Source organism: Budorcas taxicolor, chromosome 14 (assembly GCF_023091745.1).
Source record: "Budorcas taxicolor isolate Tak-1 chromosome 14, Takin1.1, whole genome shotgun sequence".
Classification (NCBI taxonomy): Eukaryota; Metazoa; Chordata; class Mammalia; order Artiodactyla; family Bovidae; genus Budorcas; species Budorcas taxicolor.
This window is the reverse complement of record NC_068923.1, coordinates 76,681,071-76,753,159: the sequence shown is the minus strand read 5'-3', so window position 1 is coordinate 76,753,159 and position 72,089 is coordinate 76,681,071. Positions and strand designations below refer to the sequence as shown.

The 72,089-nt window shown below is 41.7% G+C and overlaps 1 protein-coding gene across 1 annotated transcript; it reads right to left on the bottom strand.

The window, feature by feature from the left end:
* Positions 1-36,425: 36,425 nt before the first annotated feature.
* On the bottom strand, positions 36,426-53,914 carry PABPC1 (poly(A) binding protein cytoplasmic 1). The gene is made up of 15 exons (XM_052651468.1): positions 53,219-53,914; positions 50,016-50,209; positions 48,303-48,418; positions 45,677-45,816; positions 44,318-44,412; positions 43,618-43,755; positions 43,335-43,430; positions 40,884-41,156; positions 40,414-40,504; positions 39,869-39,979; positions 39,632-39,786; positions 38,999-39,083; positions 38,327-38,457; positions 37,659-37,752; positions 36,426-36,865 (listed from the first exon to the last, which is right to left on the bottom strand). Exons 1-14 carry the CDS (start codon positions 53,409-53,411, stop codon positions 37,660-37,662), a joined length of 1,911 nt encoding a protein of 636 aa, XP_052507428.1. The 5' UTR covers positions 53,412-53,914; the 3' UTR covers positions 36,426-36,865; position 37,659.
* Positions 53,915-72,089: the final 18,175 nt, after the last annotated feature.

The following is a 72,089-nucleotide window of genomic DNA, read 5'->3' as shown; positions in this document are numbered from 1 at the left end:
TGGCCCATCTGACGTCCCTCCTCATGGGCTACTGACTCTCTCTTTTATAAAAGAAGGCCTTGGGAGACCTATAAATGTCACACCTCCCACTTGGGTTTTGCATGGAACTTGGGAATGAACAATTGAGCCTGGAATACTGATATTCTAATTTGCTGATGGAGGGGGTTTTATCTGGTTACTAATTGATTTTCCTTTATTCAGTAAACATATATTGAGCATATTGCATGGCCTGGCACAGTATCTAGTGATACAAAGACTTGAGACTCACAGTCTAGTTGGTGATCATGTCTACAGACAGATCTACAACACAATGGGCCCTTCCCCACCCCTGCTCCCGCCTCCACCTCACTCCACCCCATAGTTTCCATTCCTTTTTTTCTTCTGGCCCCACTAGCTGTCTTCTGCCTCAGGGTCTTGTGTTTTGCTATTTTCTCAGCCCAGAATATTTGAGGGATCCCATCCTCTTTATTGGTGGGTCAGACCTCAGACGGTAAAGAATCTGCCTGTAATTGCAGGAGACCCAGGTTCGATCCCTGGGTCAGGAAGATCACTGGAGAAGGGAATGGCTACCCACTCAAGTGTTCTTGCCTGGAGAACCACATAGAGGGGTCCAATGGGCTATCCAGTCCATGGGGTCACAAAGAGTCGGACACAACTGAGCCACTAACACTTTTTCTTTCACTCTTTCCTCTGTGCACTTTAGTTCAGTTGCTCAGTTGTGTCTGACTCTTTGCGACCCCATGAATCGCAACACACCAGGCCTCCCTGTCCATCACCGACTCCCGGAGTTCACCCAAACTCAAGGCCATCGAGTTGGTGATGCCATCCAGCCATCTCATCCTCTGTCATCCCCTTCTCCTCCTGCCCCCAATGCCTCCCAGCATCAGGGTCTTTTCCAGTGAGTCAGCTCTTCACATCAGGTGGTCAAAGTATTGGAGTTTCAGCTTCAGCATCAGTCCTTCCAATGAACACCCAGGACTGATCTTTAGGATGGACTGGTTGGATCTCCCTGCAGTCCAAAGGACTATCAAGAGTCTTCTCCAACAATACAGTTCAAAAGTGTCAATTCTTCAGTGCTCAGCCTTCTTCACAGTCCAACTCTCACATCCATACATGACCACTGGAAAAACCATAGCCTTGACTAGATGGACCTTTGTGGACAAAGTAATGTCTCTGCTTTTGAATACGCTATCTAGATTGGTCATAACCTTCCTTCCAAGGAGTAAGCGTCTTTTAATTTCATGGCTGAAGTCACCATCTGCAGTGATTTTGGAGACCCCCAAAATAAAGTCTGACACTGTTTCTCTGCACTTAGGTCTCTGTATTAAATGTCACCTCCTCAGGGAGCCCTTTTCTGACCACCTTAGCTAAAATAACAATCCTCCTTTTCCTTCCCAGACTTTTGTTCTCTTACTCCCACCATTTTTATTCCCTAACTCACTTTGATTTGTTATAAAATGATCAGTTTCTGAGGTTAAAATAATGGTTAATTTCCCCTGTTCTCTATTCATCTGAAATTAGTCTAAATATTTTACATATATTAACTCTTTTCATTCTTCTAACAACTTTATGAGTTGGTACTGACCTAGCTATTACAATTTTTTTTAACATTAAAAAAATTCATTAATTTATTTGGCTGCACCAGGTCTTAGTGGCAGCATGCAGGAGCTTTGAACTTTTAGTTCTGCCATACAGAATCTTTAGTTGCGGCATACGAATTCTTAGCTGCAGAGTGTGGGATATAGTTCCCTGAGCAGGAATTGAACCCAGGCCACTTGCATTGGGAGTGTGGAGTCTTAGTCACTGAGCCACCAGAGAAGTCCTACAATTCCTTTTTCACACATGAGGAAACACAAGCCAGAGAGGGTAAGTAACTTGTCCATGTGCGTGTGTGCTAAGTCGCTCAGTCATGTCTGATTCTTTGTGACCCCATGAACCATAGCCCAGCATGCTTCTCTATCCATGGTATTCTCCAGGCAAAAATATTGGAGTGGGTTGCCATGCCCTCCTCCAGGGCATCTTCACAACCCAGGGATCTGTCTCTTGTGTCTCCTGCATTGGCAGGCAGGCTCTCTACCACTGGCACCACCTGGGAACTTGTCCAAGGTCACACCAAACTGGGACTTAGATTCCAGCTAGTTCAAGCCCATGTTCTTAACCACTAGGCCATATAGCTGCTCTTCACACTCTTGTTGACTGATTTCCTTCCTTATTTGGCTGTCAGCTGTCTCCCTTCTGGACTGTTAAGTGCCAGGAGGGCAGAGATGTGTCTGAGCCACCACTGTGTACCTACCTCCAGGGCCTAAGGAATGACTTGTGCAGGATAAGCACTCAACAAACACTGGAGGAAAAAACTGCTGCTGCTGAGTATTCCCACCCTGGTCCCTGAGTACCCCAAGACTTAAAAAGAATTTCTGAATCACCACAAGATTAGAAAGACTTGGGACATTTTAGCCTGTACCCACATTTGATGAGCATCAGCAATGGATCTCAACCCTGGCTGCACAGTGCAGTCACCTGAGAGCTGTCAAAATTCCAAGACCTTGGTCTTATCCCAGGCCCATTACATCAGAGTCTCTGCATGGGACCCTGGACTCACTGTTGATAAAGCCTCACAGAGGAATCCACTGGGCAGCCAAGTTTGAGAGCCACACCCAAGATTGAGTCTGATCAAGTGGTGAAATAATTGGAGGGAAGGTTATGGTCCCATCAAATCTGGAGATAAAATAGAAGGAAATCACAGAAGACTTACGCACTGAGTAATTTGAGTCCAGGGGAGGTGGGCCATTAAATTCCCACCCCTCCAAAGCCTCTGGGGAGGGCAAGGAGTCCTTCCCATCTAAGTTCCACTTACCCTTTCTTATTAAAAAAACAAACGCACATCTCTCCCTGGATCTCTGCATCTTCAGAACTTGTTTCCTGGCCAATACTATCTGATTCACCACTAATCTCAGACTAGTCAGTGAGGAGATATCACCCCAGGTGAACTGAGGGGAAACTGTTTTCTTACTGAATGTGTGCAAATTTAACCGTGTAAAGTCTTAGACTTTACATCATCTTTACTTTCATCATCTTAGAGTTGATGAAGTTAAAGCAATTGTTTTAATATTTATGTATTAAATTTGAAAATGGTCTGGGTAACGTTGGTCAGTTGGTGCCTGCAGTGTTTGTAATGTTTAAAGGGATTGTAATATGTTAGCCCTGTGGTTCCAGTGTGAAATGTGTAATTGAGTAATCAATTGTGGACTTTAGATTTTAAGTTAAAATATAATAGAATTTATCCAAATATGTTAACAATAGTCTAGTGTTCAAGAAAACTAGCAAACTCCTTCCATCAGTCATCTAGTTCATTAGATTTGTCTGTGGTTGTGTTAAGTACTGGATGGTTATCCTTGTTAATCTAGCATTTGAGATGCTTTAAACTGAAAATGTGAAATGTATAAACACAGCTTAAGATGTTTACTAAGTTTCAGAAGGGGCTTGTGTTTACTTTAGAAATAGTAATTTACTTTGATTCCTTTCTCTCACATCCCATTCTGATTAGCAAAGCCTGTTTGCACTTCCTTTAAAAAATATCCAGAGTCCTCCTCCCTGCTTAGCTTTACTCCTACACCCACTGTGATCTAGCCACCACTGTCTCTCTCCTGGGCTTAAAAAAAAAACAAAAAAAAAAAAACAGGCTCCAAAGTGGTCCCTTATTTCTACCCCATCCTCTATTAGCCAGGTCATGACACTTTTCCAACTTTTGGCACTTTCTTTCTCACTCAAGATGCTAACTCCCACACACTGACTGCCCCGACTTTCCCAACATCTCCTACCACTCTCTCCTTTGCTTGCTTCAGGTTCATGGCTGAGACAAGCGTCCCAGCTCGGGGGCCTTTGCACTTCTGTTTCTTCTGCCAGAAATGCTCTTTTCCCTGGTGGCAACATGGGTCATCTCTTGCCTTCTTGCACTCAGATGTCACCTTCTCAGAGATGTCTTCCTTGACCATCCCTGTGCAAAATCCTCCATGCCCTCTGCTCACCCCTTCACCCTCTGTCCCCCTCATCCTGCTTCATTATCTGTCTTCATAGCACTAACCAACACCATCCGGCAGATTATATGTTGGATATTACGTTGATTTTTGTTTTTAATTTTGCACACAAAAATTTGCCTTCAAGGATACAATAAAAAAAAAAAAAACAACCCTCATGCTGACATGTCAAAAACATTGATTACTATATTCATTTGTTTAAAAATATAGAGCAGTACTGTGTAAATAACAAATATGAAAGAAATGTTTACCTCCTGCTAGGATCATTCAAAGCATGTTAACCTCTTAATTCTTACCTTGTGAGTTGATTGGTATTACTACCTCCATTTTTCAGATGAGGAAGTTGAAGCACAAAATGGTTAAAAATCTCTAAAATTGTACAACCAGAGGTGGCAGAGCAGGAATTCCAAGCCAGGCCACCTGGCTCCAAGGCCAGTGCTCTTGGCCTTTTTGCTAGAGTATTTTTGCAAAGCCTTTCTCCGTGAGGCACCGAGGGAAGGTCTAGACTTGGCTCTGCCACGAGCAAACAGTGTCCTTGGACAAACGGCTTAACCTCCTCCCTGTTTGCACCATGGCTCTTCTCAGTTCTGTCTTAACTGGCATCAGATAACAGAATTTTCTGCCTATGAAGAGATACCACAGGAAACTGACTAGGAGGAAAAATAGGTTAGAAGATCTAAAGGATTTGGATCATGAACCCACTTAGAAATGACACTTTTCCCAGAAAAATTGACATGCACACACTTTAAAAAAAGTAATAATTGCTGCTGTATAATGTTAGCTTTTGCTGTACAGTATCATGAATCAGCCATATGTGTATATTTCTTTGTTTGTTTATATCCCCTCTTGAGCCTCCCACTCCTCTGGGTCCTCAGAACGCAGAGCTGCGCTCTCTGTGCTCTACGGCAGCTTCCCACTAGCTAGCTACTGTGCACGTGGCAGCGGATATATGTCGGCGCTACTCTCTCAGTTTGTAGCGCTTCCCTAGTGCCTCAGAGGGTAAAGCGTCTGCCCGCAATGCGGGAGACCTGGGCTCGATCCCTGGTAGGGGAAGACCCCTGGAGAAGGAAAAGGCACCCCACTCTGGTACTCTTGCCTGGAAAATCCCATGGGTGGAGGAGCCTGGTGGGCTGCCATTCATGGGGTCACTAAGAGTTGGATAGGACTGAGCGACTTCACTTTCACTTTTCACTTTCATGTGTTGGAGAAGGAAATGGCAACCCACTCCAGTGTTCTTGCCTGGAGAATCCCAGGGACGGGGGACCCTGGTGGGCTGCCGTCCATGGGGTCGCACAGAGTTGGACACGACTGGAGCGACTTAGCAGCGGCAGCAGCAGCAGCAGCAGCAGCAGCAGCAGCAGCAGCAGCAGCTCTGATAGCCCCCACTCCATGTTCCTCCATGCGTGACAACCAGAAATGCCTCCCCACTATGCCAAATGCGCCCTGGTGTGCAAGTTTTCAGATTCCACATACAAGTGATCTCACATGATATTTGTCTGTCTTTGTCTGACTTACTTCACATCTCTAGGTCCATCCATGTTCCTGCCAATGTCACTTTTTATAGCTGAGTAATATTCTTGTGTGTGTGTATACCACATGTTCTTTATCTGTTTATCTGTTCGTGGACATTTAGCTTGCTTCCATGTCTTGGCTGTTGTAAATAGCGCAGCTGTGAACATTGGGGTGAATATATCTTTTCAAATTAGAGTTTTCATCTTTTCCAGATTTAGGCGCAGGAGTGGGATTGCAGGATCATATGGTAACTCTATTTTTAGTTTTTGAAGGAACCTATTCTCCATAGTGGTTGCAACAATTTGCATTTCCACCACGGTTCCCTTTTCTCCATACCCTTTCCAGCATTTATTATTTGTAGTAGGTTCTTGTTTTGTTATCCAATCAATCTGCCATTCTGTCTTTTAATTAGTGCGCTTAGTCTATTGACATTTAAAGTAATTATAAGTATGCGTTTATTGCCACTTCAACTCTTGCTTTCTGGTTGATTTTGTAGTTCTTTTTTCCTTTCTTCTTATTCTTTTTCCTTTTGTGATTTGATGGATTTCTTCTGTGTTATGCTTGAGTTCCTTTCCTCTAGATTTTTGTGAATTCGCAACATACTCTTGCTTTGGGGTTACCCTGGTTTTCAAGTATGCTAACCTAATAATTCTGTCTACTTCTAGACTGATAGCCATGTAAGTCTGGACACATTTTAAATGATCTACATTTTCTTACTCCCCACCCTCACATTTTGTGATTTGGATGTTCTATTTTATATCTTCATATCTATCATTTTGCTGCTTGTTGTAATTACGATCGCTTTCAGGAAAACTGTTTTTTAATCTATATACTGTGATCTTCAATCTTTTTATAAATTTGCCTTTCCTTTGTTGTTTTTCCCTTTCCTATAGATTCTTGTTTCTCTTCTATTTAAAGAAGACTTTTTAATTTCTTCTAGTTTAGGTTTAATATTGCTGTATTGTTTTAGTTTTTGCTTGTCTGAGAAATTATATATCTCCTTCTATTCTAAATGATGGTCTTGCTGGGTAGAGTATCCTAGGTTGCATATTTTTCCCTTTCAGGACTTTATGTCTTGCCACTCCCTTCTGGCCTACCAAGCTCTGTAGAGAAATCAGCTGATAGCATTATGGGGCTTCCCTAGTAACTGACTCTTTTGTTTTTCTCTTGCTGCCTTAGAATCCTCTCTTTAACTTTTGCCGTTTTACTTACAATATGCCTTGGTGCGGGTCTGTGTGTGTTCATCTTGTTGTGGGCTCTCTGTTTTCTTTACCTTTTTAACATTTGGAAAGCCTACAGCCATAAAGTCTTCAGATATACTTCCCACCCCCTTTTCTCTTTCTCCCCTTTCTGGAACCCCTATGATGTGTAGGTTGGCATGCTTTTTGTTAATATTACCCCAGAGATCTCGTCCGTAGCTTTGATTTTTTCCGTTTGTCTATCTGCTGCTCTGTTTTCCATGTCACATATTCATTCTTCTGTACTGTCTCATCTGCTAGTTGTTGCCTTTACCTCAGTTTTTTTCCTGGCAACTGAGTTGTCTAATTCTGATTGCTTCCTCTTCCTAGTTTCTAATTCCTTGTTACAGTCATCTGCATTTCTGTCCACAGTCTTTCTGAATTCCTTTAGCTGCCCACCAGGAGGTGTGAGTCTGTGGCAGCCCCCACCGCCTGGTGTGCGTGTCCCCAAAGTGTGCTGCTGCTGGGACTGCTCCCAGACCCACCCTCCGGAGGGGCGCTGGTAATCAGCTCAGACATCAGTCTCACCTCTGGCCAGCCTGAGGTCCTCAAGGCCACTGAAGCCCACCTGCTGTGGGCATGCCTTTAATGGGCCCTGAGATCAGCTCCCCCTCGGGCACAAGCCCTCCCAAAGCCCCAGCGGCTGGAACCCAGCTGGGCCATGAACATGCTGCCGGTGAGGCGTGTAATGGCAGACCTGTACCCTGCCCTTCAGGTAGGCACAAAGGCGCTTCTCAGGTGGACCCTTGCTCTGTCCTGCTTGTACTCATAGTGACAGCCCAGACCACACCCCTGGCACAGCCAGAGTCCTCTCCCCAGTTCTGCTAGCTGTAGCCCGAGTTTCAGCATCCAGCTGCTGCAAAGGAGCTTCCTGGAGCCATGGAAACTTTCTTCTTTCACCGCTTCCTCCCAGGGGCTTAGGTCCCATCCTGATTTTTCTTTTTTGTTTTCTTTTTCATCCTACCCGGTTATGCGGGGATCTTTCTTGCCGCTTTGGTTGTATAGGAGATCTTCTGCCAGCTTTCAATTGGTACTCTGTGAGAACTGTCCCACACGTTAGATGTATTTTTGATGTGTTCATTGCGGGGAGGTGAGCTCCACGTTCTTCTACTCTGCCATATTGATCTCTCCCCCATCTTTTCTGTTTCCAAAGTTGATACATATTTTTATATCAAGATTTAACCGACACAGAGCCTTTCATTAGTTCCAGGTATCGACATAACGATTCAGTATACATACGTGTCTTGAAAGGATCACCATAAGGCTAGTGAACATCCATGACCACACATAGTTACAATGTTTTTTTCTTTGTAAAGAGAACTTTTAAGATCTACTCACTTAGCAAGTTTCAGAAACAGGATGCAGTCTTATTAATTATGGGGGCTTCCCAGGTGGCACAGCAGTAAAAAAAAAAAAAACAATCTGCCTGTCAATGCAGGAGACACAAGAGATGTGGGTACAGTCTCTGGGTCGGGAAGATCTTCCGGAGGAGGAAATGGCACCCAACTCCTGTATTCTAGCCTGGAAAATTCTATGGACAAAGGAGGCTGGCAGGCTACAGTCCAAGAGGTCACAAAGAATCAGACACAACTGAGCGCACGTGCGTGCACACACACACGCACACACATATTATTAACTATGGTCACTGTGCTGTATATCACATGCCCGAGACTCATTTATTTTAGAACTAATAGTTTGTACTTTTTAACCCCCTTGACCCATTTTCCCCACTCCCTATCCCCCTACTTCTGTTAACTGTCAATTTGTTCTCTGTACCCATGAGCTCAATTTTTTGTTTAATTAGTATGCTTTGGTTTTTTTTTTTTTTTAGAAATTCCACAAAATCTAAGTTATGATTGTCCACTGGGAACCTGGTTGTGGCTGGAACTTCACTGTGGTTTTGATTTGCATTTCCCTGTCAGTTAGTGATGTTGATTACCTTCTCATGTACCTGTTAGGCATCTGTATGTCTTCTTTGGGAAAATGTTTATTCAAATCCTCTGCCCATTTAAAAATATCAGATTGTTTGATTTGTTCCTATTGAGTTGTATGGGAATGAAAGTGAAAGTCACTCAGTCCTGTCGGACTCTTTGAGACCCCATGAACTATACAGTCCATGAAATTCTCCAGGCCAGAATACTGGAGCGGGTAGCCTTTTCCTTCTCCAGGGGATCTTCCCAACCCAGGGATCGAACCCAGTTCTCCTGCATTGCAGGTGGATTCTTTACCACCTGAGCCACAAAAGACACCCAAGAAAACTGGAGTGGGTAGCCTATCCCTTTTTCAGGGGATCTTCCCAACCCAGGAATTGAACCAGGGTCTCCTGCATTGCAGGCTAATTCTTTACCAACTGAGCTATCAGAAAAGCATTGAGCTGTATGAGTTCTTTCTGTATTTTGAATATTAACCCCTTATCAGAGATATGATTTGCAAATATTTTCTCCCACAGTCAGGTTGCCTTTTCACTTTGTTGATGGTTTTCCTATGCTGTGCAGAAGCTTTTTAGTTTAATGTAGTCCCACCTTTTTTTTTTTTTTGGCTTTTGTTGCCTTTGACTTTTTTTGAAAAAAATCAACCCTTCCCACTAGAAGAAGAGTATGAGTTAATAAAGACAAGAGAGAATCAATTCCCACTGAGATAATAAGAGAGTTGCCATTCATTTATTTGTAGGAGTTTGTGATCTTCAGGTGTCTAGTGGTGGAATAGAAAATTCCATAAATTATGAATTGTCATGCAATGCCCCCCTGTGGACTATTGCAACAAGAAATCTCAGTGTTTACATTACTTTCAGATCTTTTAGCCAACACCATCTTATTATCAGTTCCCCCGTCTTAAAATATTACACATGGAGCACATTTTAGTCCTTAGAAATACAAGAGAGAACACACCTTAAACAGTGGAATTTACAGAACTGGTGGAATTTCAGGAACAGATTTTCTCAAGGTCAGAGAGATCTGGTAATGATCTTGTCTTTCTTGTTGCCATCACGAGAGGATCCAGCTGCAGCAGCCTTTCCTCATCCCTTCACTGACCATTCTCAGTTGGTGGTAACAAATGTTGGTGAGGATATAGAGGGAAGGGAACCCTTATAACATCATTGATGAGAATGTTAGTTGGTCAAGTCATTACAGAAAAACTACGTGAAGGTTCCTCAAAAGCTGGAACTACCATATGATCCAGCAATCTCACCCCTGGGCCTGCATCCAGGGAAGATAGTCGGTGAAGCCGTGCTCTGTGGTCATGTTACTATGGCATCGTAAGTGCTCTGGCCTCAGATGAACTTGAGTGTTCCCCCCTCCCCTTTTGCTGTCTCCCTTCCGACTAGATGGACTGAGGTTCCACATGCTTCCTAACCATTCAGACAGGCTTGGGCCCCCAGTGTTGGCGTGCCCAGGCATGGTGGCTGTGCTTTTCCTATAATATCTTAATTACCTGTCAAAACAAATCTATGAGAGAGATGCTGTTATTATTAGGGTCTTCAGATGAGGACGCTGAGCCACCAGGAGCTTAGGTCAATTATCTGAGGGAAATTGGGTATGAAAACACACGCTGCACAGCGCCGGCATGTAGCTGGATCATAGTATCCTTTGCCTTATTCTCCAGTTTTAGCCTGTTCTTTGCTGACTTAATTCATCCCTTCCATTGACTCACTGTGTTAACACTTTCAAGCAATACAGGTGCATTTTCACAGGGACCTTATAGCAATCAAACCATGAACTCAAAACCCGAATCCCTCATGCTAGCATTTCAGGTGTTCTGGCTGATGTGTGGAGGGCTAATTTGGGCAGGGGCTCTTCCCTGGTGACATCTGGACACATAACAACATTAACTCCAATTTGCTGAAAGCCTTTCAGCTTGGCGCTTCTTATTTTCTGTTTTAATCCTCCTTATAACCTGCAGCGGTATTATTATCCCTATTGACAGCAGGGGAATCTAAGTGAGGCTCTGTGTCAGTGAGCAGAAGAGCCAAAATCCACAGCCCGTGCTTTCTGATTCTAACCGGCATGCTGCTGCCCCACCCGTCATGCCGCCTGTCGGAAGCTGGCTACGTGACCGTGGTTCCGAGACCTTTCTATCCTGTCCACATCCGTGCCCCACCCTCTAACAAACCACACTGTAAGTCTCTCAAGAAGGTTGGATCCTATCCATCCTGTGTTCCCTGTGGAATCTCTGGTGCACATAGTAGGTACGCAATACATGTGTGTTGCAGGAGCAGACGGCTGGTTAGATTGGCTGCTCACTCGCTGTAGAGATGGACTCAGCTTTTGGATGAAATACTTGAACCGCTCCCCGAAAGCTTGACGGCAGGTGAGGGCCACCTTCCCTATGGCAGATGACTGTGAGGATTCAGGCCGTCTAACTGTAGCAGGCAAAATTTGCCCTGTCGAATACAATTCTAACTTGCCTTTAGGCTGATTGTTAAAGTCCTAATTTAATGTCTCCCCAGTCTCTTGGCTCATGCCACCAGGTTAGCTTGCCTGAGCCAAAGATCTTTCTGTTGCAAATCACAAAACCCCAACCAGCTTTTACAACCTGGGGTTTTCCTGGCTCTCACTGCTGGGAATGACTTGGGGACGCTTGAAGAACTAGGGGGAGAGTTCTGAGCTTGGGGCCTGAGGATGGAGTGAGGGATGCCGTGCTGGCAGGACCGTGTCTCCTCTCCACTTGCCAAGTTTCATCTTGCAGACAGATAAGGCAGGGAAGATGGTCATCTGCACCCTAGAACCTGCCTCCTGGTGACTCCTGAGCCCAAAATAAGAGAGAACCATTCTCCGCCACCTTTGACTTGGGAAAGCTAGGGAAAAGCCTGGCCTATCCTGGGTGCTCACCACTTGGACCAATTTATTGTCAGTCATTCAATAAATATGAATAAAATGACACCATAGTCATGAAGCTCAAAATCAGTCAGTTCACTTCAGTCACTCAGTCGTGTCCAACTCCTTGCAACCCCAAGGACTGCAGCACGCCAGGCCTCCCTGTCCATCACCGACTCCCAGAGTTTACTCAAACTCATCCATAGAGATGCCATCCAATCATCTCATCCTCTGTCGCCCCCTTCTCCTCCCGCCTTCAATCTTTCCCAGCATCAGGGCCTTTTCCAATGAGTCAGTTCCTCACATCAGGTGGCCAAAGTATTAGAGTTTCAGCTTCAACCTCAGTTCTTCCAATGAATATTCAGGACTGATTTCCTTTAGGATTGGCCTGGTTGGATCTCCTTGCAGTCCAAGGGACTCTCAAGAGTCTTCTCCAACACCAGTAGGAAGAGACAAATATAAATCAACGGCCACAAGGGCAAAATGGCACTGTGGCCAGTGAGTTGAGGAAGAGAGAGGTGGTATTATGAGCTTGTACAAGAGGTCTTGACCTTGGAGGTCAGGGAAAGCTTTCCTAAGTAAAGATGTTTGAGCTAAGATCAAAAGGATGAATAGCCTAGGTAAAGAGTTAGGTTGAAGGGTAGGTAGGGTAGAAGGAGCAGCTTGTTAATACTGCTGTTAATACAAAGCAGCATTTTAATACAAAGGCCTGGGGCTGCAGGAAGGCCTGAGTGGCTGGAACAACAATACCCTGCAGAGAGCAGTTCAAGTAAGACAGGAAAAACAGGAGGGAGCGGTCTGTGGAATACCCTGTGGGTGACATTAGGAAGATTTTTGTCAGAACTTCCCTGGTGGTCCAGTGGTTAAGAATCTGCCTTGCAATGCAGAGGACTCAGGTTCAGTCCTTGTTAGGGGAAGATCTCACATCCTGTGGAGCAACTAGGTTTGCACACAGCAACTACTGGAGCCTGTGAGGTCTGGAGCCCCCATACCATAACTAGAGAGTCTGTGTGCTGCAACAAAAAATATCATGCATGGTCCAAGAAAGACCCCGCATGCTACAACTAAGACCTGATGTAGCCAAATAAACATTTTAAAGAAACATTTTTTTTTGTCTCTGTTCTAAAGCCATGGGAAGCCAGGATAGACACAGGATATGGGTGGAGTGACACAATCGTATTTGGCCTTTTCTTTGTTTACATGTTTTATTTTTGTTTTGCTGGGTCTTCCTTGCTGAGCAGGGGCTACTCTCTAGCTGTGGGGTGTGGCCTTCTCATTACAGTGGCTCCTCTTATCGTGGGGCTCAACAGCACGTGGGCTCAGTAATTGTGGTGCCCAAGCTTACTCGCCCGGCAGCATGTGGCATCTTCCTGGACCAGGGATCAAACCCATGTCCCCTGCATCGGCAGGTGAGTTCTTAACCTCTGGACCACCTGGGAAGTCCCATATTTGTCCTTTGAAAGACTCTAGCTGCAGTAGACTAGATGGAGGTGGCCCAGATGGATGTGGGAACTTCAGTTAGGAGAGACGATGACAGCTGGGATTAGGATGACCAGAGAGTGGGCAAGAAAGAAATGTTGGCAGTGAGACTGGCAGGCCTTGACAGCTTTGATACAGCTGGTGAGTGGGCAGTTGGTATCATGGATGACATACAGATTTCCAGCTTGCTCAACCATGCCCAAAGGGAGGCAGATCCAAGGCTGCCCTGGCTGGGTCATAACCTACCCTGTGGACAGGGTGGAACACGGTGGCTTGTCAAACGCACTAGATTCATCTGCAGTGGAGGAGAAGGGAACGGGGAAGAGGAGGGGGAAAACTGGCTGAAAGACCCCAGCGGTAGCTGCCGCAGCCCACCACAGAGACAGCACGGAGCGCCCAGTCTCCCGGCTCCTGGAGACGCTGGCAATCAGTCCCACACTTACTGTCGCCATTAATCACCAGTCTGCCCTTGCCGTCAGGCCAGACACCAGGGGACAGAATCCTGTAGCTTCAAGGGGCCCTAGGAGAGGTTCCCGATGGTCAAGATCACTGTCACGGAGAAGGAACTGGCAACCCACTCCAGCATTCTTGCCTGGAGAATCCCAGGGACAGAGGAACCTGGTGGGCTGCCGTCTATGGGGCTGCACAGAGTCGGACACGGCTGAAGCGACTTAGCAGCAGCCGCAGTTCCCTGTCACGGGCACACACCTGTAGGGGGCGCTGTTACTCTTCTCACTTCTCTGGTCCATGAGGTAGCCAACCAGGTGTCATTTAGGTCTCAGTTTAAATAAATCATAGATTAAAGAGGCAAAGGGATTACTTGCAACTGTTTCAGCCAAACTGGGAAGTGGCCAAAAGGGCTCAACAGAGGCTGCCGGGGACATTGTGTCCTAGCTTTGCATAAACACCTGCTCACACACTTGTTGACATTCTTCAACTGCCTATTATGGAGACACAGGTCTCAGGAAAGAAAAGGAAAAAAAAATGCTCTTTGTTTATCTTAGGAATTTCTTTCAATGATACCTGGAAGCCATTGGCAAATATGTTAGGATGACAAATCCAAATGATAAGCTAATGAGGAGGTTGAAATAATAAGAACTGGTCATTCAAGGTCCCCTAAGGCCCTCAGCAAAACCGGTTGTTAATGACAAAGTAAAAGAAACCAGATTGCCCAGGATGTTTGTCTGAGAAAATGATAGTGTCCCTTTTCTTGTACCCAGTGACAAATGTGGGTTTGCCAGCGTTCGCTAAGTCCCTGTGAAGGGACAGTGGTGGCTGCAGGCTTTACTGTGGAAAAGATGAGTGTAAGGTCAAACACTATCTAGCATGTTGGTTTTTTGTTTGCTTAAGTGTTGTTCAAAAAAAAAAAAAAAATTCAGTCCTAATAGTCAAGAAGGGAAACCAAGCTCATGGAAAGAAAAGATACTGCGCCATAAAATAACAACAAGCAGGAAAGTCCTGGGGATTTGTCACAAGGGTGTTAAATAGTGAAGCTGGTTGCCTTCTCTAAGCTGGTGGGAATATTGGATGACAGTATTAACTAAATAACTAGCACTTCCAAGTTGGTGGTTTTCATACTTCCTGTGCGACGGGCCTCTGGACCCAAATCCACCGTCAGACTTGCTAGCTGTCTTCAGGGAGGTCATGTCTTTCCTTGTGGTAGTTCTGCTCAGTCATAATAACTTCTGTTCGTGTAGAGTTCATGTGGGCCAGGCACTCCAAGAGCTGTGCATAAACATCATCATCATTATTATTATGGGTTTTTCCATTACATTGTTACAGGAACCTGTGAGGTTGGTCTGTGCTCCTTCCTTTTAAGAGGAGGCCATTGACGTCTAGCAAGGAGACGTAACTTACTGAAAGCCCAATGGCTGGTAAGTGCTGTTGATGGGGTTTGAATCTAGGGGGGTTGGTTTCTAGAGTCTCCCAGGTAAGACTCTGTGCTAAACTCTGCAGCCCATGCTTTCTGGTTTACCTTGCTGGTCCTTGAAATCTGGCCCTCGCTCCATTCTGGGGCCGGGCAGAAGGTGAGGTGGGCAGACGTGATGGTTGTTATTCTTACTGTTTAGTCACTAAGTCATGTCTGACTCTTACAACCCCCTGGACTGTAGCCCACCAGGTTCCTCTGTCCATGGGATTTCCCAGGCAGGAATACTGGAGTGGGTTGCCATTTCCTTCTCCAGGGGATCTTCCTGACCCAGGGATCAAACCTGTGTCTCCTGCATTGCAGGCAGATACTTTACCACTGAGCCACTGGGGAAGCCGAGCCTAAATAAGAGACTGATTTTACCTTTGTGCTTCATCTCCAAGTTGGCCATGATGACCTCCTTGCTGTCCACACGTGGGTGATGGGCAGCTGTGCCCAGTGTCAACTTCTGCTACCAACGCCTTCCCCTCATGCTGAGAGGACACAGAGAGAGAACCGAATAAGCCAGAGGGGCAGGTTCCTGTAACCTCCCCAATATCCATCCTTCCCTTTCATCACTAGAAACAGATCACTAGTTTTATCCCAGGTGACGATGGGCTCAATTGAAAAACTAGATTTTCCTGCCCCCTTGCATGCAACCATGTGAATGAGTTCTAAGCAAGATGTTAGCAGCATTGCCATGAGGGTTTTCTGGGATTAAAGCAAAGTGAGGCAACAGGGGGTGAGTCCTTCTGCCTCCTTCCTCCTTCCTGATGCCTTAGATGGAGCTGCGACAGCTGGCACGCCAACAGCTGGTTAGGACACGGCAGTCATTACTCAGTAGGTGGGCAGTGCTCCTGAAACTTTCATGCATGCATCAATCAGCCAGGGGGTTTGTAAAAATGCACACTCTAATTCACAGGCCTTCGGTATATTCCCTCACACTTTTCACTGAGACAGCTTAAGAGCAGAAACCCTCTTAAAATATACAAGCATATATACAATATATATACCCAAATCTCATCTTACAAATGCTGTTTTCCACTAAAAGAAACTAGGGCTCTTTAGAGAAAAAGACTCAATTTAGGGCTGGAACAGAAGAAAGATAAAAAAAACCTTCCCCAACCAAGAGACTGCTCAAAAAATAATGGGAACAAAAGGATACATGAGCCAGCTCAAAGGGACTGCCACTGGTCACATTTGCGACCCTGTGGACTGTAGCCCACCAAGCTCTTCTGTCCATGGGATTCTCCAGGCAAGAATACTGGAGTGGGTTGCCGTTTCTTTCTCCAGGGGATCTTCCCGACCCAGGGATCAAACCCAGGTCTCCCGCATTAGAGGCAGACGCTTTAACCTCTGAGCCACCAGCGGAAGCCCCACATGATGGACAGTTGGCATATAATAATTAATAATAAGAGTAATAGATTACAACCTGTTGAATAAAGTAGGGAACCATGTCTGCACACAGATATGAATGAATCAGTGAATAAATGGAACGTGTGAGGAGAAATTGGGTATGTACATAGTTTCAAAGTACTTCTTAGAAAATATTAAATACAAAGGGAAAAATAGCAACTTTACAGAGTCAGATACCAACTTAGCTGTTCAAACTGCATATCATCAGTCATGGGACAAATGGAAACTGGGGCCAAGTGACACTCTCAATCTCACAGAAAGGAGACATCAGATACACCTGAATTGAGGGGCATGCTGTTGGGTCCCAAAGCATCCAGGTCAGGAAAGCTGAGAACAGACTGAGAAACTGCCCCAAGCTGAAGAAGACAAAAGGGCATGACAACTCAATGTAACACAAGCTTTTAAACTAGGCCCTCTGCTATAAAGGACATCAATGAAACAATTGGAGAAACTTACATGGGATCTGAGGGCTGGATGGCCATAATGCATCAGTACTCCAGACAGTGATATTACAGTTCTGTAGGAAAATGTCCTTTCATAGAAAAGAGGAACTGCTTTACGGAAAGGGGCAATCAGACTGGCAACCAACTCACACATGGTTCAGAAAATTTTTTTTCTTTATATTACATTTCTAACTTTTCTTTAACGTTTGATTGTTTCCAAGTAAAAAGCTTAAAAACCAGTACACTCAGCAGAGTAACAGGACATTTCCATCTAGCTGCTCCACAGTAGGACATATTTTGATTTGGCGCCTTGAACATGGGCGTGATTGTTTTGATTTGGTCAGGTCAAGATTTTTTGCTTGAAAGTGTAAAAATCATTCTTTTAGGATGTAATAGACATTTCTAAGTTTTAGTTCATAGCTCCTCATCCCCAATACCACCCCCCACATACACCCAGTTCAGTTCAGTTCAGTCGCTCAGTCGTGTCCGATTCTTTGCGATCCCATGAATCGCAGCACGCCAGGCCTCCCTGTCCATCACCAACTCCCGGAGTTCACTCAGACTAGCGTCCATCGAGTCCATAGTGATGCTATCCAGCCATCTCATCCTCGGTCGTCCCCTTCTCCTCCTGCCCTCAATCCCCCCCAGCATCAGAGTCTTTTCCAACGAGTCAACTCTTCGCATGAGGTGGCCAAAGTACTGGAGCTTCAGCTTTAGCATCATTCCTTCCAAAGAAATCCCAGGGTTGATCTCCTTCAGAATGGACTGGTTGGATCTCCTTGCAGTCCAAGGGACTCTCAAGAGTCTTCTCCAACACCACAGTTCAAAAGCATCAATTCTTCGGCGCTCAGCTTTCTTCACAGTCCAACTCTCACATCCATACATGACTACTGGAAAAACCATAGCCTTGACTAGACGGACCTTAGTTGGCAAAGTAATGTCTCTGCTTTGGAATATACTATCTAGGTTGGTCATAACTTTTCTTCCAAGGAGTAAGCGTCTTTTAATTTCATGGCTGCAGTCACCATCTGCAGTGATTTTGGAGCCCAAAAAAATAAAGTCTGACACTGTTTCTACTGTTTCCCTATCTATTTGCCATGAAGTGATGGGACTGGATGCCATGATCTTCATTTTCTGAATGTTGAGCTTTAAGCCAACTTTTTCACTCTCCTCTTTTACTTTCATCAAGAGGCTTTTTAGCTCCTCTTCACTTTCTGCCATAAGGTGGTGTCATCTGCATATCTGAGGTTATTGATATTTCTCCCGACAATCTTGATTCCAGCTTGTGTTTCTTCCAGTCCAGCGTTTCTCATGATGTACTCTGCATAGAAGTTAAATAAGCAGGGTGACAATATACAGCCTTGACGTACTCCTTTTCCTATTTGGAACCAGTCTGTTGGTCCATGTCCAGTTCTAACTGTTGCTTCCTGACCTGCATACAGATTTCTCAAGAGGCAGGTTAGGTGGTCTGGTATTCCCATCTCTCTCAGAATTTTCCACAGTTTATTGTGATCCACACTGTCAAAGGCTTTGGCATAGTCAATAAAGCAGAAATAGATGTTTTTCTGGAACTCTCTTGCTTTTTCCATGATCCAGCAGATGTTGGCGATTTGATCTCTGGTTCCTCTGCCTTTTCTAAAACCAGCTTGAACATCAGGGAGTTCACGGTTCACGTATTGCTGAAGTCTGGCTTGGAGAATTTTGAGCATTACTTTACTAGCATGTGAGATGAGTGCAATTGTGCGGTAGTTTGAGTATTCTTTGGCATTGCCTTTCTTTGGAATTGGAATGAAAACTGACCTTTTCCAGTCCTGTGGTCACTGCTGAGTTTTCCAAATTTGCTGGCATATTGAGTGCAGCGCTTTCACAGCATCATTTTTCAGGATTTGAAACACCTCAACTGGAATTCCATCACCTCCACTAGCTTTGTTCGTAGTGATGCTTTCTAAGGCCCACTTGACTTCACATTCCAAGATGTCTGGCTCTAGATTAGTGATCACATCATCATGATTATCTGGGTCCTGAAGATCTTTTTTGTACAGTTCTTCCGTGTATTCTTGCCACCTCTTCTTAATATCATCTGCTTCTGTTAGGTCCAGACCATTTCTGTCCTTTATCGAGCCCATTTTTGCATGAAATGTTCCCTTGGTATCTCTAATTTTCTTGAAGAGATCTCTAGTCTTTCCCATTCTGTTGTTTTCCTCTATTTCTTTGCATTGATCTCTGAAAAAGGCTTTCTTATCTCTTCTTGCTATTCTTTGGAACTCTGCATTCAGATGCTTATATCTTTCCTTTTCTCCTTTGCTTTTTGCTTCTCTTCTTTTCACAGCTATTTATAAGGCCTCCCCAGACAGCCATTTTGCTTTTTTGCATTTCTTTTCCATGGGGATGGTCTTGATCCCTGTCTCCTGTACAATGTCAAGAACTTCATTCCATAGTTCATCAGGCACTCTATCTATCAGATCTAGTCCCTTAAACCTATTTCTCACTTCCACTGTATAATCATAAGGGATTTGATTTAGGTCATACCTGAATGGTCTAGCGGTTTTCCCTACTTTCTTCAATTTAAGTCTGAATTTGGCAATAAGGAGTTCATGATCTGAGCCACAGTCAGCTTCTGGTCCTGTTTTAAAGAAGGGCTTTTACTTTCTGCTTTATTTTGAATCGTTTTTAAGAGGAGCTGCTATTTTTAGAATAAGTGAGAGGACAAAATAATACAGACATTTTTTGAAAACATGCCACAGGCAAGATGAGTGAACAGAATCGAAAGGTACAAACTTCCAGTTATAAGTCATGGAGATGTAGTGTATAGAATAGTGACCACAGTTAACAACAGTGTATTATATACTTGAAAGTTGGTAAGAGAGAAGATCTTAAAGTTCTTGTCACAAGAAAAATTATAACTACCTGTGGTGATGGATGTTCACTAGCAACAATTGTGCTCAATTCTCAGTATATACAAATATTGAATCATTGTACACTTAAAACTAATGTGTTAACTACACCTCGATTTTTTTAAATGCCATAACTTACCATCTTAGCCTCTAAGATTTTACTAATCAGTGACCCTCATCACCCTGCTCCAACAATCATAAAGGAATTTGATAATATTAAGTATAGTACCTTTACTGAGTACAGAGAAGGACCCAGATAGCATGAAGAAAGAAAAACTTGATACATTGAACTTCATGGACTTCCCTGGTGGCTCAGACGGTAAAAGCATCTGCCTACAATGCAGGACACACGGGTTCGATCCCTAGGTCAGGAAGATCCCCTGGAGAAGGAAATGGCAACCCACTCAGTACTCTTGCCTGGAAAATCTCATGGACGGAGGAGCCTAATAGGCTGCAGTCCAGGGGGTCCCAAAGAGTAGGACACGACTGAGCGACTTCACTTTCACTTTCAAGAGAATGAATAGATAAGTCACAGAACAGGAGAAAATATTTCACATGCATATACACAGGCCTTGTGTTCAGAATATAAGGAACTTCTATATCTCAATAAAAAGGTGAGAAACCCAGTTTTTAAAAAATTGGGCAAAGGACTTGAACAGATATTTCACAAAATAAGATAAGCATACAAGTGGTGAATAAGCAAGGAAAAAGTGCCCAGGATCACAGTAGTAGGAAACTTTAAATTCAGAGGGGCTTAAGAGATGCAAATCCTGGGTCTGGAAGATCCGCTGGAGAAGGGGTAGGCTACCTACTGCAGTATACTGGCCTGGGGAATTCCATGGGACTGCATAGTCCATGGGGTCGCAAAGAGTCGGACATGACTGAGCGACTTTCGCGAAGAGATGTGCTGGGCTTCGCTGGTGGCTTATTTGGTAAAGAATCCGCCTGCAATGCAGGAGACATGGGTTCGACTCCAGGGTTTGGAAGATCCGCTGTAGGAGTAAAGGCAACCCACTCCCATATTCTTGCCTGGAGAATCCCCATGGACTGAGCAGCCTAGTGGGCTAATTAGTCCATGGATCACAAAGAGTCAGACATGGCTGAGCAACTAAGGACAGTGAGAGCTGTGTCAGAGACATGTCAACCAAGACAAATAAATTAAACTTATTTAAATCCTGATTCAGACAGACAAGCTGTTACCAAAAGACAAACAAAAGCAAACTCAACCCACACACACACACAAAAATAAAAGTTCAACAATTGGAGAAATAAGAATACTGACTGGATATTTTATGTATTAAAGAATTACTGTTCATTTCTTTTAGCTGGAATGATGGCATTGTGGTTATTTTAAGAGTCTTTTTTATAGATACCCTCTGAAATAATTATAGGTAAAGTGATGTACTGTTACAAGTGTGCTTCAAATATATATGCCTATGGCTGATTCATGTTGATATATGGCAGAAACCAACACAATACTGTAAAGCAATTATCCTCCAATTAAAAATAAATATTAAAAAGTAAAAAAAGTTTGCTTCAAAATAATCTGAAGGCATGTGGTTTCAGGGAAAGGTAGATGAAACAAAACTGACTAAGTGTCAGTAAGTGTTGAAAGTGGGTAATGGGAACATTTGATTTATTATACTTTCTGTAATTTTATATACTTGTGCAAATTTCCACATGTATACATATATGAGTTCTTTATATATTTTGAGTGGTAACCTCTTATCAGATATGATTTACAAATATTTTCTCCCATTTTATAGGTTTCCTTTTCATCTTGTTAATTGTTTCCTTTGCCGTATCGAAGGAAGACCAAAGTCAAGGAGCTTACCTCCTGTTTTCCTTTAGGAATTTTATGGTTTCAGTCTTATGTTTAAGTCTTTAATTCAGTTTGAGTTAATTTGGCAGTATGCTGTAACATAGTGGTCCAGCTTTATTCTTTTGCGTGAAACGGTTCAGTTTTCCCAGTACTATTTGTTGAAGACACTGTCCTTTCCCCCACTGTATACTCTTGTCTCCATTGTCCTAAATAGATTGGCCATGTACACCTGGGCTTATTACTGGGCTCTCAATTCTGCTCTGTTGATCTTTGATTTTGGCATAAAGATAGACACATGATGTGTTGATTATAGGTCTTTGTTAGATACTTTGAAATCAGAGCACAGGCTATCGCTGGTTTTGCTGTTCTTTCTTGAGACTGCTTTGGCTATTTGGTGCATGTGTGTGTGTTTTAGCTCCATAAAAGTTTTTGAATTGTTTCTTCTATTTCTGTGAAAAATGCCATTAGAAATTTTATAGGGATTGCATTGAATCTGTAGGTTGCTTCGGGTAGTATAGACATCTTAAAAGGATAATTATTTGTGTCTTCTTCAACTTTTTTCTCAATGTCTTGTACTTTTTGGTGTATGTGTCTTTCACAACCTTAGTTAAATTTATTCCTAGTTATTTTATTATTTTTGAAGCAATTGTAAATTGTCCATTCAGCCACTCTGTTTTATGATTGGAGAATTCAGTCATTTACATTTAACTATTGATAGATATGTACTTATTTCCATTTTATTAACTGTTTTGTTGCTGTTGCTTTCTTCTCTTGCTTTCTTTTGTGATTTGATGGTTTTTCTGTAGTGGTATGCTTAGATTCTTTCTCCTTTGTGTATTTACTATAAGTTTTTGCTTTGTGACTACTGTTATGCTTACAAATAACAACTTAAACAGTCTTTTTTAAGCTGATAGCCACTTAAGTTTGAACACATTCTGGAGGTCTACATTCTTATTCTATACCTCTCCTCCCCATCTTTTGCTTTTGATGTCACATTTTACATTGTTTATCTTGTATTTCCCTTTAAAAAATATTGTAGTTACAGTTATTTTTACTACTTTTGTCTTTTAACCTTCATACTAGCTTTGTTAGTAACTAATCTACCACCTTTACAACATTAGATTATTCTGAATATTACTATTTACCTTTACCAGTGAGATGTGCACTTTCATGTATTTTCCTGTTGCTCTTTAGCACCATTTGTTTCATCTTAATGATGAAGATGAAGGACTTTCTAGTGATGATAAGTTCCTTAAGGTTTTGCTTTCCTGGAGGAATCTTTACTTTTCCTTTAGCTCTGAGTGACAACTCTGCCAAGTAAAGTATTACTAGTTGGCAAGTTCTTTTTTTTTTTTTCTCTTTTTCAGCACTTAAATATATTAGGCCATTCTTTTCAGCCCTGCAGCTTCTGTTAAAATCTAGTGATGATCTTGTAGGGGTTCCCTCGAATATGACAAGTTGTTTTTCTCTGGCTTGTTTTAAGACTCTATCTTTGTTTCTTTGTTTAACTTTGATAATTTAATTATAATACATCTTGGTGTTGCTCTCTAGGGCTCATCATTTTTGGAACTCTCTGAGCTTCCTAAAGCTGGATTTCTGTTTCCTTTTCCCGGCATGGGAAGTTTTCAGCTATTATTTCTTCAAATAAGTTTTCTTCCCCCTTTTCCCTCCCCTCCTTCTGGGATCCCTATAATATAAACTTTGGTCTGATTGATATTGTCCCTTAATCTTACGCTATCTTTTTTTCCTCTTTGCTTGGGTAAGTTCCACTTGTCTTTGAGTTAGCTGATTCTTCATCTAGTCTGCTGTTGAACACCTCCACCTCTAGTGTATTTTTCAGTCCAGTTATTACATTCTTCAGCCCCATAATTTATATTTGTTCTATCTTACATATCCTTTAAAAAAACAGATTTTTTATTTTTTCAAAAGGGATGACTTATTATATACATGTTACATTCAGCCACAGCTGAGAACAGAACTAGTCCAGAATGTCACAGGTCCAGGACAAAGGACCAAAATGTCCTTTGATTTGAGCCATTTTGATATGAGCAAAGTGGGTCTCTCAAAGGTGGTCTAGGTGATCGGGATGGCCATAGGTGTTCTAGATCCTTTAAGACAAATTCTAGACAGTAGGCATTGCAGTTCAACAGCTGTACCAGCAGCCCTGGCCTCTGGCTTCCCTCGTGGCTGCTCCTGTGTCTTCCATAGGTGTTCACGTTTACTTGAACCTTTGCCTCTTTCTTCTTGGCATTTCAGCCTGCACGTTTGCTTCTTCTTCCACTTAGTTCTTATGACTCTAGAGCTGAAAGCTATATTTTCTATCTCTTTGTTGACATTCTCACTGTGTTCATCCATTCTTCTCAAGAATTTGGTGAGCACCTTTATGATGATTATTTTGAACTCTTTATAAGATAAATCACTTATTCTTATTTCATTAATGGCTTTTTCTGAGGTTTCATATGGTTCTTTCTTTTGGAACTTATTTCTGGTTTTTCATTTTCCTTGACATTCTGTGTTAGTTTCTATGTATTAGATAAGAGACCCACATCTCTTTGTCTTGGAGTAATCTTGTGTAGCGGATGAGCCTTATCATTTGACCTTGGCCTCTTTTAGTTGTCTCTCAAAACTTTGTGATTGTCCAAGCAGCCTATTTTATTTTTTGTAGCTCCCAGTAGTTGAGGGTATGTCAAGACCTGTCAGTACTCCAAAGGGACAGGTCTCATTCAGCACCTAGATTCAGGATGATTGAAAGCTAGACCCCCAAGTAGCAGCTTCTAAAGTATGCAGACATATACAGACCTGTGGAACTGCAAACATAAGTCCCCCTGGCCACCAGATCCAGGTGATCTGGAGATGTTCTCTGGGTGGTAGTCACAAAAACCGAGGCAACAGAGGAGTATACTAGCTCCTTTCAGGAGATACTGGTAGCCTGGAGCAAGGTAAAGAGCATGAAAAACGCTATCCACTGACCTCATCCCTAGAGCCTGAGCAGGCTCCTAAATATGTGTCAAACTAGAAGCCTGCCCGTAACGTTGAAGCTCCAGAATAAGCAAATAGGTCTCTTTCACAGAAAGTGTGGGAGTGTGTTTCAGACTGCTTCTCTGCTTAGTGCCCTGGGCATGGTAGCCACCCAGAACTCTCTCGCCATTTGTTACAGTCCCAGGGGACGAGGAACCCAAGCCCTACTGGCCATCAGAGCTTGGCGATCAATGGCAGCCCCTGGGCAGCAGCCACAAAAAGCCAGGGCACCAGATACGTGTGCACCTGCCTCTCCGGGAGATCCTGGCACTCGGGAGCATGGCAGAGGGACAGCACGAAGATGGTGCCCACACCTGGGGGTCTCTGCAGAGGATTACGGTGGACCCTTACATGTGTGCGTTTCATTGGAAGCCTGCCCTTTAGGACACCTAGCGGTAAGATAAGCTAGTAGGCTGCTTTCATAGTAGGACTCGGCGCCTCAGTCTGTTGCTTCTTGTGCCCAGGGAGTGGCAGCCAATTAAGAACATCTTCTCCACTGGTTACATGCCTATGGGACCTGCCAGTGTAAGCCTGACAGGTCACCAAAGCCAGTCAACCTCAAAGGTGTCCCTGGTGGCAGCCATAAACAGCAACATTCAAGGAGGGGACAAGCTCCTTTCCCAGAGATACCAGCAGGCTGATGTGAGGCAGAAGAAGACAGCAAAGATGACACCCGCCCGTGTCCATTCCCAGAGAGAACCCCAACAGGTGCCTGCCCCTCAGGTCAGTGTTTCAAGGTAAGCAAATAAAGCTTTATCACAGGACATCTCAGCTCCTCTCAGCTGGTGGCCTGCGCTGTTCTCTGGGTGAGTCTGAACACACATGCCTCTTAAGAGTCATTTCTCTGTTCACTAACTCCTTGTATTTATCACAGACGTGAGCCCCTTTGGTTTCTCAAAGCTAGATATTTGGGGGCTCATCTGTAAGATGCAGATCTTAAAAACTGGGGTGCTCATTATGGTGTTCAAACCCTTCATTCTTCGGGGGGGTGGTGGTGGTTTAGTCGCTAAGTCATGTCCGACTCTTGCGACCCCATGGACTGTAGCCCACCAGGCTCCTCTGTCCATGGGATTCTCCAGGTGAGAATACTGGAGCGGGTTGCCGTTTCCTTCTCCAGGGGATCTCCCCAGCCCAGGAGTCGAAGCCGGGTCTCCTGCATTGCAGGCAGATTTTTACCGACTGAACTATGACGGAAGCCCCAAACGAAGATATTAGGAAAAGAATTAGTATTAAGAAGAATCTCCAAATTTTGAGTTTCCTCCCAATTCAGGGTTCTCTGTGTAAGGGGTGGGGCTTATGGTAAGATAATGTCTTAACCTTCCTGCTTCAGTGTGGGTTTTTTCCCTCATTTACCTGATGTGTAGGAGTTGCTCAGCCTACTTTTGGGTAATTTCCCAGAGGAAATTATTCCATTTGTAGCTGTAGATTTGATGTATCCATGGGAGAGGGTAAATATTCAGGATATTCCTATATTGCCATTTGAACCCCATGAGTTTGGCTTTTATAGATTCCGCATAAAAGTGAGATCATAATAGTATTTGTCTTTCTCTGTCTGACTTATCTCACTTAATGTCCTCAAAACCCATACATGTGGTTACAAATTGCAGAGTTTCTTTTTTTTTTTAAGGTTGAATAATACTCCATTATATTTATGTCACGTCTTCTCTATCCATTCATCTGTTGATGCACATTAAGGCTGTCACCATATCTTGGCTTTTGTAAATAAGGATCTAATAAATATGGAATGCACATACCTTTTCAATATCCTGGTTTCATTTCCTTTGGGTATATACTCAGAAGTGGAATTGCTGGGTCATGGGATTTTTGTCTTGAAAGGATGTTATATTTTTTCAAGTGTTTTTTTCTTTATCTAGGGGGATGAACAAGTGATTTTTATCTTTCATTCTTTTAATATGAAGTGTTACTTATTGTTTTACATATGTTGAAACATTCTTGCATCTCAGTGATGAATCCTACTTGCTCATGTTAATCCTTTTAATATGTTCGTGAAATCAGTTTGCTAAATTATTTTGTTGAGAATTTTTGCATCTATGTTTATCAAGAATATTGACCTAAGAGTTTTCTTATAGTGTTCTTATCTGGCTTTGGTGTCAGGGTAAAGCTGGCCTTGGAGAATGAGTTTGGAAGCAATCCCTCCTCTTCATGTTTTCAAAGAGTTTGAAAATGATTGACATAAATTCTTCTTTAAATGTTTGGTAGAATTTGCCAGTGAAGCTCTCTGGTTTCTGGGGTTTTCTGTGTTGGGAGGTTTTGATTATCAGTTCAATCTCTTTACTCATTATTGATTTGTTCAGATTTTCGACTTCTGATTGGTCTCAGTAGGCTGTGTAATTCAAGAAGTTTAGCCACTACTTCTAGGTTGTCTAATTGGTTGACAAATCATTTGTCATAGTAGTCTCTCATGATCCGGTGTATTTGCACAGCAATCAGTTATAACATCTCCTTTTTTATTTATAATTTTTAGTCTGCTCTCATTTTCTTAGTCTAGCTAAAGATTTGTTGGTTTTGTTTATCTTTCTGAACAAATAGCACTTAGTTTTATTGATCCTTTTAATTTTTTTCTGGTTTCTCTATTTCAGTTATTTCCACTCTGCTTATTATTATTTTCTTCCTTTTTCTTATTTCAGGTTTAATTTGTTCTTCTTTTGAAGTTGTCCTTAAGTTGTTCATTGGAGTTCATTCTAATTTCTTAATATATGCATTTATTGCTTTAAACTTTCTTCTCAGAACTATTGCAGCATAGGGATTCAGTATGCTGTGTTTTCATTTGTGAAGATAAATTTTTATTTCTCTTTTGATTTCTTCTTTGATGCATTGGTTATTCAGAAACATGTTGTTTAGTTTCCACATGTTGGTTTTCCACTTGTTGATTTTTAGTTTAGTGTTGTGGTCACAAAAACATACATGATTTAGAACTCAGATTTATAAAGATTTGTTTTGTGGCCTAATATATGAATTATCCTGGGAGAATGCTCTGTGTGCACTTACAGTATATTCTGCCGCTGCTAGATGAAATATGCCTGTTAATCAATTTGGTTTAAAAGTATGGTTCAATCCAATGTTTTCTTAATATTTGTATGGATAATATAACGATTGCTGATGGCAGAGTATTGAAGTTCCTTACCGTTATTGTATTGAGTATTTCTCCTTTCAGATCTGTTAGTATTTGCTTAACATACATAAGGTGCTCCGATGTTGGGTGTGTATAGTTTTATGATTGTTGTATTTTCTTGATGTATTGACCCCTTTATTATAATGACTATCTTAGTCTCATTACTGGCTTTGATTTAATGTCTGTTTTGTCTGATACAAGTATGATTACCCTTGTTTTCTTTTAATCTCCACTTACATGAAGTATCTTTCTCCATCCCTTCACTTTGAGCCTATGTGTCTTTACAGCTGAAGATGAATCTTCTTTAGGCAGTAAACATATTTGGGTCTTGTGTGTGTGTGTGTGTGTTTTTTAATTGATCCAGCCATTTGGCCTTAAATTGGTGAATTCAACACACTTATATTTAGAATAATTATTGATACCTAAAGACCTACTCCTGCCGTCTTATTGTTAGACTTCTGGCTATTTTGTATCTCCATTTTTTCTTTTCCCCTCCCTTTCTGCCTACATTTGTCAACTGGTGATTTTCCATGGTGGTGTCCTCTCTCCTCCTTTTGTTTCCTGAATCTACTCCAGATTTTTTGCTTTGTGTTTACCATGCTGCTGCTGCTGCTGCTAAGTCGCTTCAGTCGTGTCCGACTCTGTGCGACCCCATAGACGGCAGCCCACCAGGCTCCCCTGTCCCTGGGATTCTCCAGGCAAGAACACTGGAGTGGATTGCCATTTCCTTCTCCAATGCATGAAAGTAAAAAGTGAAAGTGAAGTCCCTCAAGGCTCACTTAAAACACCGCATAGATAGAATAGTCCATTTTATACTGATAGCGACTTACCTTCATATGTCTATATGCTCCTCTCCTCTTATGTTTTTGATGTTATAATTTGGCTCTTTTATGCAATATATTCATTAACAAATTATAGTAGCTATTTTAAAATATTCTCTTCCTTTAATGTTTATACTATAGCTAAATGGTTAACACACCATTCTAACACCAGTTTTCTAATTCTTTTTCACCTTTACCAGAATATTGTATACTTTTGTATGTTTTGATGTTTCTAATTAGCATATTAATTTCAACTTAACTCTTTCAGCATTTCTTGCAAGGTGGGTCTAGTAGTGGTAAACTCTCTCAGCTTTTGTGTAGGAGAGTATTTCTCTTCATATCTGAAGGATAACTTTGCTTGATGAAGTATTCTTGGCTGGCGTTTTTTATCTTGCAACATGTTGAATATGTCATTTCACTCACTCCGGGCCTGTAGAGTTTTGCTGAGAAATCTACTGCTAGTCTAATGGGGATTCCTTTGTTGGTTACCTTTTTTTCCTCTCAGTCTGCCTTTAAGATTCTTTATCGTTGATTTTTAACAGTTTCAGTGTAATGTGTGTTGGAGAAGGTCTTTTCGCATTGAAGTAATAGGCTGTTCTATTAGCTTTGTGGTATGTTTGCCCAAATTCTGGGAAGTTCTCGCCTTTTCTTTAAATAATGTCTCCTCTCTCTCTTCTCTTTCTGATAAACCACTTAATCCTGCTTTTCATATTGAATTCAATAGCTCTCACAGGGTCTTTTTTTTTTTTTTACTCTTTTTAGATCTAAGTTCTCTCTCTTCTAACTGAATTATTTCTATATTTTTATTCTCCAAGTCACTTATTCTCTTTTCCATCTAGTCTGTCCTATTACTGATACTCGCTATTGCATTCTTCACCTATTTAATTCTTCAGCTCCAGAATTTGTTTGGTTCTTTCTTATAATTTAAATCTCTTTGTTAAAGAATTTCTTCTGTAATTGAACCACTTTGCTGTACACATGAAACTAATATAACATTGTAAATCAACTATACAATTATGAAATAGAAATAAAACATATATTTATTTGAAAATAAATTAAAATAAATTTAAAATATAAAAAATATACCATAAAAACATAAAAATTAATTTTAAAAACTGCTGTTCATTAATTTTATTCCTGAGTTCATTGAATTATCAGTTTCCATATGTAAGTGTGTGTATATATGTACAATTTGAGTTAATTTTGGCTGTGCTGGGTCTTCATAGCTGCACACAGCTTTTCTCTAGCTGCACTGAGCAAGGGCTCCTCTCTAGCTGTGGTGCATAGACTTCTCACTGCAGGGCTTCTCTTGAGGAGGAACATGGGCTCTAGGGCACACAGCCTTCAGGAGCTGCAGCACATGGGCTCAGTAGTTGTGGTTTGCAGGCTTGAGTCCAGGCCCAGTAGTCATGGTGCTTGGGCTTAGTTGCTCAGCAGCATGTGGGATCTTTCCAGACTAGGGATCCAACCAGCATCCCCTGCATGGCAAGGCAGACTTTTAACCACTGAACCACCACAGAAGCCCCTTGAGTTTTCTTGTAGCTCATTGAATTTTTTCATTAAAGCTATTTAAAATTCTTTATCAGTTAGATTGCAACCTTGTGTGTCTTGTGTTCAGTCGGTGGAGAATTATTTTTATTTTTGTGATACCAGACAAGTATTCATGTTTGTAGGTATGGACTCTTGCTTTTGCAATTGAAACAGCAGCTACTTTCTTAGCTTTCCAGGTACACAGTGGTTAAAGAATCTGCCTGCCAATGCAGGAGACAAGAGAAACAAGTTTGATCCCCGGGTTGGGAAGATCTCCTGGAGGAGGAAATGGCAATGCACTCTGGCATTCTTGCCTGGAAAATTCCAGGGACAGAAGAGCCTGGTGGTCTACACTCCATAGCGTTGCAAAGAGACATGATGCAGTGATAGAGAACCACATACATTCTTAACATAGCTTTTGTGTTCTCTAGTTTTTGGAGTTCAACAGGCTGGCTACTAGTTCTTTCTGAAATGCAAAACTTCAGACTGTGGCTCTAAAGCTCAAGCTTGTGACTTTCTTTCTTGCTCACTGAACTTGACCTGTATCTGGGCACCTGTGTGTACTGGAGCTGGGTCTTGGGATGGATTCAGGAATGTGGACAAGGAGTTGGCAGTAGAGTGGGGTGTAGGTGGGTTTGTCACTTGGAGCAACGAGTACCCACAGACTGGTGGGGGGAGCCTTGAGTGGAATACTCTCAGAAGTTTGTGGGTAGACTTGCTGAAGTCCTGAAACAGACAGGAAATGCATTTCTTTAATACTCTTTCATATCCTTACCTTTCTTTTCCCTCTCCAGTCATGGAGGTCTGTCCTCAGAAATCTGGTGCTGCTGGAGAGATGGGTTTCTCCAGCTAAACCCTGCACAACTGTGGTAGCTGGGCATTCATTCATCACTTTTTTTTTTCCATTTTTTTTCATTCATCACTTTTGCTCTCTACCTACCTCCTCCATGAGTGAGGTCACGACTTTCCACCTCTTCTGCCTTAGAGGTGACCACTGCTGTCACAAAAAGCCCAGCCCCTTGCTGTGCCCTCCTTGGGAAAGGGGCCACCTGTGTGAGTTCTTCCCTCTTCCAAACTTATCTGTGTCTATGCTGCTTTGATGGCAGGCTGGAATCTCCCAGGGCAGACTTCCACCGGCTCTCTCTTGCCGGTGGATACCCACCATCCACCCGGTTTTGCACCCTGCAGGCTCTTTTCCCCCAAATCCATGGCAAGTGGTGGTGGGCAGGGTAGGTTTACCATACCCCTTTGGAGCCACAACCTACTAAAAACCTGTTATCTCTGCACAGGTGGGCTGGTGTGTCCTTTGGTGTAATGTGCGGAGGCACTTCTGTTCTCTTGTGGTCTGGTTGGTTGTTCAAAAGGATAGAGAAAAGAAGGACTTAGATCATGATTCTGACATCACTTCAGTGATCTCTGACTCTGTTTTTAAAAGTTGTTATCCATTAATGTAATTCGGAAAGGTAGTACAAAGAATTCTTGCCTGTTGAATTTTTTTCAGCAAAAAGGAATAGCAAGAGAAATAAAAGCTAAACTAAAACGAAAGTTAATAGCACAGACTCAAGTCAGAGATCCTGGAGTTCTAGATATGGTTTTGCTACTAACAGCAGGTTACTTAAATAAAACATACCCAACTTGTTGGAAATTTCTTCTTTAGCAGCAGCCAGTTAGCATTTTATCTATTTGCTAATAACTGTTGAGAAAAGGTTGGTATGTTCCCAGGTGGCTCAGCAGTAAAGAATCTGCCTGCCAATGCAGGAGATGTATAGGAGTTTGGGATTACTGGGCCAGGAAGATCCCCTAGGGGAGTAAATGGCAACCCACTCCAGAAGTCTTGCCTGGAGAATCCCATGGACAGTCTGGCAGGATATAGGCCACAGGATCACAAAGAGTTGAACATGACTGCAGTGACTTGGCACGCATGCACAGTGCAGAAATAAAATACAGGGTCAGAAGGTTAGTTCCACAAGTTTTATAAAAACTCTTAGGGTAATTAAAAGGTTTTGCTTAAGTCCATTGATAATTCCAAGGGAACCTAGAATGAGAATATGAACAAACTCAGAAAAATGATCACCGGGTTGCTAAAAGAAATATCTGATGTTCCCAGGCAGTCCAAGATGCTCAAAAGATTGATTTGGAAATATGCTCAGCTTGGTTAAAGACGTCCTTTTTCATTATACTAAATGAGGACTTTCTCTTTTTTGACTGCCCTAAAATGTGACAACAGAAAAGCATCTTGTTTTGCCTTACTCTCAGGCACTGATATCTCCAGTCACCTCCTGTCTCCCAGACTGAAGGCAGCCTAAGCCTCTGAGATTTTAATAGAACTTCACTTTTTCCTAGTTCATAGGCAGTTCACACAGACCCTAAGAGCCCGTAGATCTGGATCCTACAGTTTACAGAGACACTGTAGAGCCTGCGGATCTGGATTCGAATCCAAGCTTCACTACCGCTGACTATGCGCTTGAGAAAGTCATGAAACTTCTTCAAGCTTTAGTTTCCTCACCTGTAGAATGAGATTATATGATTGAATCTAACTTAGGGATGGTTTTAAGAACCGAATGAGACAGTACATGTAGAGTTCATTTGATAAGTCAACAGGGAGCACTTGCTCAATAGTCAAAAGCAAGCTTTTCAGTGTTTAAAAAAAATTCTGATTTTTCAAATGCTCCGCCCATCTTAAGAATCCCTGCTTTACACAGGTGCCCATAACTGCTCAGTGCACACGATCTCCATTCCTCACTCGTTTCACAATTTTTGTTGTTGCCCGTAATTACTGTCCCACCAAATTATAACTGTATCATAATTGGTATTATAAATAATCACCAACATTTGTTAAGTGATTACTTATAAAAAGTGAGGTCTATAACAAATTTAAAAACCATGTCTAGCATACAATTAAGCATCTGATTCATGTTTTTACATTTTTAGAACTTTTTATGCTGTTACTTCAAAAAAAATGGTCAAAATATCTTTGACTGATTTCAATGGTTTGGGAAATATCAACATTTGGGGGATGATTAAAGACTTTTTGGATGTCAGTCTGGCGTGTTTACTTAAGAGATTTGAATATCAGAATAAAATATTCCAAGTACAATATATTTTTCTTACTTGAGGTTGGGAGTACACAGAAACAAAACCTTATCATCACCAGTCACATATCCACCTGCTCATATATACCTTATCAATTGTTGCTATGTATTTTGTGGGATCTAAAAAAATATTCTCGCCTTCCAACATGAAGAGCTGCTTCTCTATAGCGAGTATGTTAGGTTAGGTTAATAAATGAATAAACTGTTTCAGGCTTTCTGGGGATGTTTCCAGTAACAAAGTAAACTGCATGCTTTCCTAACTTTGTTAAGGCTTTCCTGGCGGCTCAGTCAGTAAAGAAATCTACCTGCAATGCAGGAGACCTGGATTCAATCCCTGGGCCAGGAAGATAACTGGAGGGGAGGGCACGGCAACCCACTTCAGTATTCTTGCCTGGAAAACTCCATGGACTACAGATCATGGAATCACAAGAGTCTTGGCAACTGAACTACCATCACCATCTCTGTTGAAAAAACAAATCCCCCCCCACCCTGCCCCGAAACTTAAAAGCTGTGGACAGAAAACCAAACCTGATCGTTTCCATGAGAACTGGTCTTACACGGAGAATGCACTTATTAAGCACAGCTATTCAGGTCTTCATTTACTCACTGCAAATGAATAGGGACAATGGATTTACATCAAAAGAGTAAGAAAATTTCAATGTACTCTCTAAAATTTCACTTGGAGGCAGGAGGAGAAGGGGACGACAGAGGATGAGATGGCTGGATGGCATCACTGACTCGATGGACGTGAGTCGGAGTGAACTCTGGGAGATGGTGATGGACAGGGAGGGCTGGCATGGTGCAATTCATGGGGTTGCAAAGTCAGACGCGACTGAGCAACTGAACTGAACTGCGATCCATTAGTTTGGTAGAGGTATAATCAAAGGTAGCATCCTGTAAACAAGATACATTAGCTTGTTTCAGCCATGCAACTTAGTGTGCGTGCTACAGAAAAGGAGATTCTAGGCTAAAAAAGCAGTTTCCAAGTAGCCATTATCATCTCCTACCTGCCAAGAGGCAGCCCTAAGTAAGCCTTATGAGATATGGTAGTATCCTTCACTGTGCTTCGTTTCAAATCCTCCATGAAGTTGGATGTGCTCAGTCAAGTCCGACTCTTTGCAGTCCCATGGACTGTAGCCTAGAGGCTCTCCAGGCAATACTGGAGTGGGTTGCCATGCCCTCCCCTCCCCAGGGGATCTTCCCAACCCAGGGATTGAACCCAGGTTTCCCACATTACAGGCAAATTTTTTACTGTTTTGAGCTACCAAGAAAGCCCAGCCATACATTTATCAGACACTAGTCAGTTATCCGGAGAAGGCAATGGCAACCCACTCCAGTACTCTTGCCTGGAAAATCCCATGGACAGAGGGGCCTGGTGGGCTGCAGTCCATGGGGTCACTAGGAGTCGGACACGACTGAAGCGACTTAGCAGCAGCAGTCAGTTATCATCTATGAAGATTGTTTTGTGAAGTCTTGCTAACATTGAAAGTAGTAAATAACTGAGTCATTGCTCCTAGGGGAAATAAGTTAGGTACCTGTGAGCCTATCACATTTTCATCTATTGACACACAGCTTTGTGTTTCTGCCTAAAGACCTCTCATTTAATATATATTGTTAACACTGAACCCACAGCTGACAGCTCTATAACTTATGCCCAAATGAAACTTACATTTTCTCCACAGGGGCCATTTAAACAGTAAAATCATACGCACACACTCACAGACACACACAGCATGAAAATGTCAAAGTGAGGCACAAACAGCCCTTGAAAAGGACACTTGTTTTTGAGAGCTGAAACAAGACATTTTTTAGTTCTGCTGGGAACACGTGGATTTCAGGTGACTCATTTTTCAACGTTCTGTGCTATCCACAGATGACTGAAATCTGTTTGCACAAAGATTTTGTGGGTGACAAGTAACTTTTGGTTGAGTAGGTGAACTTACACAATCAAACAATGAAGATTTTTTCCTATGTCAATTCCTGCAAGTAGATTACAGACATCTACCTGTTCCGTTGTCTCCTCTAAGAAAACAGACATTTCAAAATCGAATGATTTATCTTTGTATCACACAAGAAACACTGAATTCCAGCTATCCAACACACAAAGCAAACTACTGTCTGTGAACATCACCTGCAGCTCTAGATCTGGAATGGTTTTCAGCTGTGAGAACTTTTAGCTTGAGACATCTCAGAAGAGGCTCCTTTAAAATGTGACGGCTTGAACCATTCTATATTCAAATTGAGATATATCCCTGATAAAGCTTTCGTGATTCATAAAAGTTGTTTTCATCTCAACAGTCAGGGTAGGACTACAGCCAGGCAAAATACAAAATCATCACTGTTAATAATGCCTACTAGGTGGCATGATATAAGCCATGGGACAGGAAGTGGGGTCTGTTATCTTGAGTTTCAGAATACAGTGAAATGCATTCCAGGTACAGAAGCATGGTTAAGGCTTCAATATGCAGGGAGGGCTGGCACTGTCATAGCTAAGGTTTTAGACAGACTTACTTGCTCCCAAAGGCAAGACAGTTGAGGTAATTCTAGCACGGTGATAATCAGATATGCAACTCACAAAGCAAACTCTGGCAGTTGTGTAGAGTGAAATAGAGTTAAAACTAGATCTCTAAAACTAGATTCTCTAAAGCACACTGAAACTGTCAGGGATACCTGTCTAATGTGTATGCCCTGGGCCCCAATCCTGGTGTTTTAAATCCATTTCTCTCAATGTAGAAGCCCTATTATCTTCATTATTTAAAAGTACTTTCGATGATAAAGTATTATACAGAGTTAAGTCACAGTAATCAATAAGTCAAATTACAAGTCTAGAAAATTAAGGCTTAAAACTAATCCTAAGTATACTTAATGTTACTAGTTTTTGGTATAATTTTTATTTTATCTACACCCTCTTGTCCAGCAAACACAGTAGTTATTACTATTTTATACCACGTGATAGTTTAAAAGCTATCTCCCAGCAGTAGTTATTACTATTTTATACCACGTGATAGTTTAAAAGCTATCTCCCAGCCTGGAAACCTTAACGTATCATATAATCTCGAAAGAACTCACACAGAAATCTGACTTCATAAAGTGCATTAGAAGCATGGTTTTATGTTTCTTCCATAAACCTAATAAACTTCTGAAAAACAATCAGTGCCTTTGTTATGAAAGAGGCTCTTAACGTCAGTTTCAAGTATCACCTATTTTCCCAAGCCAATTACAAAGAGAAATAAATGAAGAGAAATAAAATAGCGTAACATCACTGTGCACTGTTTAAGGAATTTTTATTAAAGCAAGAGTTTTATAATCCAAATTACGTTTCCTTGCTCAGTTATCAATTCTGTTATTTAAAACAGAAGTGACATCCTGAGCTATTCCACAGTAAAGAATTACAAAATTAAAGAAAGGAATGCTTTAAATTTTTGTACTTTGCTGAAAATTCTTTTTCCCACGGTCTATAAAACATTAATTTGTTTTTATATTTTACTATTTTTTTGTGTTTTTTGTTGTTTTTAAATCAATAAGTAATCTAGGACTAGCACTATGTTTGCTAGACCTGGCATTTGCTCGGTACATAAGGTTCAAAGTTTCCTTTCCTTTTTTTATTTATTTTATATTTTGCAATGTTTTTTTTCCCATAGTATTTAAGTTTTTCGATGTTTAGGTATTTTTCTTCGGTGAAGCACGAGTTTCTTTTCATGGTCCCTGATCATCTGTAAATGTGGGGGAAAAAGAGATTATGATCATCAAAGTTAAGTCACAGAACATAATGATTCCAACCACTAAAAAGAAAGGACCTTTACCTGAGTGACGGAAGTGCTAATTATAGCTATAATGACAGTCATATTTTACAATATATAAATGTATCCAATTAACCCGTTGCACACCTTAAATTTACACAATGTTGCTTTGTCAAGTCTCTTAATAAAAACAAATGTAAGAGGACCAATACTGGCACTTGTCAGAATGAAAGCCTTCAGCCAAGTTCAGCCTGTGGAGGGCCTGTCTCTGTGAAGCTCTGTCCCCTGCTCATTCCCAAGCTGCACGGCCGCTCTCACACGGTGGCAGCGGGGCAGAGGAGCCTAAACACGGAACACGACCCGCACAGCCCCAGCTACTTCCTATTTCATAGGGAAGCTTTGTACACACCTGGCTCTAGCTACGTCACCCTATTTCTTGGGTGTAAGGAAAGGCAGTATTAAAGGCCAAAAAACAACTTCATCACTGCCACCCAAGAAAATGTATTAAGCTATGAAAGTCCTTCAGCTATCTACACAGGGCCAATCCAGGTTACAGCTATTTAACACAAATTACTATGCAAAATGTCTGAAGGGGTCTTGATCTCAAAAATTCAAGTCTATACCAGGGTAACACATAGTTAATTCCTCTGTATTTTTACTTCTCTTTGAAAAACTGAAATGCATTTGGATTAGTGATAAAATGAGTTTTTGCTACGTTTCAATACATGCTCAAACTGTGAGAATAAGAAACACGAGGCAGGCTCACTTTAAACAGTTGGAACCCCAGTGGCACTGTTAACTGCTTTCTGGGCAGCCTCTTTTGCTTGGTGGGCTTGGAGTACAGCTACAGCTTCATCAACCTGAAAAAACGAAAACAAACTGGTTCTGAAAAACAATAATTAGAATACAGCTTCAAACCGCCAACCTACAAATGTCCAACAAAGGCAAACTCCTTTCCTCAGATGAAGGTGTTAATGACTGTTATGAAAAAAAAACACATTCCAACTATACATCTGTATCCTTCGGGCTCTATTCCACCACTGTTTTGGAATTATTAACCTCTTGTACTTCCTTCTCCCCACCAAAAATCCCCCAAGTTCAGAAATATCAGCAAATATCCCTTTCTTCAATACAGATGAGCACAGTTAAGAGTTAATGGATGCTGGAGTTACAGTGACTGGATCTGAAAGCGAGCTCTGCCATTCACTAGCTGCTTTGTGAGCAACCAGGCAAATTATTTAACCTCTCTATGCTTCAGTTTTCCTGTCTATAAAATAGGGATGACAGCACCATAGGTTATTAGGATTTTCAATTAATATTTATAAAGCTCTTAGAACTGTGCGTGACTTGTACAAAGAACCTATAAATGTTCTACAAAACATTCTGGAATATGTAGTATAAGAAGCTGGTAGGTAAATGATAAATTTAAATTACTTTAGAACGGAGAGACTCTGGAGACTCAAGCATATGAAGAAGTTCTGAATTATCAATCTCCAACAACATGCCAGTGATTTTACCAGCAAGAGTAGGGTGCATGGCTTGAATTAGAGGAAAGAGCCGTTCACCTAGGAACAAAAACATTCAAAAACTCCTTCAATCAAAAAAAATTTTTTTAAGGCATCTACTATAGTAAAACTGGGGTTTATGAACCCTTCGTATACAGCAAATAAATGCGAACCCATAATCCACCACTCCAGTATCTTTCATGAGATGATCAGTATAAAATGGATCAACATCATACCACAAGGCAATTAATTCTTGAAAGCATCAGTTTGCCAAAAAGAGATGAGATGAAGCTATGTGTTAAATCTGTGCTCAGTCAAAATCAAAGTGGCTTACTCATTTGGTTCAAATTTCAAACTCCTCCTTCAGAAAATGTGGTAGGAACCTGGCAAGTCCTGCCCCATTACCCTGTCCATCAAAGGCAACATTTTAATAGCTTTCCAGGCTTTTAATGAGTTAGGCAGACAAACTGCCATGGTAATCATTCATACCAATTCAGATCCCACCACCCTAGCTGTCATTTTTAGGTGCAAAGGCAGTCCAAGTGTCTTCCTATTTTCTAGTCTCTTACTGTAACTGACCAGGTGGGACAAAGGTACTTACCCAACATTTGCTTCTGCTCTTGAGGAGGGGCAGATGCCAACATGGAAGCAGTCAGAGGCTCCTGACCTTGTACATGAACAGCGGGCTAGAAAGAAAATGGGAAAATTCCTAAGTACAAAAGTAATGGCAAGCACAAACATAGTCATCACTGGAAAATAACCGGATAAAGACTATAATCTAAACATAAACAGGAGAAGCTGAGTGAACCAGAAAATGCAGCCTAAGGCAGCTATTAACACCTAAGTGCTCAAGTATTATAAGCACAGGGATGTTGAATTTTCTTTATCTGGAGTAGTCTTTGGAACCATACTTCTAGTATAATCAACCACAATTTTGGTCCCAGGGGTCAAAAAAGCAGAAAAACGGTAAGCCAAATCTCACAAACTAAACTTTATTTCACCCTTTCTTACAACTATGCCAAATAAAACTCTCAAACCACATACGCAATTCAGGAAGGGAAAATGCTGCTCTAGTTCCTGGAGTATAGCACATATTTTTACATACTAGCCATTAGGGGGACTTCAACAAGATGTTCTAGACAGCTTAAGCTCTCACACATCATACGGCTGTCCTCAAAAGTCTTTGCAATCTAGGACTGTCATCTTTATCATAAAGAAGCCGTCAAATCCACACCTGCTGCATGGTGACCTGTGGCTGTGCATTAAGATGCTGTTGAGGATTGCGAACTCCCGCCGCGTATTTGTACTGTGGAACGGTGCGAACAGCAGGAGTAGCTGCAGCTGCAGCAGCTGCGGGACGTGGACCCATCGTCTGTGTTGATGTGTTAGCTAAAAAAATAAAAACGTTTTTTGTATTTATCTTTGTATTTCCAATTGGAGACCAACTTTTATGGGAAGGGTTAAGACTCACCAACACGCTGTGTCGACATGACTCGTGGAACCTGTGAGGAAGCTGGTCTCATAGTACTAAATGGTGGTCTAGGAGCGGCTGGGCGGATAGCACCGGGCATATTTTGGAATGCTACGTTTAAAGATATGAACACACATTAACTGGGAAAAACTCAGTGTTCATCTTGCCTTTTCAGAGCTGAGATTTGCACAAAAGACTAAAAATGACCAGATATAAACAAGTATGTTTTTTAAAAGCTTAGGCTCCTATTTGCCATTTCTTCAGACTTTTATGCCACTTCACATCAGAGCATAAAAATATGAAATGGAGTTGGATGCACTCCCAAACTTGTGATAAAAAGAAAAAAAAAATCAAACTAGCATACATATTATTAGCATTTTAAGATTCTTTCTAAAGAACAAAATGCTAAAGATGCCGAAAATGAACACCCGTAACTATAAATTACGTAAAGCAACAGCTAATATACCATTGGATATAACAGCTAATTTGCCTCATTTATGTTTTTTAGTTCAAATACTTTGCAACTTAAAAAAAAAAAAGCTTACGATGAGGTCTGGCACCCTGAGCAGTCCAGCGAGGACTTGGTCTTAGTTGAGCAATTTGACTAGGAGGATAGTACGCAGCACGGTTCTGAGTCTGTTGGAAGCAAGCAAATGTATCAGAAAAAGCAGATAACACAACACATTATGCATGTTCAAAATAGTTAACAGGTCCTCACACTCCAGGAGGAGGGCACAGCAACCCACTCCCATATTCTTGCCTGGAGAATCCCATGGACAGAAGAGCCTGGTGGGCTACAGTCCATAGGGTCGCAAAGTCACACACGACTAAAGTGACTTAATACATACCATGCACACTCTTAAGTATTTTTCAAATCCAATCATAATTCACATCTCAATGTTTTCATCTTAAGACTTTACTCTTCTTTTTTTGGGGGGGAGGGAGGATGACAAAACATTAAAGGTGACCAAACAGGAAAACCTTCATGAGGTTTTTGTCCTTTTCTAGAACCTACCTGTGGGATAGCTGCCATGAAGTAACCTGAAGGAGGTGCTGGCTGGTAGGGGTTGATTACGGGGTTGGGCACAGCTCTTACACTTGCCATCCTCTGCATATACTGGTTAGTGAGGTGAGCCTGGCGCTCTTCTTTGCGCTGAGCTAAAGCTACATACAATGGCTTGGTGGCCACAATTCTACCGTTCATTTCCGTAACTGCTTTAGTGGCTTCTTCTGGGGAGGAGAAACATACAAAACCAAAACCTTTGCTGCGACCACCCTCCATCATAACCTATTGAAAGAAAATTAAAAAACCACACAATTAATGCAATGGAAGGATGAGGCACAAAAACAGTATCAACTAGAGCCACCACCTCACACTTAACCCTGTCAACACTTTCATCTTTTTCCCCACAATTTTCCCATTAATATCCAAATACTAAGGGTAAACTACATGTATGCATTATCCTAGCCAAGCAAAAGTAAAGAGGCAAAGACACAACAGAAACTTTAAGGTTTTTAGATTTTCAATATTAAGGTTTAACTTCTAAATACATTCAAAGCCTACTAAATTTTAGTAAAAAATTTAGAATAATGCAAAATTAAAATCTAACTATTCTAACAAGTCAAGCTGACAAGATGCTTTATTACTCTTTGGGGGTGGGGAGCAGTTGAGTATCATTTTTAAATTAAAATTTCATTCACAACCGTAAGGGCCATAAATATTGGGGTATAAACAACATTCAGGAAACTTCACAATAACTCCAAAGATTTTTTAAACAAGCAGTAAGGAAATGAACTACTCAGTAGACCTACATGTATGCATGCTATACATCTGTATTAAACATCATGCTGGTGATATTGGAACAAACAAAAGAACAATAAGACAGATTCATGATCTTACTTAAATGTGGAATCAAAACAAAACAAAAAACTGGCCTCAGGGATACAGAGAACAGATTAGATTGGTGGCTGCCAGAGAGGCAGGGGGCTTGGGGAAACGGATGAAGGTGGTTAAAAAGTACAGACTCCTAGGCATAAAGTCACAAGGAAGCAATGACTAGGGACGCAACGAATAGGATGTATAGGGACAGTGTGGGCACTATAGTTTATGTGTTACTTATCTGAAAGTTGCAGAGAGCGGATCTTTAAAGTTACCATTACAAGAAAAAAAACATTTTTAATCTATGGTAATAAATGTTATCTAGTGGTGATCACTCTGCAGTATACACAATTATCAAACAACTATGTTGTACACTTGAATATGTTTTATGTCAATTACATCTCAAAAAGAGTCTAGAAATATAACCATGCAAGTATGGGAACTTGGGATGTTAAGCCTACATTTTAAAACAGTGGGTAAAAGATGGACTTTGGACTATCCTAGTACATGATGCAATGGGATAATTCTGAATTAACGTAGAGCTTATAGTCACATCACATTGAAACAATTCCAATTGCCAGATAGATTCTGACTCCGAACAAAAAATGCAAAATACAAGGAAAACCTAAGATGATACAAGAATCCCAAGTCCTAAATGGAACACTTGGAAAAAACATCTGCAATATAAAACAAAGAGCTGACATGATATACATACCCACTAACCAGCTATTTCAACTCTAGGACTTCAGAAATACTGGTATGTATGTGTGCAAAGATATATGAGGATGTTAAGAGTGGTAGCTCTAATACTGTTAACACGCAAGTAACCCAAATGTCCAACAATATGGGCACGGCAGAATAAATTATGGTACACGTATACCATGAATAGCCAGCCCTTAATGAAAAATGAGAAAATGTCTGAGATAAATATGTACCCAGATCTGTAAATAAAAAGACAAATTTCAGAATAGGTATACTATGACTCTGTTTTACAACAAGTTTATATGCATACAGTAAGTATACAAGCATGAAAAATATCTGGGACAGCCAACCAAGTCCTTTGCCAGACTTCAGCATGGAGTTGTCACTTTTCTGTCTTGATCAACATTTTTTCAGCGAGTGTTATCAAATTAACATAATGACCTCCTCTCAGAATAAATTCTTGCCAAACTTTTTAATCTCCTTGCCAACAGTGATATAGTGATCCACAAAGGACTTCTTTTTAAAAAGGACTTTTTATAAAGCCTCTCCTTTGTAAAACATGCATGCTTCTTCATACATTCAGAATAAATGGATGCACAATACTCCACTTAAATGCTTTTCAGGGAACATAGGCTCAGAGGTTAAAGCGTCTGCCCACGATGCGGGAGACCCGGGTTCAATCCCTGGGTAGGGAAGATCCCTGAAGAAGGAAACGGCAACTCACTCCAGTACTCTTGCCTGGAGAATCCCATGGATGGAGGAGCCTGGTAGGCTACAGTCCATGGGGTCACAAAGAGTCGGACACGACTGAGCAACTTCACTTTCACATGGGCACATATTTTTCTCAAATCTTAAAAAAAAAGATGTATCAATCATACGCTTTACCTTTGCACTGGTGATTGTGCCAAATGGAGAAAATTCTTTTCGGAGACGTTCATCATCAATACCATCATCAAGATTTTTCACATAAAGGTTAACACCCTTAAAAAAAAAAAAAAATTTGGAAAAAGAAAACCACAGTGGTACTTAAACATACTTCCTATTAGCTTATCCCATGTTTCCTCTCCTTTTCCCGTCTCAAAGCCTCCAGTTACCTGGCAGTAACTGAAATGAACATAGAATAGGTTTCCTCACTCCTTAGTCTTACTTGTTCAGTTAAAAAATGAACCTGGTATCTGGTGATCCTATCTTGCTTCATCTGTTCAAATTTGCGCTTAAGTTCTGTCTGTCGTTCCACTTTTTTCTGGGCTCGACCAACATAAATTTGTTTTCCGTTGAGCTCTTTTCCATTCATCTCATCCACAGCCTTACCAAACAAAAACACAAAAATTTTAATTACTAACTTGCACTAATAAGTTCATTTTTTAACAACAAAAAAAAATCTGTTAGATGATAAAAGCTAAAGATGGACCCACCACAAAAACTAAACTTTGAGGTTTTAAGACATAATGAAGAAGTGAAGGGAAGTGAAATTGCTCAGTTGTGTCCGACTCTTTGCGACCCCATGGACCGCAGCCCACCAGGCTCCTCCGTCCATGGGATTTTCCATGGGAAGAATATTGGAGTGGGTTGGCATTTCCTTCTCCAGGAGACCTTCCCAACCCAGGGATTGAACCCAGGTCTCCCACACTGTAGGCAGACGCCTTATCATCTGAGCCACCAGGGAAGTCTTAAGACATAATATAGATTTTCAATTTATACTCTCAAAACTAATAAATGAAATACAAGTAATTCACAACAATACATATGGAAAACAACATGTAGAACAGCCAGCGGTATGCTTGTGTATTTCGATGCAAGAGCAAATCAGCTTTATATCCCCCACGGAAAACCCACATTGCCACTGATAATTATATATTAAGTCTTACTTTTTGTGCATCTTCATGCCTTTCAAAGCTTACAAATCCAAAGCCTTTGGATTTTCCACTCTCATCAGTCATTACTTTCACACTTAAGGCAGGTCCTGAAAAAAAATTAAATGATTCAAATATATTCCATACAACATTTAGTTTATACATTTCAAGTTTCAAAAAAGCTGTGCAGAAAAGAATATAAAAATGGGGATTAAAAAAAATTCCAAACCTCCAGAAATGTACTCCTCCTCTAACTACCCTCTCCCCTATCGTGAGCACTAAACATTCTCTTCAAAGACCCTTTATTTCTTCTAAGAAGCTAAGTAAACTCTTTCTCTGAAATATTCCTCCTTCCATTTAAGGAGGTATGTTTCAGACAAATGTAAATGACAAAGTTAATTTATTCTTAGCATTTAGTACAAAACAGATGCATTGTTCTAAAACTTGATTTTCTTAAGAATTCCTTAAGCCTTGGCCCACTTGATTTTCAACAGGGAGTAGAGGAAACAAAGGGTTTGACCTTTGGGGAAGACAAAACAGAAGTACCTAGAGATGGCATGGTTCTGAAGACATACTTCTCCCCCACCAACCTGCTCAATAAAATAGACTTAATTGAACTGGGTATTATTTTAGGTAGGTGGGGGAAAAGGTTATAAAAAAAAATCACATCTAATTACAGCGAATCTGCAAGATTTATGGGCACAGATACGACTGTTTAGAGGGTTCAATGTGGCATGACAGCTTGGCAATTGTAAATTATTACATTTCGTAATTCTTTATGATTTGAAATGCTCTTAAAAAAAAAAAACAGGACACCTGTTTAAGTTAACCAGAAGGGAAAGCAAAGTTAAGGGGCAAGCAAAACATCTGCAGGAGCACCATGTCAGGTTCATCTTTTGATTAGCTACACACTATCTAAAGTGAGACTGGTTACACTTCACTGGAAAATCTGGATCGTTCAAAGTTATTATTTTAAATTGCTCAAACATGATGCTGAGACTGGCCAAATATCCTAAAGCTGGCCAGCTTTTCTAACCCATAATTAAAGACTACATTCCAACCTAAGTTGGCTGTGTCACATGCAATGCCTCTGATGAGATGGGATCTGTTACCGCATAAATCCAGCACGATTTCTTAACATGGCAAAACCTTTTAAAGTCTGTTCCAATTACACAGTCACAACTTACTGTGCTAACACAAGGCTATTAACCTTTGAACTGGATAGAATTGTATTTATATGCTAGTATAATGGACTATCAGTAGCTTAATCCAAATTAACTACAAAATTTAAGTACCATGAAGTCTCATTTATTTTTAGTATATTATCCAAAACTAACAAAATGTGAATATAAAAATTTAATTCAGACACATTACCAAACTTGCCAAAGAGATCCTTAAGGCGCTCATCATCCATGTCTTCTCCAAAATTCTTGATGTAAACATTGGTGAACTCTTTTGCCCTAGCTCCAAGTTCTGCTTCTCGTTCTTTACGAGACTTAAATCTTCCAACAAATCTAATAAAATATGTAAGAACTATAAAATTAGGTTCTACTTTATGAAGTTCAGGTTAATTAAGCCTGATAGGTGATTCTGTAATAGTCACTGCTAATTTCAGAATCGCTAATAAAGAGCACACTATAAAACAGAAATAGGGTCTTAAGTGAAAAAATAAAAGCACCAAATATAACAAACCTCCCAACTATAACCACAAAAAAAGATATTATTCCTAATATACTCTTTTGCTGTCCTTCTAGCTAACCTGGGTTAAGATTATATCCAGAAACACAAAGAAAGTGAAGTATACACGGAGCAGGCCAGTGAAGAGACAAAACTTTCATCACTGCTGTTCCGACACGGCTTCTTCCACAACAGAAATTTATGCTACTGAATTCTGTCCTCATACACCCAACAGCCTGGGACGAATTTCTTTGTGACATTATCAACGAAAGTGTTTTAAAAATTAAGGCTTTCTGCAGTGTAACAGTAGTCTGCGTGTCACTACAGAATACGAGAATAACATCAAAGTAAAGCGTCTACCCACAATATGGGAGACCCGGGTTCAATCCCTGGGTTGGGAAGATCTCCTGGAGAAGGAAATGGCAACCCACTCCAGTACTCCTGCCTGGAAAATCCTATGGACGGAGGAGCTTGTTAGGCTACCGTCCACAGGATCGCAAAGAGTTGGACACGACTGAGCCACTTCACTTCACTTCAAAGATCCATCTCAGACAATTCCACCCGGAACATGATTGAATATTAGTGTGTCTTTTTGTTTTCTGTGTTTAAGTCTATCTAGCACAATTTCTCTTCAGAGAAGATACCTATGATTTTATTCTCTTAGAATCCCCCTCATCTCCCTCCTCCCACACAGTGGTACTTCTCCATGCAATTAGTTTTATAAGTGTTCTCAATGGGAACATTATTCCATTGTGGCTAGCACAACTTTTTGCTTTTATAAATAATGCCTTAACTTTACAAGACTGTTACTTGTTCTTAGGATTGCACTGTAGAAATCACGGCAGTTCAAAGGTTATATAAATGACCTTAAGTTTATACCTACAAACTGCTTTCCAAAACAGGGTTATATCATTTTATACTCAGAAAACAGCAATAAATCAAGTTCTTGTTTTAATCTAGGCCATCACCAGTGGTAGCCATTTTCTCCTCTAAACCACTGCTGGCAGGCCAAAGATATTTTAATCTGTAAATGCTAGTGATGCTGAACGCTTTCTTCATCTAAAGATGTACTAACTTTAAGAATTATCCTTTGTAAACATTCTTTACACTGAGAAGTTGCTGGTTTTCTGAGACATATGAGGTTCTTTACATATTCCAAATCTTTCCTTAACCATGCAGCTGACAGAACTCAAACAGCTAACACCATGTGCATGAGTCCTCCATGAACAGACTGACCATGCCACCCGCCCCACCCGACACAGATTTAAGAGTGATGTAGCTGACTTCTAAGAACCAAACCCAGTTTGTGTGCCATTACCCCAGTTTACATGGCAACATGAACTCACAGATCACTTACAAGATGACCTCTAGGCTGAATCTGGCCAGATAAGAAAAATCCACTGGCATAGAAGATAAAGAAAATTGACATTTGTAATTTCTTTGGGCTCATAAAAATCTGTATTTTTACAACCTTTTCTGTAGCAGAAAGTCTTACAGAGGTTTTATCAGTATCATCATTTTTAAAGTTTTCAACTTTTAAGAACAAGTTTACTTCAGAAAAGATAAACCATGAAGACTTCTGATTTATTTCTGATTTATCTTTACACGGAAAAGGGAGTCAAACTGTCACAATTACAATAATTGTAAGAGTCGGCTAAAGAACTCCTGGTGGCTCAAAGAGTAAAGAATCTGCCTGCAAAGCAAGAGACCCGGGTTCGATGCCTGAGTCATGAAGATCCCTTAAAGGAAATGGCAACCTAATCCAGTTTTCTTGCCCAGAGAACTCCACTGAACAGAGAAGCCTGGCAGGTGACAGTCCATGGGGGGGGGCCACAGAGTTAGGACACAATTGAGCGACTAACAAGGCCGAGTAAAGAGCTACCCTGGGCTCTGAATCTATCCAACCAATCTGTATCCCAGTTTATCTGTCATACCAGCATGTAAAACATAGGCAAATCATTTTAGCCCCAGCTCTGAATGTAAAATGGGCTAATTATTACCTTAAGAATTATGACTAAGTTTCTGCCTGGATTTCTTAGTTCAACTATGCACTTATTTCTGGGAAAGCTTTGTATTTCAGCATACCTAACTTCTCCTTTTTCTTTTCGGTTTGAATGCTGACCAGCTGTATTAATTCACTGTTATTTGTATGTTACAGTAAATATGGAGAAAAAAAATTATAAAATCTACCAAGATATGGTTTATCAATTTTCACTCTAGCTGTTACCTCTTCTGAGCACGAATATTTCCTGTAAAATGGATGAATTGATTTTAACTATTAAAAACAGATTTGAAATATGATTAACTTCATATTTATACTTACACTTTGCGATCATTTAGAAGCATCCCATTCATTTTTTCAATAGCTCTTTCAGCTGCTTCTTGTGTCTCAAAATGCACAAACCCATAACCCTTGGAACCATTTTCATCACAAACCACCTAGGGAAAAGTGTATACCAATTTTTCATTACTTACTATTGATTTAGGATTTTTCCAATGTTCAGATAACTTGTCAGCTACCTAACCTCGGTATTTGGGAAATAAAGATATCCATTAACAGAAAGCACAGTTGCTATCTTAAGGAATAAAGAAGTAGCTTCCCCATGGCTCAGTGTGCCTGCAATGCAAAAGGTACAGGAGATGGGGGTTTGATCTCTAGGTTAGGAAGATTCCCGGGAGAAAGGGCTGGCAACCCACTCCAGTATTCTTGCCTGAAAAACCAGGCTATAGTCCGAAGGACTGCAAAGTGTCGGACAAGACTGAGCGACTAAGCACACAGCTACAACCCTGCAATAAGTGTTCAGTTCAGCTGCTCACACTACCCACAACAGCTCCAGAGAAACTCCTAGATATATTTTTACTATTATCACTTAAAAACTTTGTTACTCATTTAATTTTCATTTTTATAACCTATTATTATGAGACAAATTCCACCATGGATAGTCTGTTATTTTGAACTAAGTATTTCGCATGGGGTTCTCTGACCTACACCAGCGTTTCCAATTATTTTCCAAATTAGGTTTCTGATAATCTAGTGAAAGATGACTGTGTGCTCGGTAGCAGCAAGCACCTTGTCTTATCCAACTTTCATCTTTGGGGCCTCTTTAGGCTCTGACAAGAGTTAACAGGAGAATGTTGGATCCCACCAAAAAGATACCCCACATCCAAGGGCAAAGGAGAAGCCCAGCAAGACGGTAGGAGGGGCAAAATCGTGTGCACCAGGACCCAGAGACTGAGCCAGAAATGTGACTGAGGGGCTCCTGCGGAAGTACGGGTCAGCAGTGGACTGCAGTGGGGCAGGGGCTCTGGGTGCAATTAGCCCTTTTGGAGGAGGTCACCATTAACCCCACCACAGAGCCACCAGAACTTACACAGGACTGGGGAAACAGTCTCTGAGAGGGCCCAAACAAAACCTTGTGCACACCAGGACCCAGGAGAAAGGAGCAGTGACTCCACAAGAGACTGACCCAGACTTGCCCGTGAGTGTCCAGGAGTCTCCCGTGGAGGTGTGGGTCACTGGTGGCCTGCTGGAGGGGTGGGGGCAGTTTAGCAGTGCTTGAGTGTGAGCGTGCATGGGACCTTTTGAAGAAGGTTGCCCATTATCTTCATTACCTCCATCATAGTTTGGCCTCAGATCAAATAGAGAGGGAACACAGCCCTGCTCAATAACAGAAAATTGGATTAAGATTTACTGAGCATGGCCCTGCCCATCAGAACAAGACCCAGTTTCTCCCTCAGTCAGTCTCTCCCATCAGGAAGCTTCCATAAGCCTCTTATCCTTCTCCATCAGAGGGCTGACAGACTGAAAACCACAATCACAGAAAACTAACCAAACTGATCACATGGACCACAGCCTTATCTAACTCAATGAAACTGAGCCATGCTGTGGCTCACAGGGCCACCCAAGATGGGTCATGATGGAGAGTTCTGACAAAACGTGGTCCACTGGAGAAGGGAATGGCAAACCACTTCAGCATTCTTGCCTTGAGAACCCCATGAACAGTAAATTATGCTTACTTATCACATTTTTGCTTACCTTACATGAAAGGATGTTACCAAAAGCAGAAAATGTATCATACAGTGCTTTATTATCAATGGATTTATCCAAATTTTTAATGAATATGTTGCCCACTCCACTTTTGCGAAGTGATGGATCACGCTGAGACCACATGATGCGTACTGGCTTGCCCTTTATCACATCAAAATTCATGGTGTCCAAAGCACGCTCCGCTGCAAGAAAGGACATTTTTAAAGTAAATATTATTCAAAACTTTTACAGTCTACTTAATATACTCTACTGTGGAGAGAATAATTGAGCACATGGCCCCTCTACCTCTTTAAACAGAAGATGGCTGGACCTTATACCTGTCAGTCTAGATTTATATCATACAACACAAAGACAAGTATCAAGAAATCCCAAATTTCCCACATGTTAACAGATGACATATTGTTTAGAACTAATATATTTCTGAAGCAATCTCTTCCTTTAATTGCCATGAAATTTAAAAGCGCTTTAGTTCCTAGTTAACTATATAAACAGATTTCCCCTTCACAATCTACTTGAAAAGCAATATAAAAAGACACTAAAAGCAACTATAGATTATCCACAAGCAGAGCAGTTTACAGATTTTCAAGCATTTTAACTTATTCCCTACTACTTGTTAAAAATGTTTTATTGCTTATTCCTGTCAGTATTACACAAAAACTAGCCCATCTTCTAAAAAAAAGTTTCTGACTTACTGGGGGGATTTCAGTGACTCACAGCACAACTTCCTGCTACCATGTTAAAAAAAAGGAAAGGTTTTATCCATTCAGAAACATTTGAGTCATGCCTTCAAAAACTAATGTGAAGTTGAGCATCTTTAGCTATTAACAAAATTTTTTAAATAACCTGTTTACAATAGTCCAACTCACTATTAATACATATAAAACCAATTTTATCTTAAACCATTTACTTAATAACTGATGATTAGTTACTTCTGGATAGTGCTAGAAAATTTCAAAATCTGAGTTCAGAATCTATGAAGGATCAAATTATGTGCACCTGTACCATTAAAGAAACACTTATTAAAGAAGTTTGGATTCTAAATGGAAAAATATATCCTCTTAAGTAGAAAAGACTAGTTCCTAAAGGGACACACACAATCCATCTCAAGTTCTGAAACATCAATTTTCACAAATGCCATGCTAGTGTTAATTGTAAAGTTAGTGAGAAAACAAATTTTCCGGCCACTTCTTTCTATAAATGAAAATTTCAGTTTCTAGAAGATAGTGACAATCAGCTGTCAGCTCATTTATCAACTGGCCACACCTACTCAGCTCCCCTAGTTTTTTAGCTGACTTTGCTTGAGCTTCTTTTGAATGAGTCACCTTTTCCTGTTAAATTGGAAACTGATCACTTTCAGAAGCTATTACACCGATGTAGCAAAATAAGGGGGGAGTAGAAGGAAGATCACGTAATTTGGAAAGAGAATAATTTGTATACATATAGGAATAAAATAAACTGAAGATGGAAAAATGCTGCCTTTTCAGTACTGACAGTAGAAGTCTACTGGTATAGAAAATAATACAGTGAGTGTACTGTAACCATGGTAACCTGAAGTTCCAACTTTTCAAATCCTAAGAAATTATTTTTTCTGATTTAAAATTGTTAAGTTTAGAAACTATGTTAACAGTCAGTTTCAAAAATTCACATTTCTAGAAGTTGTTCATTTAAGTTTTCTCTATCAACCCTTCAGTTTGTGATTATCTGCACTCAAATTACCTTCCCTGATCTTCCATTTAGTGATAAACTTGATCAGAGTTGGGAAAAATCCTTACAGAGAGGCATTTGGAACTACTGCCTACAGAGCAAAGGGCAGAAAACCTGCACTGCAGTTTTACAACTTGGTGTGGCTCGACAGCCTGTCACCTCCAAATCTCAGTATTAACTTTACCTAGTGAAAAACTGACCAAAAACAACTCCTTAACGAGATCAAAGTTTTAAATTCCACCTTCAAGGCCTTTCCTACAAAAATTAATTCCTTATAATACTTGACATATATTCAAGTAGTCAAGGGAAAAAAGGCAAAAATGTATCATAAAATTAAGTGAAAATGACTCTTCCAAGTCAACTGATTCAGCTATAAAGAAAAATCTCGGCAACTCATCAGGCCATATACCTATTTGCCAAATATTCGAATTTCTGTGAACTTTATAAAAATATAAAGTTAATCGCATCTTTTTTCTCATATATTCAAACTAATTAATTCCTTACTTTTCACTCATTCCCCATGATGTATGAATATTCTGGACAACTTTTATAAGTAAATCACCACTAGAATACCACGTAAGTATAACGGTCTGGTACACCCTACACTCATAAGCAACATTTTACAGTCAAAATTGGGGACGACATTTTTAAGTAAAATCCTTCAAAACCAGAGACGATTTCAGGAGGTAAAATACAAAAGAAAAAAAAACCCCGAATTACCAGTACTACGAAACTACTAGATTTAAAAAAATCGAAACTAACTAAATTGCCTGAGAAAACGATGGGTCATCTTCTACATCCCCTCTCCTAACTTGCTGTTACAAGAACTGTCTGAACCCCCAAAGCAACGTCTCGTTGGTAATTTACACTTCTGGAACCGTCAGTCACTCACACGTTAGTGAGAATGTTGGCAGAAACCAGAGGACGACCACCAGATTAACTTTATTCCAAGTCCCCGCGGCTCCCCCAGGCGACTGGACCCGCGGCAGGGTACAGGCCTCGGGCCTGGAAGGTTACCGGGTTCAACACGTGGTATTTTTCGAGCAACGAAATGCACTTCCTCCCCGTCCTGGGGCGCCGGCAGGAGCCTGGGGGTGGTGGGAGCGCCTCCACCGACTACCGGAGAAGGGGTCTCGGCGCTCGACACCCCCCAGGATCTCGCCGCTACCGGGGGGGGCGCCGCGTGGTGTTAGAACCCAATCTCACCCACCCCCCGGGCGCGTCATCACCCTAAAGTTTGAGCGCTGCTGAGGCCGAGAAAATGGTCGCGGAGAAGGAAGTGGCCGGGCGCGCGAGGGGCGTGCGGCTGCCGGCGGCGCGGGGCCCGGCCGGCGCGGGTATCCGGGGTCCTGACGCCCCAGCCTCGGCCCGCTGGCCTCGGGTGGGGTGACATGCCCTCCCGCCCCCTCCCCCCCGGCCCCGCCGGCCTAGCCCGCCCGCCGCCGCCTGAGCCTCATGGCCGCCCGCCCGCCGGGCCCGGCTCTCACCGTCCGCCGGCTGCTGGAAGTTCACATACGCGTAGCCCAAGGAGCGGCGGGTGATCATGTCCCTGCAGACCCGGATGGAGAGGATGGGCCCGGCCGGGCTGAACTTCTCATAGAGCATCGCCTCGGTCACGTCGGGGTGTAGGTCCCCCACGTAGAGCGAGGCCATGGGGTAGCTGGGGGCGCTGGGGTTCATCTCGGCACGGCTGCCTGCAGGGCCACAGGCCGCGCGACCTTTCCCGTCAGAGAAGGGGAGCGAGTGCCGGGGCCGGGGGGCCGGAGCCGGGGGGAGGGGAGCGGGGGCAAGCGCAGAGGGACAAAAATCAACCGGAATCGGGAACTACTCAACGGCCGCAGAACCGGGTCGATCCGCTGCCGCTGGAGGCTTGGCTGCTGGCTGCCGGCTGGGGAGCGAGGGTGGCGGTCTCGGGTCCGGGCAGCGGGAGAAGGCCTCGGTCTCTTGGTTCCTTCTTGGAGCTGCTGCGGGGCCGCGGGCGGGCGGGTCGGTCTCGGCTGCTTCACCGGGTTATTTTATAAAAGAGGAAGGAAAAAAAATAAAAGTCTCCGGCGGGGGAGACGCGGATTTTTTTGTAAATTTTTTTTGGGGTTTTTTAAAAGATTTTTTTAGATTTTTTTTGGATTTTTTTAATAATAAATGTGTGTTCCGAGCACGGAGCACACACTCCGCACTCTCAGCACTAACCGCCGGGGAGAAGGGGAAGCACCGCCTCCTGCACCCTCTACTTATACCCCCCGCCGCACTCGCCCCGCCCCCCGCGCGTCTGACGCCAGGGCCCTACGCGAGCGTCAGCGCCGGAGGGGGAGGAGACAAGGAGGCGGAGGGGGAGGAGGGAAGAGAAAAACAGGAGGAGAAAAAGAGCAGAGAGGAAGGGAGAGGTGGCGGCGGCGGCGGCGGCGGCTGCTGCGGGTGTTGGGGGTGGGGCTGGGGCGGAGGGGCGGGGCTTCTGCGCACGCGCCGCGGTGTGGGCGGGCCCCGCGCGGCGTAGGGCCCATGGGGGAGGGGAGTGGAGGGGAGAACCGGCTCGCGGGCGGCTCTCTGAGGAGTCGGGTGGGCCGGCCTCTCCTCCCACACACCCTGCCCCACCTCCACCCGGGCGAGGCGTTGAGCCGTCACCAGGGCGGTGGGCGGTGCGCGGGGCTTCCGGGTTTCACGGCGCTTAACTACCCCCCACGTGCGCCGCCGCCGAGGGCCCTCTTCCCGCCGCAGCCAGTCGTGTTCCACTCGCCCCCACCCCCACCCCCGTCCCCTAGGGCCGCCGGGCCAGAGTGGGCCGGCGTGATTCCCACCAGGCCCAGTTTCCGCAACGTGGGCGAAAAGGAGCCCAGGCTGGCTCCCCGGTTCTCCTACCAGACCGCACTACGAGTCCCAGCGGGCAGCGCCGCCACGCGCCTCGGCCGCGGAAGCGGTGCCTGCTGGGAGCTGGAGTCCTCAACGGCCGCGGTGCTCGCTGACCCCCAACCGGCCGCGGGTCCTGGCCGCCCGCTCGGGGACCCACCCACCCCCGCCCCCCGCAACCGTTCCAGCGCTGGACCCGGGTCGTGCTTCCAGTAGAGGACCGGGGAGCGGAGGGGCCTTCGGACTCCCGGTCCTCTCCTTTCCGAGCCCTTAAGACTCTTCCCGGGTATCCCATCTGGGCGCTGTCGTTGGTCAGCGTGATTTTAATTTGGGCAAACTATTTTGAGGTCTTTGTCCGTTTCCCTTTTTAAAGTATCGTGATCACAATTCACTTAAGAGGCTAGGGTGGAGTCGCTGATTTCGTGCTACTTCTGCCAGCAATTTGAAACTGAGAACAGGACTCCAGAAAAATGTTTTCCTGCAAAGTGCGAGTCTGTCACAGTCGTACATGGCTCCACAGACTTGCAACCAGGCAAAATCAGAAATAGTCTAAACGAAGTATTAAAAATGTGTACAACAGTTGTGGAGTTAGTTGGGGGCTTTAATAGGAAGGCTAGCTGTAATGAATCAGTTGCAAAAATACCAGTTGATAGGAAAGACATTAAATCAACATACAAATCCCACTTCAAAGTAGTACTGTACTTTACAATTTTTAAAGCTTTAGCATCTTATTCTCTACAGCAATCTTGTGTGGAAGGTGGAGCGAGAAGTAATAATTTTATTTTACTGTTAAGAGAACGGTCTCAAGTTAAATGATTGTCCAATTCATTCTTGAATTCAATAAACTTTAAAGTATGTTAAATATATTTTTGGTTGTGGACTGGGTACTTTACTCTCATTTAATTCAAATTTAAACCTTCAGAATCCCGCATAAGTGCTATTTTGCCCCTATCTTGGTAGGAAGAGGATAATACTGATATTTTGGAAAACAAGTTACCTTATGTAGTTTATTAGGCAAAAGAGCAAGACTCGGGACCGAGGACTTTGCGTTAGGAAGACAGATCTTATCCTAGATGACAAATCACCGTTCACTCTATTAGAACTCTCTAGTTAAAGTCAGTCCATCCATACGTTTCTTGAATAGCTACCAAGTGCATCTGTATGTGAGGAAGATACTTGAAAGACAAATTTCTTTCCTCAAGAGGCTTCTAATGAGCTCTCTGGTAATCATATAAATATAAGCATTACAGTGAGTACAGTAAACATCCAATCCCAGTGTTTTATCTGGCTGTGATGATTTTCTGTTAGATTCTAAATTTGTTTTCTTAAAAAAAAAGAGGATGGAAATTCCATTGTTTACTTTAAAAGAAAATATGATTTCATTTTAGTATTTTCGTTAAATTACTGAATTGAGTATAAACAAAAATCAGACGAATGAAAGAAGAGGTACACTCATTAGAAGAAATGTGAAAGGAAATCACCTCCTATAACTTGGAAATTCGATCACACCAAGAGCTGAAACTACCAAAAAAACATATATAATTGCTAAGAATATCCACACTGCTGGTAGAGAAAGATGAGGGTGCAGTTTCTGATGGAGCTCACTGAAACATCATTGTAAGTAATAAAGGTGGGGAAAAAATGGTCTGTTTTGAATCTAGAAAATTTTGTCAGAGAGCGGAAACTTTGGCAAGCGCTCTAAAGTGGCTGTGGGTCCTCCAGTCACTAGAAAGGGCTTACTCTCAGGTTTCGCTGCTGCTGCTGCTAAGTGGCGTCAGTCGTGTCCGACTCTGTGCAACCCCACAGACGGCAGCCGAACAGGCTCCTCTGTCCCTGGGATTCTCCAGGCAAGAATACTGGAGTGGGTTGCCATTTCCTTCTCCAATGCATGAAAGTGAAAAGTAAAAGTGAAGTTGCTCAGTCGTGTCCAACTCTCAGCGACCCCATGGACCACAGCCTACCAGGCTCCTCCGTCCATGGGATTCTCCAGGCTAGAGTACTGGAGTGGGTTGCCATTGCCTAGCTGCTGGATTAAATAACTCACAAGGCTTCTCTTTGTTATAATCCACTTTGAACAAACAACCTCCCAATTACTAATTGAACCCCCAGGCACCTTGACCCAGGAAAAGATGCTCTAGGTGGTAGACAAAAGTATTTTTGCTATTGGAAAGGTGTATCAGTTCTTTGTAGGTTAGTAAATAACTGGGAATCAAATTGGTCAGGATTCCTGTGCAGCCATGGTTCTTGACATTCAGTTGGTGTCACTGTCATATTTTAGGGAGCTACAGCTGAGTCTGTACAAGGGAGACTAGAGGCAAAGTCCATCTGTGAGAGGAGGGAGCTAATAGAATCAGGAGGAGACAGAGGCCACCTTAGGAGGAAGAAGAGTGGGATCTGGAACTGGAATCAAGAACCTGTTCCCTTGATCCATCATTCACCTCTTTATCTTCAACCAGCTCATTTCTCTCCAATTAGAAACCTGTTTTTCTGATTAAAAGTCAAGACAAATTTTCCCTCAATGACAGATTTCTAACTTACTCTTTTCACAGCAAAGATTTTTATTTCCACTTCCCTTTAATTTCTCAGCATGAGCACTACACTGACTTTCCACACCCGCACCTCCCCAATTATTGCCCTATCAACAGTCACCAATGACCGCCATCTGTCTATCCAATGGACTTTCTTGTCCATACTGTTCCATAGCTGAAGGATCCGACTCTGTTTTCCTCCTCTGTCTCTCTCTTTTTTTCAACACACTCTCTTGGCTTCAGGGAGGTAACTCTCCTGGTTTCTGTCCTGCTCTCAGACTTACCTCCTGTCTCCTTGTCCCCAACCCCCAACCACCACATTGGGCTGGATGCTCTTCTTCTGGCCTTTACCCTCACCATTCCTCTGCTGCTACATTTCCCACGTTATGTTATTGAACAAAATAGTCTGTTCTTAAGCTGTCTCTCCAAAATAAGTTGTAAGCCCCAAAAGAGAGTCTACATGCTAGTTGTGTCTGACTCTGAGACCCTATGGACTGTAGCCTGCCAGACTTCTCCGTTCATGGGATTCTCCAAGCAAGAATACTGGAGTGGGGGGTCTAGATTCTATTTATCTGTATCCCTAACATGGAGCATGAAGGCTGGCACATTGGAGGTGCTTTTCTCTTTTTTAACCTGACTTCAGGGAGAAGGCCAGACAGGCTTGTAGACTAACCACATAGGTTGGGGATTAATAGTGAGCTCTAAATCTGAAGTTCACGTGGGAAGCTAGGTCTGGGTTCAAGTCCAGACCTCGTGGCCTGCCACAGTGCACTACTCCCAAATTCTGAGGGCAACTGGAGGGAGTGTTTTCTAACATAGTGGCTTGGTGCTCATCTCCAGTACTAAGCTTGAAGGTGAACTTTGAGTACCCCAGAGTCAGCCACGCAGGGACAAATCAGGGATAAAAGGAGTTCGGGGACCTCCAAAGCAGAGGACACTGCATAGCAATCTCATTAGTATCCTTTAGAGGCTATCAGACAGCTTCCCTCTTTGACTTCAACAGTGTGATCATTTCTGACAAAGATAATTAAGGCTACAAATAAGAGGCAGAAGATATAATATGTGTCAATTCCCTTTGACTTTTTGATTTACCACTCTCATTTTTCTCTCCCATCATTTCTTTTTGGTCTTAAAAAAAAAAGTGTGCTGTCTATGTTTATCTGGCTTGCCTGTGTATATCTAATTTTAGATTGCAAGCTGTGGGACAGGATAATGTCTTTATATGTGTAGCATCTCACTGTGGGTGCCTCAACATCATTCAATTAACCTGTTTTCAATCTTCGGAAATAAAATGTAAAATTTTCCAGAGAACTTGTTTGTTTGAACCTCACTCAGTTCAGTTCAGTTGCTCAGTCGTGTCCGACTCTTTGCGACCCCATGAATCACAGCACGCCACGCCTCCCTGTCCATCACCAGCTCCCGGAGTTCACTCAGACTCATGTCCATCAAGTCGGTGACGCCATCCAGCCATCTCATCCTCTGTTGTCCCCTTCTCTTCCTGCCCCCAATCCCTCCCAGCATCAGAGTCTTTTCCAATGAGTCAACTCTTTGCATGAGGTGGCCAAAGTATTGGAGTTTCAGCTTCAGCATCAGTCGTTCCAATGAACACTTAGGACTGATCTCCTTTAGGATGGACTGGTTGGAACTCCTTACAGTCCAAGGGACTCTTAAGAGTCTTCTCCAACACCACAGTTCAAGAGCATCAATTCTTCAGCGCTCAGCTTTCTTCACAGTCCAACTCTCACATCCATACATGATCACTGGAAAAACTATGGCCTTGAATCTCTAGAGATTTATAAATAATTTTCAGGCTATATCTAGGATGTATTTGGAATATATCCAAAATAATTTATAGCATTTCATATAATTATGACAAACTAAAGCTGACTGGCCTTATAAGATCTTTGGATAATACTGAGATATATATTTGAGCTGAATAAGAAAGGAATATAATAGCCCCTCCCAACTGAAAGGATATACTCTCCATAGATCCTTGAAATAGAAAAATATTAAACAATGTCCAGAATAAGACCCAAGCTATATAGTGTTTAACAATATTAATTATTGCTTCACTGGTCTGCTGTGTTGGTGAGGAATATAGCACCTACTCAAATTTGTAATCTGTCATGCTCATGATCAGAAATATTTCCTGTAAGATTTCCCATTCAGATTTTATGTTTCCTTCCATATACATTACATAGTTTCCTCATATAAAAAGAATCAAGGGATTTATACAAGAGTTTGAAAGTGGTTCTGACATTGTGTGTCAGATGACATAACATGCCATTAGTTCTGAGAAAATGGCTGCCAAGTACAAAGATGCAGATCTTGAAACAAAGACCCAGTTAGAGTCATACACATCGACTCATAAGCAGAGAAACAGTCTTGGGAGAAAAGGATAATTAATGGCTTTATTGTGAAAGAGAATAAGAAACTTAGAGAAATTTCAGCATACTTAGGTCTCTTACAAAATGCTCTTCTGATGGCATAGCCATCTGTATTAGTTAAATCAGTATCATTGTTTGGTACAATGATAACAACAGGGAAACTGCTATAATAGGCATACCACCACCTATCTAATAGGATTATTGTGAGATCTGAATAGGATATGATATGTAAGCTTAAATTATATAATGCACAATGCTACCATTGATTGAACAGTTCCTAGTTTTGCACATATCAATTTGGCAGATTCTAAATTCAAATCCATGGCATAAATATTACACAGAGACATACACATACAGACATACAAAAGATACAACCATCACTGTCCTAAGCCAGTCTGGAGAACAGAAAATTGCAATGGCTGCATTAAGACAGTGTTAAATGTCAGATGAATAACGAAAGCAAAACTAAAATCAATTATCTAGGTTGTGGATTATGTGAGGAGGCAATCAACAAGAGAACTTTGAAATGGATTCCATTCTAGGACCATGGCACAAATAATCTAAGCACATAAATTATATAAATTAAGCTATGCTGCTGCTGCTACTGCTGCTAAGTTGCTTCAGTTGTGTCCAACTCAGTGCAACCCCATAGACGGCAGCCCACGAGGTTCCCCTGTCCCTGGGATTCTCCAGGCAAGAACACTGGAGTGGCTTGCCATTTCCTTCTCCAATGCATGAAAGTGAAAAGTGAAAGTGAAGTCGCTCAGTCGTGTCCAACTCTTAGCGACCTCATGGACTGCAGCCTACCAAGCTCCTCCGTCCATGGGATTTTCCAGGCAAGAGTACTGGCATGGGGTGCCATTGCCTTCTCTTAATCTCTAAATTAAGCTATAGAGAATGAAAAAAATTATATTTCAGGTAAATAGAAGAAATTTTATTAATACTAAGAGCTAATATTTGTTGAGTACTTACAAGCCTCGTCACAACAACTCTATCAGGTATGAAACAACAGTATTGCCAATAAAGAAACCGCAGCTTAAAGAAGTCAAATAACCTTGACTCAAACACAGGTAGTGCAAGATCAAAGGATAAAATCTTTGATCTAGGAATTAAGGGAACTAATACTTGGAATAAAAAGAGGAAAGAGCATTGTAAGGTGGAGGAAATAACATCGGGAATGTCATGGAGGTGGGAATAAGCAAGATGTGCTGAGGGTATGAGAAAATCTTATGGTTGGAACATGGCACACAAATTGCAGTAAAGGCAAGCAAAAGAGTGAAAGAGAGGGGCATAACAAGGGGAAAATAGATTAGGGCTTAAATATTGGAAAACTAGATTGGGGCTTTATTACTAGAAAAATAAACTGGGGCATGGGATCTAATCCTGTGATCCGTGGATTATCAGAAAGTAATTCTGGTGGCAGTGTAGAAGTATTGGTTTGAAAGAGGAGAAACAAAGGCAGACCAATTAAGATATTCTTGGAATGGTCTCACTTTGCTCTTCCAAGAAGTGAAGTCAAAGAAAACAAGTTCTTACAGCCTAATGAAAAGAAGCACACAAGTTTTTTTCAGGAATACAAACTTTTTTCCTGTAATAAATCTTGTTGTTGTTCAGCTGCTAACTTGTGTCTGACTCTTTGCAACCCCATGACTTCCCTGTCCTTCACTATCTCCTGAAGTTTGCTCAAACTCGTGTCCATTGAGTTGGTGATGCCATCTAACCATCTCATCCTCTGTCACCCCCTTCTCCTTCTGCCCCCAATCTTTCCCAGCATTAGGGTCTTTTCCAATGAGTCAGCTCTTTGCATCGTGGCCAAAGTATTGGAGCTTCAGCTTCAGCATCAGTCCAGCCCTTCCAATGAATATTCAGGGTTGATTTCCTTAGGATTGACTGGTTTGATCTCCTTGGTGTCCAAGGGACTCTCTTAAAAAATCATTATTATGTATCTTTATATAAAGGACACTGAATTATAGAATTCATACCTTTGTTTACTACAAACCAAATATTCATTTAGGCCTATGGTGTATGCTTGTTTAAGGCTTTGCATCAGTTCAGTTCAGTTGCTCAGTAGTGTCCAACTCTTTGCGACCCCATGAATCGCAGCACGCCAGGCCTCCCTGTCCAGCACGGACTCCCGGAGTTCACTCAGACTCACGTCCATCGAGTCAGTGATGCCATCCAGCCATCTCATCCTCTGTTGTCCCCTTCTCCTCCTGCCCCCAATCCCTCCCAGCATTAGAGTCTTTTCCAGTGAGTCAACTCTTCGCATGAGGTGGCCAAAGTATTGGAGTTTCAGCTTTAGCATCATTCCCTCCAAAGAAATCCCAGGGCTGATCTCCTTCAGAATGGACTGGTTGGATCTCCTTGCAGTCCAGGGGACTCTCAAGAGTCTAACAGTAAGAAGCCTCTTTGCTATGAACTGCTTCCCTGGTGGCTCAGATGGTAAAAAATCTGCTATCTGTAATGTGGGAGATCCAGGTTCTATCCCTGAACTGGGAAGATCGCCTGGAGAAGGAAATGGCAACCCACTCCAGTATTCTTGCTTGGAGAATCCCATGAGCAGGTCAGCCTGGCGGGCTACAGTCCACAGGGTTGCAACAAGTCGGACACAACATAGTGACTAACACACTTGCTATGAATAGACAGGGAGTGTAGCATCTCCCAACTGAAAAGGCAGACTTTCCGGAGACTTTTAATGGTAAAATATTTCATGAAGGTAACATAATCAAGTGGGGCGACAGACATGATTGCTACCAATTGCAAGGCAGCACAGTAAGTGATGTAGGAGTAGGTGAGCACAGGGCATTCTGGGTACACAAGCAGGTACACTGTTTGGGGCCAGGGACATGAGAGAAGTAATCAGGTTGACTTTTCCTAATTTAATAACAGTCACAATTTAGCAAGCTCCTTTACTCAACACACAGCTCAAGGGAGAAACAAAGCGAGGCCCAGGGAAGGTCAGCACAGAGCCAGCCCACTAGCAATGCATTCGGTGATGGTGCCACCTCCACTGGGTCAGGCCCTGATGGAGCACTGCAGCTGCTCTCATGAGTCATTGGTGACCTACCTGTCAGATTAAATGAAGATAATCAGTTCCGGTTCTGTATCATTAATGATTAGACAGCTCCTGTAACTGTGGTTCATTGGTTTATTTTGTTTCTTCTTCTAGGAAACCAACAGGTATGAACAACTTCCTTATAGAGATCATTCTTTGGGTTCCTTCATAGGTTAAGCAAAAAAAATATGTTTACACTAAGTGATGGATAGCTGCCTATGTCCTCACGTGTATGTTGAATGGTTGTAGTGACAAAATAATGTAAGTACCTGTCCAGTTATGTCTCTGACTTGGAAAATTATATCTATATAATTTGGATTGTAAACCTACTTTTACTTGGTTAGAGTTACTTCAGATTTACTCAGGCATATCATTTCCTTTTCACTAATAATTTTAAAACACTGTCCCTAGACCCAGGAGCTCAGGCCAAACAACCAACTGGGATGGAGCACAACCCCACCCATCAGCAAATAATTGGATTCAAGTTTTACTGAGCAAGGCCCTGCCCACCAGAGCAAGAGCCAGTTTTTCCCATGGCAGTCGTTCCCATCAGGAAACTTACACAAGCCTCTTAGCCTTATCCATCAGAGGGCAGACTGAAGAAGCAAGAAGCGCAGTCCCACAGCACTAAAAAACCATATTACAGAAAGTTAATCAAGATGAAAAAGCAGAAAGTTATGTCTCAGATGAAGAGACAAGATTGCTGTTGTTCGTTGCTCAGTTGTGTCCGACTCTGCGAATTCACAGACTGTAGCACGCCAGGCCTCCCTGTCCTTCACAATCGCCTGCAGTTTGCTCAAACTCATGTCCACTGAGTTGATGATGCCACCCAACCACCTCATCCTCTGTCATCCCCTTCTCCTCCTGCCTGCAATCTTTCCCAGCATCAGGGTCTTCTCCAGAGAGTCAGCTCTTTGCATCAGGTGGCCAAAGTATTGGAAATTTAGCTTTGGCATCAGTCCTTCCAATAAATTTGCAGGGTTTATTTCCTTTAAGGTTTACTGGTTGGATCTCCTTGCTGTCAAAGGGACTCTCAAGTGTCTTCTCCAGCACCACAGTTCGAAAGCATCAATTCTTTGGCGCTCAGCCTTCTTTATGGTCCAAATATAACATCTGTACATGACTACTGGAAAAACCATAGCTTTGACTATACAGACCTTTGTCAGCAAAGTGATGTCTCTGCTTTTTAATACACTGTCTAGGTTTGTCATAGCTTTTCTTCCAAGGAGCAAGGGTCTTTTAATTTCATGGCTTCATTCACCATCCACAGTGATTTTGGAGCCCAAGAAAATGGTCTCTCACTGTTTCCATTTTTTCCCCATCTATTTGCCATGAAGTGATGAGACTGGATGCCATGATCTTAACTTTTTGAATGTTGAGTTTTAAGCCCACTTTTTCCACTCTCCTCTTTCACTTTCATCAAGAGGCTCTTTAGTTCCTCTTTGCTTTCTACCAGAAGGGTGGTATCATCTGCATATCTGAGGTTATTGATATTTCTCCAGGCAATCTTGATTCCAGTGTGTACTTCATCCAGCGCAGTGTTTCTCATGATGTACTCTGCATACAAGTTAAATAAGCAGGGTGACAATATACAGCCTTGACGCACTCCTTTCCCAACTTGGAACCAGTCCATTTTTCCATGTCTGGTTCTAACTGTGGCTTCTTGACCTGCATACAGATTTCTCAGAAGGCAGGTAAAGTGGTCTGGTATTCCCACCTCTTTAAGAATCTTCTGCAGTTTGTTATGATCCACAAAGTCAAAGACTTTAGCGTAGTCAGTGAAGCAGAAATAGATCTTTTCTTCTGGAATTCCCTTGCTTTTTCTATGACCCAACAGATGTTGGCAGTTGGATCTCTGGTTCTTCTGCCTTTTCTAAATCCAGCTTGTATATCTGGAAGGTTTCTGTTCCCATACTTTTGAAGCCTAGCTTGAAGGAATTTGAGCATTACCTTGCTAGCATGTGAAATGAGTACAATCGTGCAGTAGTTTGAACATTCTTTGCCATTGCTCTTCTTTGGGATTGGAATGAAAACTGACCTTTTCCAGTCCTGTGGCCACTGCTGAGTTTTCCAAATTTGCTGGCATATTGAGTGCAGCACTCTAACAGCATCATCTTTCAGGATTTGAAATAACTCAGCTGGAATTCCATCACTTCCACTAGCTTTGTTTATAGTAATGTTTCCTAAGGCCCACTTGACTTCACAATCCAGGATGTCTGGCTCTAGGTGAGTGATCACACCATTGTGGTGTCTAGGTCATTAAGACCCTTTTTGTATAGTTTTTCTGTGTACTCTTGCCACCTCTTCTTAATATCTTCTGGTTCTGTTAGGTCCACACCATTTCTGTTCTTTATTGTGCCCATCTTTGGGTGAATGTTCCTTTGGTATCTCTAATTTTCCTGAAGAGATTGCTAGTCTCTCTGTAACAGGAGGGAAAGGCGCAGGGTACAACTTTTGAAAGAATGACATAGCCTAAGGATACAACATAAACAGATTAGAATCAAATGGGTCCAAGATGGCTTTAAACAAAAGAAAAGAAAAGAAATGAAGTCGTTCAGTCGTGTCCGACTCTTTGTGACCCCATGGACTGTAGCCCACCAGATTCCTCCATCCATGGAATTTTTTAGTCAAGAGTACTGGAGTGGGTTGCCATTTCCTTCTCCAGGGGATCTTCCCGACCCGGGGTTCAAACCCAGGTCTCCCGCATTGTAGGCAGAAGCTTTACCATCTGAGCCACCAAAGAATCCTTAACTAGCCAATAATCTTCAATCAACAAGCTAAATGACACACTCAGAGGAACCATGACAGTTTCAAGGCACTGTCAAAAGACCAAGGAGTAGGAAGTGGCCCAATTCCCGGAAATCTCCATCTTTCCCCCCAAATAGTTGGAATAATTCTCCCACTCATTAACATATGATATTACCCAAACCATAAAAATTAACCATGCTACATGGCTCACAGTCTGTATGTAGAGTGTGCTTCTCTCTGAATCTAAATAAATTCATTTCTTTAGATTTGCCTATTACTTTGCCTCTCACTGAATTCTTTCTGCAATGAGACATTAAGAACCTGAGCTTCATTAGGTCCTGGAACCAGGTAGCCTGGGTTTGTCTGGGTTCCAGTCCCAGCCAGGTGGTTTCAAGTCCCATTCTGAGGTAAATGGGTTTATTTCCCATTTTATCCTTTCCCTCTATTTCTTTGCATTGTTTACTTAAGAAGGCTTATCTCTCCTTGCTATACTTTGGACTCTGCGTTTATATCTTTCCTTTTCTCCTTTGCCTTTCACTTCTCTTCTTTTCTCAGCTATTTTAAAGGCCTCCTCAGACAACCATTTGGCTTGATGCATTTCTTTTTCTTGGGTATGGTTTGGATCACTGCCTCCTGTACAATGTTCTGTCCATAGTTCTTCAGGCCCTCTGTGTATCAGATTAATCCCCTGAACCTCTTTGTCACTTCCACTGTATAACCATGAGGGATTTGATTTAGGTCATACCTGAATGGCCTAGTAGTTTTCCCTACTTTCTTTAATTCAAGTCTGAATTTTGCAATTACAGAACTTCCACAGGACTGGGGAAACAGACTATTGGAGGGCACAAACAAAACCTTGTGCACACCAGGGCCCAGGAGAAAAGAGCACCCTACAAGAGACTGAGCCAGACTTGCCTATGAGTGCTTGGGTGTCTCTGGTAGTGGCATGGGTCAACAGTGCTCTGCTTCAGGGTCAGTGCGGGGCCAGGGGCAATGAAAGCAGCTGTCCTGGGAGGCACAGCTGGCCTAAGTCCTTTTGGAGGAGGTTGCCATTACCCCTACTATAGTTTGGCCTCAGGTCAAACCACAGGGAAGTAAAACAGCCTCACCCATCAGCAGAAAATTGGATTAAAGATTTACTGAGCATGGCCTTGCCCACCAGAGTAAGACCCAGTTTTCCCCACAGTTAGTCCCTCCCATCAGAAAGCTTGCACAAGCCTCTTATCCTCATCCATCAGAGGACGGACAGAATGAAAACCACAGTAACAGAAGGGACAGGATAAAATCTGAGAAAAACAACTGAATAAAATGGAGATAGGTAACCTTCCAGAGAAAGAATTCAGAATAATGTTAGTGAAGATGATCCAGGATCTTGGGAAAACAATGGTGAAGATGCAAGAAATGCTTACCAAATACCTATAAGAATTAAAGGACAAACAAACAGAGATGAATAATACACTGCTGAGTCATGTCAGTCGTGTCCGACTCTGTATGACCCCATAGGTGGCAGCCCACCAGGCTCCTCCATCCATGGGATTCTCCAGGCAAGAACACTGGGGTGGGTTGCCATTTCCTTCTCCAGAATAATACACTAGAAGCAATCAATAGCAGAATAACTGAAGCAGAAGAATGGATAAATAACCTGGAGGACAGAATGGTGGAAATCACTGCCACAGAACAGAGTATAGAAAAAAGAATGAAAAGAAATGAAGGTAGCCTAAGAGACTTCTGGGATAACATTAAAAGCACCAATATTTACATTATAGGGATCCAGGAGAAGAGAGAGAGTAAGGACCTGAGAAAATATTTGAAGGGATAATAACTGAAAACTTCCCTAACATGAGAAAGGAGATAGTCAATCAAGTCTAGGAAGCACAGAGAGTCCCAGGCAGGATGAACCCAAGGAGGAACACACCGAGACACATAGTAATCACACTGACAAAAATTAAAGGCAAAGATAAAATATTAAAAGCAGTAGGGGAAAAAAAATGACAAAAAATATACAAGGGAAGTCCCATCAGGTTGATTTCTTAAGGGAAACTACAAGCCAGAAGGAAGTGGCATGATATATTTAAAGTGATGAAAGAGAAGAACCTACAACCAAGAATACTTTACCCATTAAGACTCTCATTCAGATTTGATGGAGAAATCAAAAGCTTTGCAGACAAACAAAAGTTAAGAGAATTCAGCACCGTGAAACCAGCTTTACAACAAATGCTAAAGGAATTTCTCTGGGCAGGAAACATAAAAGAAGGAAAAGTTCTACAGAAAATAAACTCAAAACAATTAAGAAAACAGTAATAGGATCATACATATCTTAAATGTAAACGGATTAAATGCACCAACCAAAAGACATAGACTGGCTGGGAGGATGAAAACGTGTGCGTGCATGCACCTCCACTTACCACAGCACTCTGCTTGGCCCCCCCCACAAATTGTATGTAATTATTTTATATTGTTAAGTTAATCAGGCCCCCTTTATGGTTTGCAATTGCAATTATCTTTTATTTTTTGTCTGGCTATTGATTGTGAAAACTGATAAACATCTTTCACAATTGTGATTATGTACCTATTACTCACTTAACACCATTGTATATGATTGGTCAAAGAAAAATAATAGAACTCTGTATCACCAAAACTATGATTTAATAGGAAAACCTGTAATCACTTTTTAAAGCCCAGATGCATATCAGAATTATCTTGAAATTTTTTGAAAAAATACCAAAGCCCAGGTATTGCTTTTTTTTTTTTCTCCAGAGCTCCAGATAGATCTCTAATGAACAGCCCTGTTTAAAAACAGTGGGTTATATGATGATCTTTTACTTTATCAGGTTTGTTTCACTTTTTGTATTTCATATTCAGTGCTCTCATTTCACTTAGTTTATGTTTTCTAATTTCTCCATCTCTTCTTTTTTCTGATATTGTCTAAGCCTTGAGAAGTCACTCAGTCGTGTCCGATTCTTTGTGACCCCATGGACTGTAGCCCACCAGACTCCTCCGTCCATGGGATTCTCCAGGCAAGAATACTGGAGTGGGTCGCCATTTCCTTCTCCAGGAGATCTTCCCCACCCAGGGACTGAACCCAGCTCTCCTGCATTGCAGGCAGATGCTTTACCGTCTGAGCCACCAGGGAAGTCATACATGAAATATATATATTTTAGAAAACTTATGTATTTTTGCCTAACTAAAAATTTTATGATATTTTGATTCCACTTGTTCGACTTCATATGAATAGAATGCTAGGTTTATAATTAAAAAATAGATCTGCATCAAGCAACAAAGGTTTACTATATAGCATAGGGACCTATAGTCAATATCTTGTAATAACATATAATGGAAAACAATTTCAAACATAATATATGTGCATAAATATAACTCAAATCATCTTGCTGTGCATCTGAAGCATTGTAAGTGAACTATACTTCAATGAAATATATATATTAAGAGAAAAAAATCCTAATTTCTCAAGAGGAAAAAGTGAGAAGCTGAAAGTCACTTCATCCAAGAACTCAGAAGTGTCAGTCATCTGCCTACTGAAGCAGTCAGATGGACCAAGAGAAAAGAACCAGACCCTACACTGGTGAGTATAATATAAGCATGCAAAATGAAGACTTACTGAGTGGCAAAATAATTGGTGTTGACATCCTTAGTGAGATGTATTTGAAGAGAAAAGCAAAGATAATTCAAATGTTATGTAGTAGTTTCTCTCTTTGTATTACTGTTTTATGCTTTTATCATTAGACAAAAGAAATCAGTGATTATAGTAACTTTGTTAGGAAGCCAACATTTTTACTTAGAGTGATAATGTTTCACTGAATTATTAAAGAAATATAATTTGGATGAAGAATAAAAAATGGAGGAAGGCATACTTCAATGTGAGGCTAAGTTAGAAACATTGATATAAACTAATGCCATTTAATAAAACATACCTTTCCCAGCTCTGTTCAATTAAATGGTCAAGGAACAATATTATTCCACCATCATGAGACTGATGCTATGCACTCCTAATTTCTGAAAGTTGGGGTCTGATGCTATTTTATACTTAAAGAAAACAACATGCTTAAGAAAACTGACTGATTCAAGCCTGGGCCTGGGAAGGCACAGGTGAGCCTTGAAACATTTTATTGGTGAGTAATAATGGTATAGCATGGAAGAACGCAGAAGCCAATTTAAAGGGACACTCATGACTAACTTCCATCAACTGGAGTATCAAAAGAAAATGATGACTATAGTCAATTAAAATGTGTTAATCTGTGAAAAGCTGTGGTCATAAATGATAGCAAAAATGTACCAGGGAAAAAACTAAGAACACAGGAGAAGGAAGAGGAAGGCAGGATAGGAGACCACCAAAAAAGGGAAACCCAGTCATGTAGAAACTTGGCCCAAACCCCTCTGAGTTGTCAACCGCGCACATATGGGGATGACTTACTACAATCTGAACTGAGATATAAATGGCACTCAACACAGGCATTATAATGTTTGCAGTTTGACTTTAAACAAGTTAATTGTCCACTAAAGCAAACAATTCCATACCTTTTGTGCTGTGCTGTGCTTGGTTGCTCGGCTGTGTCCAACTCCTTGTGACCCCCATGTCCATGACCCCCCAGGCTCCTTTGTCCATGGGGATTCTCCAGGCAAGAATAATGGAGTGGGTTACCATGCCCTCCTCCAGGGGATCTTCCCAACCCAAGGATCGAACCCAGGTCTCCCACATTGCAGGTGGATTCTTTATTGCCTGAGTCATCAGGGAAGCCCAAGAATATTACAGTGGGTAGCCTATCCCTTCTCCAGGGGATCTTCCCCACCCAGGAATTGAACCGGGGTCTCCTGCATGATAGGTGGATTCTTTACCAGCTGAGCTACCAGGAAAGCCCACCTTTTAGGAATATATTAAAAAAAAAAAAATTGGAGTTTCTGTAACATCACATTTAAACTGTTCAGGTTACAGTCCAGTATTATGTGATATATGAAGTACCAGAAAAATGTGACACATTCTCAAGATAAAAGATAAAAAATAAATAAATGATAGCAAAAATGAGGAAAGTTGGCAAATTGTACTAAAGAAGTTGAATATAATTAAATCTCATTATTCACCCTTATCATGTTAGTACTACTGACTCATTTATTGAATCAGCGCAGAATATCAAATTCAGTAAATATCAAGTATGTTAGTTTTACTTAATCTACATTTACATTTAGGGAAATAATTTTTAACTCTCAGGCCATAACTGCCAGTGTCTATACTAGTGCAAACTGATTTTTTTGTGGTGACAAAATTATATCCCTGCCTGTCTTAGAAATCTAGTGGTGGGAGTTTTGATTGTACCTCAAAGTACCATTCTAGTGAGTCATCTTGGGGAAATTAGCATTGGAATATATTTGAACTATTGTACTCCTGAGTCTCTATGTATTAATCAGCAAGATGAAGTCTTGAGAGCTAGATCAGACCCCTGGTGGTATTTTGCATAAGGCTACAGAGCAGACTACCTGAAAGAATTTTCCATGCTATGGAAATGTTCTATATCAGTGCTGTCCAGTATGGTAGACATTGGTCACATGCAGCTAAAGGCTATTAAGCCTTGAAATGTGGCTGGTGTGACCAAGAAATGGAATTTTAAATTAAATTTAATTTGCTTAAAGTTAAAATTAAATAGACACATGGCTTGCAACTACTGTACTGAACAGCACAGGTCTAGATTTTAAGCTTCCTTTTAATTACATAAAATACCTTTAGATTTACTCAGAAACTCCTTCTCATCAATTTGGGACATTATTCATTTCCTTTAAGATAAAGCATCTATATTGAAAAAAATTTAGGATTAAACATTTTTTTGAGAAACTAACAACATTATTAATCAGCTATACTTTGATAAAAAATTTTTTTTGAAAAGGTAACATGTTTAAATTATTTAAAACATTTAAAAACATTTTTTTAAAAGTATACAGTAAGAATTCTCTCCCACTCTCTTTCTCAGCTACCCAGGTCTCTTCACTATCGGTGTGACTAATGCTAACAATTTCTTATGGATCCCATGCATATACAAGGACACCTTTGTTTTGCACAAGGCTTTTTTCCCCCTAACATTGTTTAGGGATATTTCATATTAGTACATCAGCAGTCTCCTTTGTTATGACTGCATAGCTGTAAATCTATTTTAAAGGATCCCTGAAGGTGGCCTCTCTGTTGATGAGATGGCTTGCATTTGGAATGTGAGGAATCTTAATTTCACAAGACAGGTAATGCCAACAGCAGGTAGAACCTGTGGCAACCATCACATAGCATAGGCATAGTATAGCCAGCTCATCCATCCTTATGGAGGAGGCCCAAATTTTAAAATGCCTAGACATTTTTCTTCTAAACTTGCATTTTGAACCAAATCATGCTAAGTTTTGTGAAGTGGCCCAAGATATTTATAAACTGACTATGATTTTTTTTAATAGTATGATTATAATTTCAATAATATGTAAGCCATGTTAGCAGCTTTCCATTACATGTAGAATGAAATCCAAACCCCTCACAGAGACCCACTGGGCTTTGCATGATCTGACTCCAGATGTTTTTATCACTAGGCTCCAATCACACAGGCCTCTTAACACAGGCCAGCCCCTTCCTGCTTCAGAGCCTTTGCACTCACTCTGGCATGCTCTTTTCTGGGCTCTTTCTATCACTCTCTACTTCATCCTCTAGTCTCAGCTTAAATGTCACCTCCTTCTTGATGCCTTCTTTGAATGTGCCATCTACAGGATCCCCTCGCGGTTGTCCCCTCACCACTGCATTCTTTGTAGCCCTCGTTATAAT

Bases quoted from the DNA above. Each gene is read 5' to 3' on its own strand.
- PABPC1 (XM_052651468.1), bottom strand. From the start codon at position 53,411: ATGAACCCCAGCGCCCCCAGCTACCCCATGGCCTCGCTCTACGTGGGG. The intron at 39,980-40,413 runs GTAAGCTTTTTT...CTTTAAACGTAG, and splicing joins TCAGGGTGCCAGACCTCATC to CATTCCAAAATATGCCCGGT. The intron at 38,458-38,998 runs GTAAGTACCTTT...TTTTGTTCCTAG, and splicing joins AGAGCAGAAGCAAATGTTGG to GTGAACGGCTCTTTCCTCTA.